This window comes from Nicotiana attenuata, unplaced genomic scaffold (assembly GCF_001879085.1).
Source record: "Nicotiana attenuata strain UT unplaced genomic scaffold, NIATTr2, whole genome shotgun sequence".
Taxonomy (NCBI): domain Eukaryota; kingdom Viridiplantae; phylum Streptophyta; class Magnoliopsida; order Solanales; family Solanaceae; genus Nicotiana; species Nicotiana attenuata.
Genome location: NW_017671714.1, coordinates 137,848 through 209,936, shown reverse-complemented (window position 1 = coordinate 209,936; position 72,089 = coordinate 137,848). Strand labels below are relative to the sequence as shown.

General features: G+C 38.6%; 5 protein-coding genes across 5 annotated transcripts; 1 reads left to right on the top strand and 4 right to left on the bottom strand.

Moving 5' to 3' along the window:
• Positions 1-14,869: 14,869 nt before the first annotated feature.
• On the bottom strand, positions 14,870-16,170 carry LOC109209816 (auxin-induced protein 22D-like). Its single transcript, XM_019373160.1, has 3 exons — positions 15,833-16,170; positions 15,510-15,715; positions 14,870-15,394 (listed from the first exon to the last, which is right to left on the bottom strand). Exons 1-3 carry the CDS (start codon positions 16,033-16,035, stop codon positions 15,222-15,224), a joined length of 582 nt encoding a protein of 193 aa, XP_019228705.1. The 5' UTR covers positions 16,036-16,170; the 3' UTR covers positions 14,870-15,221.
• Positions 16,171-32,879: 16,709 nt separating this feature from the next.
• Positions 32,880-36,213, top strand: LOC109209815 (probable metal-nicotianamine transporter YSL7). Its single transcript, XM_019373159.1, has 3 exons — positions 32,880-33,343; positions 33,840-34,426; positions 34,874-36,213. Exons 1-3 carry the CDS (start codon positions 33,013-33,015, stop codon positions 35,933-35,935), a joined length of 1,980 nt encoding a protein of 659 aa, XP_019228704.1. The 5' UTR covers positions 32,880-33,012; the 3' UTR covers positions 35,936-36,213.
• A 20,785-nt stretch (positions 36,214-56,998) lies between these two features.
• Positions 56,999-57,910, bottom strand: LOC109209820. Its single transcript, XM_019373166.1, has 2 exons — positions 57,380-57,910; positions 56,999-57,304 (listed from the first exon to the last, which is right to left on the bottom strand). The coding sequence occupies exons 1-2, from the start codon at positions 57,908-57,910 to the stop codon at positions 56,999-57,001; spliced, it is 837 nt and encodes a 278-aa protein (XP_019228711.1).
• A 913-nt stretch (positions 57,911-58,823) lies between these two features.
• On the bottom strand, positions 58,824-59,539 carry LOC109209819. Its single transcript, XM_019373163.1, has 2 exons — positions 59,402-59,539; positions 58,824-59,348 (listed from the first exon to the last, which is right to left on the bottom strand). Exons 1-2 carry the CDS (start codon positions 59,537-59,539, stop codon positions 58,824-58,826), a joined length of 663 nt encoding a protein of 220 aa, XP_019228708.1.
• A 171-nt stretch (positions 59,540-59,710) lies between these two features.
• LOC109209818 lies at positions 59,711-60,978 on the bottom strand. The gene is made up of 3 exons (XM_019373162.1): positions 60,553-60,978; positions 60,276-60,489; positions 59,711-60,201 (listed from the first exon to the last, which is right to left on the bottom strand). The coding sequence occupies exons 1-3, from the start codon at positions 60,976-60,978 to the stop codon at positions 59,711-59,713; spliced, it is 1,131 nt and encodes a 376-aa protein (XP_019228707.1).
• Positions 60,979-72,089: the final 11,111 nt, after the last annotated feature.

Genomic DNA, 72,089 nt, shown 5'->3' with positions numbered 1-72,089 from the left:
TGCATTTCTAAATAGGATTTGCAAGTTCTGGGTATTCTCCCTTTGTCAAATATTCCTTGATATTCTGAAACCAAGGTTTTCCGTCTGCTTCTTCCTCAACATGGGCACAGTAAGCCGACTGATCATGGATTTTTACTGGAATGGAATAAATGAAGTTTTTTTCTGGATGTTGTATCATGGATGACAGGGTAGCCAATGCATCGGCGAATTTGTTCTGGATTCTGGGAACATCTCGGAATTCTGTCTTTGTGAACCTCTTTCTCAACTCTTGTATATGATGCAGATACGGGAGTATCTTAGAGTTCTTGGTTGCCCATTCCTCTCGTACCTGATGTATGAGCAAATCCGAATCTCCAATTATTAGCAGCTCCTGAATGTTCATGTAAATGGCCATCTTGAGCCCTAGGATGCAGGCTTCATACTCGGCCATATTGTTGGTGAACGGGAACCTGAGTTTGGCAGACACCGGATAATGCTGACCAGTTTCTGATACTAGGACTGCTCCTATGCCAACTCCTTTGAAATTTGCTGCTCCGTCGAAAAACATTCTCCAGCCATCATAGGATTCTGCAATGTCTTCTCCTATGAATGATACCTCTTCGTCTGGAAAATACGTCTTCAGGGGTTCGTATTCTCCATCCACGGGGTTTTCAGCAAGGTGATCTGCTAGTGCCTGTCCCTTGATTGCTTTTTGAGTCACGTAGACAATGTCAAATTCACTCAACGGGATTTGCCACTTGGCTAGCTTGCCGATGGGCATGGGCTTCTGAAAGATGTACTTTAGAGGATCCATCCTTGATATGAGATATGTAGTATAGGCATAGAAGTAGTGCCTCAACTTCTGGGCCACCCAAGTCAGAGCACCACAGGTGCGCTCTAACAGAGAATACCGGGCCTCGTACGGAGTGAACTTCTTGCTGAGATAGTAAATGGCCTGCTCTTTCCTCCTCGTTTCATCATGCTGCCCTAGGACACAACCGAAGGCACCATCTAATACTGCAATGTAGAGTAGTAAAGGTCTACCTAGCTCGGGCGGGACCAAAACTGGTGGTGTTGACATGTATTCCTTTATTCTGTCGAAAGCTTTTTGGCAGTCATCAGTCCATTTGGTAGCGGCATCCTTCTTTAGCATCTTAAAGATTGGCTCACAGATGATTGTAGACTGTGCTATGAACCGGCTGATGTAGTTGAGTCTCCCCAAGAAACTCATCACGTCCTTCTTATTCTTTGGCGATGGCAATTCTTGAATAGCTTTGACCTTTGATGGATCCAGTTCTATTCCTCGGTGACTTACAATAAACCCAAGTAATTTTCCAGCGGGAACCCCAAATACATACTTTGCGGGATTCAGTTTCAGGTTGTACCTTCGCAATCTATTGAAAAACTTTCTCAAATCTTCCATGTGATCGGTGGCCTTCTTGGACTTGATGATAACGTCATCTACGTACACCTCGATCTCCTTGTGTATCATATCATGAAAAATGGTAGCCATGGCCCTCATGTAGGTGGCCCCTGCGTTCTTTAACCCAAACGGCATCATCTTGTAGCAGTACATTCCCCACGGCGTAATGAAAGCCGTTTTCTTAGCATCTTCTTCATCCATCAAAATCTGGTGGTAACCGGCGAAATAATCCACAAATGATTGCAATTCATGCTTGGCGCAATTGTCAATTAGGATGTGTATGTTTGGTAAAGGGAAGTCATCTTTCGGACTGGCCCGGTTGAGATCCCGGTAGTCGACACAAACTCTGACCTTCCCGTCCTTCTTTGGTACTGGCACAATGTTGGCTAATCATGTCGGGTATTCTACTACCCTGAGAACCTTAGCTTTGACTTGCTTAGTGACTTCTTCCTTGATTTTCAAACTCATATCAGGCTTGAATTTTCTGAGCTTTTGCTTTACCGGCGGACATGTCGGATCGGCTGGCAGTTTGTGAGCCACAATAGATGTACTCAGACCAGTCATGTCATCATATGACCAGGCGAATATGTCTTCATATTCCTTTAGAAGTTCTGTGTATTCCTTCTTTTCTGATGGCGATAAGTGGACGTTGATTCGTGTTTCTTTGACGTTTTCTACATCTCCTAGGTTGACAATCTCAGTCTCGTCCAGGTTGGACTTCGGTCTGTTTTCAAAATTCTCAACTTCTTTAACAATCTCCTCCGGTATGTCATCTTCCTCTGAATCTATATCCGTTTGTTGCGTTGTCTCATTGCATGTCACAGTCATCGGTTCATCAAGATAAGTAATAGTAATGTTGTATAAGTAAAGTAATGAGAGAAAATAATAAGAGTGTTGATTTATAAGGAAAATTGAAATGCTTTGATAAATTCCATAACTGTTTTGAACATTGAAGATCTTATTGCAGAAATTTAAAATGCGAAAGAAAAAACTAGTAAAAATAAAAGATAGTGCATGATGCTTGTTCAGCCTTGCTACCCCGAGGCTCGTCGGGCTCTGGTGGTTGTGATGGTCCAATTGCTGAGGTCTGCCCCTCTGGATCTTGTGAAGTAAGATGATGATGCTAGAATGCACGAACTAACCTTTTGGGGAGGGGAATAAATAATAAAAATAACAAAAACAAAAATAAAACAAAAGGTAATCAAGTCAGTGAGGATTATAAAAAGTATTGCAATATTTAAACACATAGTGCGGGAATATAAAGCGTGTCCTAATTTGGGGAATCTCTTTTGTGCCCGAGGTAGGCCTAGCGACAAATTGATTTGGAGAACTTAAAATGCTAAATGCCTCATCTTATTGATAAAAAATAGGCGAATCCCAAAACGACATTAGATAAGCAAGAAATAAAAGTCACTAATGGCCATTGCCCTTATTAAATTCATAAAGCAAAAAAGGTAAACTCCTATTTGGTCCCAGAAGGACCTTCCCCAGACTCGGCATCCCTGGCTCCGTCGAACAGCTTCCCCAATTCGCGAAGTCCCAACAATAGGTATGCTCTGGCTAGATGTCCACCTTCGGTCCCTTCAGCCTTTTGACAGTCTTCAACCCTTTTGAGATTTTGTCACTACAATGCATATCTTCCCACCAACTCAGCAATCTTGGGTGGATTTTGGTGACCATGCCAAATCTGGGGACTTCGTGCCTCATATTTCTGCAAGGCAAACAAGGTTAGGCCCTTACCCCCACCAGACTCGACTATTTAACATCAACAATTAGCGTGAAGCATTTAGTTCTCCAAATAAATGCACAGAACATGACGACGTCCGTTTTGGGTTTAGGGAAACCCAGTGGACTTTTTGGACAAGGCTATCTTAAAGGATCATTATGTGGACAACATAACTGATCTAGGTTTGACCATGATGCATGCACAATTTGAACAGAGTAAGGTTTCTATAGGATTTTAGACTGGTACCCTTGAGCGGACAACTCAAGGAGGAAAGGCACGGAACCGTCGACTACACCGTTGATCGACTGGTTTTACCGCACATATGCCTTTTCCGGATTTAGGGGGTGATAACATCGGAAGAGCGCAACCACTCATTATAAGTGTTGCTATGGTATTTGTTTGGCACGAGTGGAACATGATGTTGAGCATGATTGTGCAATAATTAAAGACATGTTGTCACGTATTTACACGTTAAGAAAGTAGTAAATACAACAGTTTTCATAATTTAAAGCAGTAGTAAAGGAAAGAAAAAAGGAAAGAAACAAAAGACAAGTCAGTTTTGTAGTTGAAGAGGGAATTAAATGCTTGAAGGAAATAAGCAAGTAATAAAGGAGCATAAATTCACAATAATAGTCTGAAATGGTAAAAGCCTAAATATCCCCAGCAGAGTCGCCATGCTGTCGCGCCCCTTTTTTCTCGCGAAATCGGGTTTATGACATTTGGAGGGACAACTCATTCCTTTTGGGAACTGGGTTTGCAAATGAAGAGTCGCCACCTAATGATTAGGGTGCATTAGGACACCAAAAGAGTTTGATTTGAATAACCAGAGATAGGGTAAGGGCTTGAAATTATTCTAAGGGGAAGGTGTTAGGCACCCCTCAGAATCCACTAGTGTGGTTCCCGGCCAGACAATTATTGTAAATTGAGGTACAATTAGCATATAGGCAGATAAGGCTCAAATAAGAGGGGATTTCAACACATAAAGGTTTGAAAGTATGCAAAGTTTGAAAGGACCATTAGAAAGGCTAATTTTTAAATAAAGAGTTAAAATGCTAAAGAAAAGAAATAAAGAATAAAGGGAGGGGGTCCTATGTTTATTAATAATATGGATCACCCCACACAATGTCCGGTAATCACTCCTCAATGAGGGACTACACGTGATATTATCGCGTGGTCATCATATCCATATCTACCCATCCCACCCCGTTAAGGTATTTAAAGCGCGGATTGTTATCGGTTACTTATTGCATGCTATTACCCGACCCACTCCTATTAGTCCCGGAGGCACTTAGGACTACTAATCCTAAAAAGGGGAGGATATTAGGCTTATCTGGAGTTTCAAAGGTAAAAACTCTAAGGCGACATACAAAAAAACCCATATTGCATATTTTGGGGAAACACATAGAAACAAACAAAGGCTCATATATACCTCCTTAAACAAAGAACGCATATAATTAGCATGACTTGCACGTACTGTTTAGGTCTTATTAAAAATACCAAAGACGAGGGAAGTTAATTGTTGAGGCAGCTTAGTTTATTACATAACTGAGATAAGAAGTCCGAATAAGGCCTGCCTGCTGGTTGTAGCAATTAACAAAGCGGATTTAGTTTTACAATCATTATCCTAAGGCTTGCCTAAGTGTTTGGACGGAATCTTATAGGCATGCTATCTATTGATTTTAGAAGGTGATGAGATAGTACAGCTCAAAATGAATTGCTTAAAATCCTATATGCATACTTGTTAAAATTGCCAAGTGAGGGACATAGATTATCAAAAGAGATGCAGAATGCACAAGAATTAAGAATGGTTACACCTAGATTATCAAAAGAGATGCAGAATGCACAAGAATTAAGAATGGTTACAGGTTCTGCTGGTTATAGCCTCTTTTATTATGGATCTTATATCTAACATTGACAGTGAATGAAAACGAATCAGAATTGTTCAAGGATCCCTATAGGCATGATTTCTATGCATTACTGATTTTTACACGTGGTATCTAATTGCAGAAACCTTGTAGACATGACATCTAAATGCAGAAACTTGTGTTAAACCTTATAGACATGGTATCTAAATGCAGTTTGAATTATGCAGTATTAAAATATTCCTATAGGCATGGCTTCTGGGTGAAGTTTGAATATGCAGAAATTAAAAACACCCTATAGGCATGATCTCTACCCTTGCATGCATAGTTCCCCACCCTTTTCACTAGCCAGCCCCAGATGTTTATTACAACTTATTACAAACCATAATAATAAATTACATCAGAAAAATACAAAGAAAAGTACAATCAGAGGAAACCTCATTCTTGACTTCCTCTCTGAGTTATGAGATAAACCAACTCAAAGTCCATTGATCCAAAGCCTTTCTCCAATTTGAGTGTGTCAGAGCTCCCTAAGAGCCTCAGTGGGACTCCGGACAATGCTCACACCTAAATTGTATCACCAAAATAGGGACAAGTGCAGTGTGGAAGTGCCAGCTCTCAAGTGTCCAAGTTTGGAGGGAGCTCAATGGGTCCCAAGGCAAGGCTCACAAGAGGGGGGGCAGAACTTGAGTCTAAGAGAGAGTGCAAGTGAAGAAACAGAGCTTTAAGAACTAAGGAAGTAAAGAAGAGGGAAAGGGGTGCTGGGAAACAGTTACAAAGTGAAGGATTTCACACAAAGGGGTTCAGGGATTGGGAGCTGCAAAGAGCCTATGCACTTAGGCATTAGTTAATTCTGGGCATGCACAGCAATAAGGAGTGTTGTTATGCTTACAAAATTAACCAGAATACACAACATGTAATGGTAACATAGAGGTTATGATCCCAGGGGAATCAAGTTTGAGTAATAGACAGCAATACTTAATATTGTCATGCCTCAAACAAACCATTAGTATCAAACACATTGGGGTAGGGGTTTAGGATGCATAATAGATTCAGAACAGGCAGAAGGGAATTACAACATGCTTAGAATAAAGTACTGAATCAAACACAAGCAGTAGGCAGACAAGAAAACAAAAGTATTAAGTAAACATATTGTTGTGATGCTGAAACCTTAAACAAGACATACCAGTTCAAAGAAGCAAAAATGCAGTAAAAGCAGGTAGCCGGAATTTGAAGACAGGTCACAGTAAAAGTAGCAAGAGAGAATATTTTTGAGTATGAGTGTGAGTTCAAAAATTAAGAGTGTTCGTGTGTTTGTGTTAATGAAAGAGCAGGGTATTTATAGTTTGAAAACAGGTGGAAAATAAGGCAAAAATCATAGTTCAGCAGTAATTACGGAACTATGTGTCAATTAAAATCAAATCAGTATAAGACTTCCTTTAATTAAGGAGTTACAATTAAACGGTAATGGGCAGAAGGCATTTAAGGAAAGAAATCAAGTAGAACACCATGTATAGAATAGACAATTAGGGGTAAGTGCATAGAGGTTTAATTAAGGGAAGAATCTTTGAAATACTCGGTTAACCAAATAAGGTAAGAAAACAAAGTAAAGTTGCAGAATGTGGAGACAATCGAAAACCAGTACATAGCAAATCAAGGAGTCAAGGATTTTCAAATTTCACTCACTTAAGGAGAGTAACATGGGTTCCCATGAATAAACCAATGTTTAAAGACAAGAAAATGGAAGCTAAAGGGAAGTTTTCAAATCAAATCCAAGAAACAGGGAATCAATAAAAAAGGAAAGAATCAAGTTACACGAGTACAATCAGAATTACACAAGGAGGTGTGAAATCAGTCCAAAATTGAAGGTCATTTTAAGAGGGAAATTTAGCATATAAAAGAGTGCTAAACATTAAGCAGCGAGGCTGAACCTGCCAAAGAGAAACATCATCAATAGCAAGCACAGAGTCAGTAGCTAGTGAACACGGAGTCAGATAAGTCAATATCAGTAACTTAGTAGTAGAGAAAAGAGGAGTATCAAAATAGCATGGCAAAGGGAGTCAAGTGAAAAGACCTTATAGAAAAGTTTAGCAGGAAGTCAAGAATCACATAAAGAAATAAAGATTTCAAAATTCAGTCGAGCATAGATGAAGCAACTCGAATGAGTCTAAAGCAAATTAGGGTTTGAAACCAATAAATTCAGAGCATCTGACGAACAAGTAAATCACTAGTAAGTAATCTCAGAACTACGAAATGAACCCCAATTTAGGGTTTTCACCATCAGTCGAGTATAGAGATGAAAGACAAGTAAATCAGACAGAATACTAACAAAATAAATTTGGAAAATCTCAAAAAGGAACTAAGACCTTTAACATGCACATTCCAGCAGAAGAACAACATAAAGACACACGTTAAAAATCAGAGAAAGCTTCGAAATAACTTAACAAAACCCTAAATCGGAAAAGAGAAAGGTTCTGAAGGTAAAGTTTTGAAAGAGACCTTGAAAAAAACGTTCAGAAGCTTAGAGTAAACACAGATCTAAAACAGATCTAAAAGAATCGGAAGAACCTAAAAGGTTAGGNGTAAGCTGAAGTTTTCGTATTGGATTCAATAGTTTGTTATGACTTTTAACCAAAACTTCAGCTTAAAAAGCAGAAGTCATTTACTTCATGCTTAAGTTTTTTCAAACAAAAATGTACTTAAAATTCATGATAAAAGACACAAACATATTTGTATAACACAAAAAGTGAATTAAAAAAGTAATTAATGTATATTCACAAAATATAAATTATGTTCAACCAATCGTCTAATCAAAAAATTCACACAGAGTCTCTTCAAAATCTCCATAATCATGTCCTTGTTGTTCTTCAGGAGTTTCATAGCTGCTATCTTTTTTCCACTTTCCATGAGCCCAAAGATTGGCAGCCAATTCTCTCCTGAATGTCAATGACTGGCTTTGATCGAAATTGAAGACATCTTCTCTGTTCAACCGCAAATCAATAAACTTAAGAGCAAATATATCACAATCAACACTGCAAAAAACACATGAAAAAGAAATTGAAGAATAGTTAACACACGGGCAAAAAATAATAAACATAAGATGCATGGTAAAACATATGCGAAACATGTACCTGTTAGTTTGTTGCGGGGTGTTCATCCACATAATTTTGAATCTTTCCATAGGACTTTGCCCATAATATTTATTATGTTCCCAATAATTCATACATTTGAGACAGTGTGGGATCAACCGGGCATAAATTTTGACATGTTCAATCGCACGATCATATGTTCCATCGCCCATGGAATCATACACAGATATAATTTTATCTTCAAAGTCCAGAATTCCAAAAAAGTAGTGCGTAGATTTCTGGCCCGTCCTTGGCTTAAGTCGAAATGGAAAGAATACTTTTTTGGCAGATGTCCATGATATCCCACAGGAAAGGTCGAGCCCTTTTACGTAGTTGGCCACCTTTTCATTCGTTGATTCTTCCTCATACCAACTAAAGTCCGTAAGTGGCTGAATAACTGCTTCTTCTTCTAATTCATCTTCAAGCTGTTGTTTGGATATCCTCTTTCTCTTTGATTTGCTCTTTTTTTTATCCTCCATTCTCTTTTGCTTCCTTTTGTTAATTATCTTCATCTTTTCTTCATAAGGATGAATACCATCCAGAATAGTCATATACTGATCGAAAACTAAATCTGTTACTGCACATCTTGCTTTTGGATAACGTGGAAGGTGATAGCAATATTTTTTTCGCAAGTAATATATGCCCACATCAATATGCTGCAAATGAACAACAACAAATGTTAACATGTGAAATTACCAATATGAAGTTTATAAAAAACACATTACACAACTACAAACAGCATGAAAAGAACTTAAGCATATTCAGTTTGAAGTTTTAGCAAATAAGCTAAAAAACTTCAGCAGTTTACTATGAATATAGCTGAAGTTTTCCAAATTACAGTGTAAAAACTTTACTATAAAAAATAAGCTGAACTTTTGGGAAATACAGTTCAAAAAACAAACTTAATAACTTACTTCATCCGAAAGATCAGAGTCAGGATCCATAAGCTCGGTAAAGAATGATTTCGTAATATCAACTCCAGCTAATCTGAATGGATTGGAATCATATTCACTGGCATCCATCTCCAACCACTCTTTAAATCTTTGCATCAATCCACTGTCTTGTTTAACATAATGGAAGGGACACCTTCTTGTATTCTTTACTACTTTCCAATCTTGACCCCTTTGCTTTTTTTATGAACAACATAAGGAGATCTCAACCAAATACTCTCCATACGAATCCTTTTCTCTTTTTTTATCTGGTTTTCCTTTTGCTTGCTCTACCTGCTGTTCCGTCACAACTAACTACTGATGTTCAACAGTAGGGGGAAAAACTACAACCATCGTAGCAGATGCTTGACCAACTCCCTGTTGTTCACAACGTTCTTGTGTCTCTTCACGAACAACAACAGCAGCAGAATTACCTTCTGAATTAGCCCCGTGTGTACTACCAAGTGAAAATGAACATAAATTGAAGTTGGGGATATCACTGGTGTCACACATAGGAGAACTAGAAATCTTCCTTCTCTTAGGTTTTGGAAGAAGTTCCGATGCATCAGATGAGATCTGCAAAAGCAAGGAAAATATAAACATAAATAAAACTGATAGAGAACACACATTAGGCAAAAAACAGCTTGTAATCGAATTGCAGAAAATAACTACCTGGTCTAAGTGTTGCAACACAGATGGTGTTTGCATTCCAACAGATCCTGTATCTTCATGCAACATAAATAAATAAATAATGCTGACTAAATTTTATAAAATAATACCAACACAGTTCACACCTGTCTGTGAGGCAACATGTGTGAATATATGTATTTCTCCTTTTTCATATTGCTCTTTAAGCTCACCAAATTCTTTTGAGCTGCCTCGAGTCTTTCTGAAAAATCATTCAAAAACATAAAAAAAGAAAATAAAGTATGTAAAATTTCAAACTGTAAAAAATATACTTTGATCAAATATAATAAATTCATGATCTATAGAATACCTTGACGTTTGTCTTCCGCTGTGGTTTCCCTAGGCTGCATGCCTTTGTTGATATCAGCATTTCCAGCTTCATTCAATTGTGAACCAACGTCGAGGACCATTGTTGTATTCTCTGAAAGATTTTTCTCAACTCTGCCTTCATTCAATTGAGCATCATAGGAGAGTTTTTGAGTTGTGTCAATTGAAGCACAACTAGTTTCAACTTCCACTGCATATTCATAAAGAGGGGGAATAGATTAACTAGTTCTTCTATAAATAAAACATAGAAAAAATTTATACCTGTACTGAAAATTTCACTACAGGATATTATTAAAAAAATAGTTAAAACTTTAACTCTAAGAAGGCTGAAGTTAGCCAGTCACGAACAAAAACTTAGACAGTTACAAAAAAAACTTCAGCTCTAGAGCTGAAGTTCGACAGTTACAAAAACAAAAACTTCAGCTCTATAGCTGAAGTTCACCAGTTACAAACCAAAACATTCACCAAAAAACATGTTGTAGTTTTTACAAAAAACACAAACGCATGAAACAAAACTTCAGCTCCTATCTAAGGTATCATTGAAATATTATAAACTTCACACTTTGTACCTGTAGTAACAATTTCCTGTGTATCACAACCTAGAATTTCTTTGCAAATAGCTAGTAATCCTCCATACCGATCGTCTTTCCTAATAGTGCATACAGGTTCTTGATCTCCATCACTAAACAAATTTTACAAAGCACAACTCGGTGCGTGTTTTTCAGTGCCAACAACTTGATCATCTGGACCTTTCTCAGTTGTTAACTCTTCATCATTTCCATCTTTACTCTGTCTACAAACACTGGATTGTTCCTCTCCACCTTGCTGTTGAACATGTTCATCTCCTTCAACAGCCGGGTCATTATGTGTAGCATTATCATCTGCGGCTTTACGCAATGCATCATGAGCAGTATGTTCTTCAGTCTCAACAACTTGATTATCTGCACCTTGCTTGCTTCCAATATTCTCAGTTGATAATTGTGCTTCATCATTTCCATCTCTGCTCAATCTATCAGCACTGGAAGGTTCCTCTTCAACTTGTTCTTGAACATGTTGATCGCCTTCAAAAGTCGATGGATGTTCGTTACAGTCGTTCATCCTGTCATATTCTCGATGCTTACTCAAATCAAAATTGCCATCGTCCATTCGATTTGATTTGTTGAAAATAGTAAACAACTGTTTAAACTTCTCATCGAAATATTCCTAGAAAAAAAATTACTAACAATGATTAATCCGAATAACAACACAATTAAAAAGACTTCTCTATAAATTAGCTTACCTTCACTTTTACAAAAACTGCATCCACAATAGCAGTTCGCTCCTCCTTTTTAAACTTATCGAAAACTTCGTTCACGATCGTGCTTCTTTCTTTTTCTGCATGCCTTTGAACCTCAGTCGTTAACCTCTAGAATAGATACACAAAAAAATTCAGATATAGAAGAAAACTTCAGCTCAAAAAACATGTTGTACTTTTACAAAAAACAAACACAAAAAACTTCAGATCAAAACTGACAGAGCATATTGTCTCAAGTAATTCATTGTCATCAAAGTCAGATGTAGAAGAGGTAGAACGACTCTGGGTACGAGATGCTTCGCCAATAAAAGCAGTTCGATTCGGTTCTTTTGATCGATTCCGACTACGTGGTGATTCACCAATGACATGAGTTCGATTCGCTTGTTTTGATCGACTCAGAGTAGGTGGCGATTTACCAATGACAGGAGTTCGATTCGCTTCTTTTGATCGACTCAGAGTATGTGGTGATTGACCAGTTGAAGGAACTGCATTAACTACCTTTGAACGAATCTGGCTGCTTGGTAATTGCCCAATTAAAGGCATTGAATTCAATTCCTCTTCTGTAGGAATTATATCCAATACCCTAAAGTCGCGATATCTCTGTTTAATACAAAAAAGTATATTATGAGGAGAAAAAAACTAATACATCAACATATTAACACAAAGACAAAAAAAGTAACTTACTTCATGTTTACTGAACATATAATAAAGTTCGGAAAATTTAGGCTCTCCCACACATACATAACGTAACATCCTGGGGACCTGAGGCGTATCAAGGTACTCATCCTCTCTTATATACTTCTCCCGAACATCTGGGAAGCGCTCATAGAACCAAGCACATAACGGATATGGAAATCCACCAAGTTTATACTCAGTTGTATGGAATTTGTTCTGCTTGTCCAATGCATGTTTCAGTGAATAAATGAGCTTCTCATAAGCCACATTACCCCAAGGATATTCAGCACAAACCTTATCATCTTTAACAATAGATGCATACTCCTCCGCCACACATAACTCAGTATTTTTCCCAAACAGAATAGACTCTACAACAAGAATTTCCATAAGCTTAACTGCATCATCATCACTCTCGCATACGTGTACATGATTCACAACATTCTTTGGAATTTCACTGTGAGTCATAAAACTTCGAATATCCTTCAAAGTCACACTCTTGGACTTACGAAAATACCGCTTCAGAAGATTGCTCTCTCGATTAATTGGTTTTTCAACATTGTGTGCTGTGATCCGCAAACCACACATAATGTGAAAGTCTTCAAGGGTGAAGGAAACATCATGTCCAAAAATCTTGAAACTAATGGAGTCTCGATCATTCGTGAATATTCGAGAAAGACACAGACAATGAATCAATTTCATGCTACATTGGAAATTCTCCATAGCCATAATGTATCTAAATGTACCATTATTAAGCTTATCCTGTTGTGTAGGAGTCAAGAAAGTTGCAATTAAGTTCTTCAAATCATGGTTCCCCTTCCAGTAACCCTTAGAGTTAAACCAATCTCCAAACTCAAAATATTTTTGTCCTGGTTTTGTAGGTAGAGGAGCAGGGACATAAGGACCTGGGGGTATTACAGGCAGTCTATGTGCTTTAGGGGCTTTGCCTTTTTTAGCTGCATTAGGATCTTTAGGTGCTTTAGGAGCCATCTGTTCAAAAAAATTAAAAGATACAAAAAATAACATCAGGACATTATCAAAAAGATCAGTTAAAACTTCAATACCTAAGAAGGCTGAAGTTCGACAGTTACAAAGACAAAAACTTCAGCTATAGAGCTAAAGTTCGACAGGTATAAAACAAAAACTTCAGCTCTAGAGCTGAAGTTCGACAGGTATAAAACAAAAACTTCAGCTCTAGAGCTGAAGTTCGACAGTTCAAAAAAAAACTTCAGCTCTAGAGATGGACTTCACCAGTAACAAACACAAAAACTTCAGCTCCTAAAGCTGGACTTCACCAGTTACAAACACAAAAACTTCAGCTCCTAAAGCTAAAGTTCGACAGGTATAAAAACAAAAACTTCAGCTCTAGAGCTGAAGTTCGACAGGTATAAAACAAAAACTTCAGCTCTAGAGCTGAAGTTCGACAGTTACAAAAAAAAAAAAAACTTCAGCTCTAGAGACGGACTTCACCAGTAACAAACACAAAAACTTCAGCTCCTAAAGCTGGACTTCACCAGTTACAAACACAAAAACATCAGCTCTTAAAGCTGAAGTTCGACAGGTATAAAACAAAAACTTCACTCTAGAGCTGAAGTTCGACAGTTACAAAAAAAAAACTTCAGTTCTAGAGATGGACTTCACCAGTAACAAACACAAAAACTTCAGCTCCTAAAGCTGGACTTCACCAGTTACAAACACAAAAACTTCAGCTACTAAAGCTGAACTTCACCAGTTACAAGCACAAACATTCAGCAAAAAACATGCTGTAATTTTTACAAAAAACAAAACACAATTCAATCCAAAATAATGCCAAAACATGAAAAAATCTTCAGCTCATATCTAAGATATCATTGAACTATAGTATCATCTGTTTAACTCTCTAAATTTTTAAAAATTTGAACGTCTATAATCACAAAAGAATTTATAGAATTTTCATTAACAACATAAACACTCGTTCAAAAAACCTAAAAACACAATCGTAAAAGTAAAACTAATGCACTTATCAAACTAAACCCTAAGAAAATATTTTATCATAAATACATGACTATCAAAACCAAAATCAGAAATTAAATCGTAAAATAAAACCCAGAAAGTTAATGGAATGTACCTGTGATTAAATCGTAATGTGGGAACAACGACGACTAGCAGTTGAAAAATCAAAAACAACGACGAAAACCGTTTGATTTCTGAGAAGAACTTCAAAAATGCGAATAATGGGAGAGAGAGACACAGAGAAAGTAGAGGACTAGCGAATACTTGGAGAGAAAGTAATCTTTTTAATAAGGAAGGGCAAAATGGTCTTTTCAAATGGCTTTTAACAAAAGAACGGGTACGGATGCAAACAGAAAGACAAAGCGGCTATAGGTTAAAAAGGGGCGCCGGGCGCCCGTGCAATTTTTACCTTATAAACTCCTCGTCTATATATGCTCTACCCTCTAATTATCCGAGTTGAATTGAAAAAGGAGAAATAAGAAACGAATAACTAAATTACCCGGTCCCCTAATACATCAATTTATTCCACTGCGCGAATTTTATCTATCGTCTCAAGGAGGGTCTCTCCGCAACGTTGCGTGCAAAATGATCTTCCTTAATCTGGATCCAAATAATTACGTATTAACTTTGAAATGAGAAATTTGGCCATTCCTATAATTTCTCCTACTCGGAATTGTAGAAGATGGACCATATATAAATAGTTCCTCTTTCTTTTTTTGCTTTGTTTTGGCTGTTATCGCAATACTAACCCATCGAAACGCCCTTTCGGAAAAATTAATGCTCTTAAATCTTTTTCCTGTATTCGAATAATTCGATGTAAAGTAATTAGCAGTCGAATTAACATGTGCTCTTTGCTAAATTTTGTAATCCGGTATATATATACTCCTGTCGTAAATAATACAAAGTAGATTCTTCGAAAAAAGTAAAGGAAAAAAAAAAAAGAACTTTTTGTACAAGCTTAGATCTAGATCTATCCCATGCAACTGTATATGCGTTGCTGGGCTAGCAGTTACAAAACTGAAATCATACAAGATCTTGTCTTTCTCTTGTTCATCCTAGATCTGCTAGCTAGCAAATCTGTATGTAATTCCATGTTAATTTCTTGAAAATCCCAATTATAAAGCTGTTGCTTTATAAGGATATTTCATGAATTAGCTCATGGATCCTTTTCCATTTTAAAATTTAAGGCCTATGTCCACAACCTATAGGCATGCCAAACCTTTAGCTTCAGATCCTTTCATAATTCTAAGCCTTCTGCAAGAGTTAATGAACATATCCCATGGTACATCTCCAACTAGCATCCAATCACCATCTTTGTCTTCATATGTTGGTGCATAATCAGATCCATTGTATCCTTCTCTTTCTGTGTATACTCCTGAAATTTCAAAATTAAACACACACATATTAGATTATATTCTAAGACTAGAAATTAAATAATATCACAATTATATGTCATTCTAGGGTACTTTTTATAAGTTTACTGAACTTACCAATGGTGCACTTGAACATGTTTTGTAAAGCCTTGAGTAGCTCTGGATAACTGTTGTAAACCTTAAGGTCAATTTTCCTTAAGTAAGGTGCTCCATCCATGCTAACTTTTAAGTACATCCCTGAAGAATTATCAGACTCGGATTTCTTGACTTGTAACACATTCTTTCTGTAAGATCTAACTGGTGGCCAGCCAACAACTTGTGCTCTGAATTTATCAAAACAAATTTCTTGTTAAAACCCAATTTATATACTCCTTAAGAATCAAATCAAATCAACCAAGAAGAAAAAAAAAAGAACTTTTAAAATACTCAACACCACTTACTTTGGTGCTGGGGCTGAGTCTTGTTCATTTTCCTTTCCACTAGATGAGTTATCCATCTCTGATGATGTTCTTTTCTTACTATATTTAGCACTAGTAGAAGCAGAAGAAGATTGTTTCTCTGGTTCATCTATTCCAGGCAAACCTAATCTTAGTTCAGTTGCCTCAAGATTGAGATCCCTCTCGTAGGTTGCTGTTCTTTCCATCTCCACACACAAATATAACTAGTAATTTGTCTTCTCCGGCGACGATGAATAATTGCTGACTTCTGGCTGCAGTTATGCTTCGAAGAGTTGTTTTGCAAATTGGCAAGTTGGGAATGATGAATTATGAGGAAGGGGGAGATATAATTTTATAGGATGAGAAAGGCGAGACAATATCTAGGCGAGTTATTCTCCGGGAAATGAGTCTCACACGCTACTTTGTCATACGCGCCTTGTTGTTGCCAACTAAATGGACAGTGTGTTTAATACGCACGTTCACTGCGAGTTTTTGGACAAAGGCTTACGTTTCGTGAAACACAAATTTTCATGCACATCTATTGGTGTCGGTCACATGAGCGGCAATGTTGGGTCGACTGAACTAAGATGAGGGAACATAAGAGGGACACTCCACGCCAGTATTGAAATAAGTGGTCCGGAAATAAACAGAGAGTTATGGTTCAAAACTCGTAAGTTTAAAATTTTGGATAAAACGTTCCTTACATTACTGATTACACCCATTTGATAGCATACGAATACGTAACGTGAAAATAAAGTAGAAATGGCATGGGGTAGCCACTATTTAAGGTGGTATTTATTTTTTATCCAGCAATTCTAATGTTGAGCAAAAATAGTCATTATCCTATTAAAATGAATATGAAAAGATATTTTTACCCTTTCTTCCCTTGTTTTTCTTCCCAAACCCTTGCTTCTCTCTCTGCGTGCCTTCTCCATAATCCAAAATTAATGTTTGTCTTCCTCACCATCGAGTTGTCCAGTTTGTAGAAATTCTCCATTGCCAACTCCTTTGTCCACTCCTTTGGCTGAGGTTGTTCCTTTGGCAAGTCGACCTTCGGGATGGATACACTTGTACTTCATTATTAATGTAAGAGTTTTCAAACATGGTTTATAATATTGTGGACTACTCCATTTATTGCCATAAAGTTGAGATTTTTTTATTTTTTATTCATCAAATTCTTGATGTTTGTTTCATTATCTGCTCGTCCTCTGTAAAGAGGAGCGATGACATAGGATAAGCTTGCTTATGTGTCCAAGGGAGTTATAACCAATTATAATAATCATGGGTTCCAATAACATAACATCATTGCAAAAGGACGGGGAGAAATAGGTTACATGAATTTATTACTTACAAGTAGCGAAACCAGTTTTTTCTTTTTTACCAACTTATAATTGCACGTATTCTTTTTTTTTCTTCTTCAGTTTTACCATATTTTCTGAGGAGCCATTTTTGTGTGTTCACATTTAATTTATTTTGTGTTAAAATAAATTAAAAGTTAAGGACAATAGGTCCTGAACTTAGGCTAAGAAACTCAAAAGTTAAGGACAGGCAGTCCTTAACTTACAGTTACAAGTTCAAAAGTTAAGGACAATAAGTCCTTAACTTTGATTTCCAAGTTCAAAAGTTAAGGACAGACAGCAGTTACAAGTTCAAAACTTAAGGACAATAGGTCCTTAACTTTGATTTCCAAGTTCAAAAGTTAAGGACAGACAGTCCTTAACTTACAGTTACACATTCAAAAGTTAAGGACAAGCGGTCCTTAACTTACAGTTACAAGTTCAAAAGTTAAGGACAGACACTCCTTAACTTACAGTTACACGTTCAAAAGTTAAGGACAAGCAAGTTCAAAAGTTAAGGACAATAGGTCCTTAACTTTGACTTACAAGTTCAAAAGTTAAGGACGCTTGGTCTTGAAGTTTGAGTTCCAAGTTCAAAACTTAAGGACATGTAACCTTGAAGTCCTGAACTTAGAGTTCCAAGTTCAAAAGTTAAGGACATGTAGTCCTGAAGTCCTGAACTTAGAGTTTCAAGTTCAAAAGTTAAGGACATGTAGTCCTGAAGTCCTGAAGTTAAGGACATGAGCAGAAGGGTATTTTTGTCCGAGCAGTTAAAGTTTATTAAACCAGTGGCTAAAGACTAAAGACATTTAAAACGCTGGCTTTAAAATAAAGACATAAGCTGTTAGTGGCTATCTGTGCACATCGCCCGAAAATAAATGAAGGGTATACGTAATGTGACATTGTGCGGGCCTCAGGGCCGGAGCTAGCAGTTATTTTTAGCACTGTATTCATGTTATTAAATATATATCAATTATTAATTTAAAATTCAATAAATTAAATATTAATATACTATAATCTTAAATTTATATACTTCAAATTTTAACTCTGCCTCTAATTGACCGTTAGATGCGGTGTCGGCTCAAGCCTAAAGCAAGTCAAGCACTTGCTTTAGGCCCCCAATACTTTAAGGCCTCAAAATTAGTACTACTATATCAAAAAATAAATTTTGTATAACTAAATTTTTATCATTTGTAGATGTAGTAATTCAGTCATGTATATCTAATAATTAAAACTATTCCAGTTTATTTATTTTTCTTCACATAAATCACATGTTTTTAGGCTTTCGTGTTTTAATTGGGAGGCAGTGAGCCTACAAGTTACCAAAACGTATTTTTTTTCTTTCTTCAATCTTTAGCTAAATCAGTTCTTGTTCTTTATAAAAACAAATTCTCTTTTTTCTCTCCTCATACTAGCTCATCTATCTATTCTGCCAAATAACAAGGGTATTGAATAATTTGAGTAGCATAATCTTTCTTTCTCTTCCTCACGTTTTTCTCAAGCTCTCAGTTTTCGATAAAAATATATAAAAATTTTTATTGAATATCTCCTAGGCCTCTTAATAAGGTTTTGCTTTAGGCCACCGTATTGATTGAGCCGCCTCTGGTTAGATGACGGAGGATAAAGGCGGATCAAAACACCATGGGAGTGGGTTCGGTGATTGTCGGTTGATGGGTTATAGGGCATGGGGGCCATATGGGTTGCAATTATTAATTGGGACCTACCAATTGAAATTGATAAGCATCCTTTTTTCTATTTCCACGTAAATTATAGGTGAATGTCTGAATGTGAACAGAGACGAATAGGTATATGCCGGTAGACATTGACATGTGCATGGTCAGCTCAATAATACTTTACGCCTACGCCTAAACTTTTGCTTAATAAGAAATAGGGGGTCTGCACTTTAAGTATACGTATTAAATTGAATAATTAAGGAAATCAGATTAGTTTAATACTTCTAAAAACAGTAAGAACAAAATGATAAATTAACTCTTAATTAGCAGATTGTTCAGTTTGTTAGATAATGCCACCTTCAGTTCATTCCTTGTTCTATTTAATTCCCTCTAACTCCGCTACAGATAAGAGTCGATTTAGTGGAAATTCCACCAACTTTTTAGTTTTTTTTCTCGCACACAAAAAAGATTTCATCAGAATTACTAGATCAGCATATGCCTAGCTAATCAATAAATCTGACATGAAATAGATTAAAAGAGAAAGGTGTATAGGGTCAAATTTGACCCTCAGTATCTCTACGCCAGTGGGTACGCCCAATGAGTGTATGCCGATCAACGTAGCGGGTACGACTCGGCCGTGAGGACAAAAGCGACATCGTTTAGAACTCAGCGTCTACACTAGGGAGACGTTACCTATCTTTGTAACTTTTTGATTCTTTCTAGGAAGGTCTCCTATTATATAAAGGAGACCTCCACATTGTAAAAGGGGGACCTGATCTAATACAACTCTCTCATTTTTCTGACTCTCTCTCTATATCTCTACTTCTAACGAAAATATCTTATTGGTAAACGTTATCACTTTGCAATATTAGATCTACAACAATATTATCATCTTTGCATCTCTAGGCTTATTATATTTGATTACGATTTACCCCTTTTCTATTTTTGATTGTTTTATCGCTTACAAAGTATATCGTTAACTTTTGAGCCAAACAATTTGNTCTCTGAGTTATGAGATAGACCAACTCAAAGTCCATTGATCCAAAGCCTTTCTCCAATTTGAGTGTGTCAGAGTTCCCTAAGAGCCTCAATGGGACTCCGAGCAGTGCTCACACCCAAATTGTATCACCAAAATAGGGACAAGTGCAGTGTGGAAGTGCCAACCCTCAAGTGTCCAAGTTTAGAGGGAGCTCAATGGGTCCCAAGGCAAGGCTCACAAGAGGGGGGGCAGAACTTAAGTCTAAGAGAGAGTGCAAGTGAAGAAACAGAGCTTTAAGAACTAAGGAAGTAAAGAAGAGGGAAAGAGGTGCTGGGAAACAGTTACAAAGTGAAGGATTTCACACAAAGGGGTTCACGGATTGGGAACTGCAAAGAGCCTATGTACTTAGGCATTAGTTAATTCTGGGCATGCACAGCAATAGGGAATGCTGTTATGCTTACAAAATCAACCATAATACACAACATATAATGGTAACATAGAGGTTATCATCCCAGGGGAATCAAGTTTGAGTCATAGACAGCACTACTTAATACTGTCGCCTCAAACAAGCCATTAGTATCAAACACCTTAGGGTAGGGGTCTAGGATGCATAATAGATTCAGAACAGGCAGAAGGGAATTACAACAGGCTTAGAATAAAGTACTGAATTAAACACAAGCAGTAGGCAGACAAGAAAACAAAAGTATTAAGTAAACATATTGTTGTGATGCTGAAATCTTAATCAAGACATACCAGTTCAAAGAAGCAAAAATGCAGTAAAAGCAGGTAGCCGGACTTTGAAGACAGGCCACAGTACAAGTAGCAAGAGAGAATATTTTGAGTATGAGTGTGAGTTCAGAAACTAAGAGTGTTCGTGTGTGTGTGTTAATGAAAGAGCAGGGTATTTATAGTTTGAAAATAGGTGGAAAATAAGGCAAAAATCATAGTTCGGTAGTAATTATGGAACTATGTGTCAATTAAAATCAAATCAGTATAAGACTTCCTTTAATTAAGGAGTTACAATTAAACGGTAATGGGCAGAAGGCATTTAAGGAAAGAAATCAAGTAGAACACCATGTATAGAATAGACAATTAGGGGTAAGTGCATAGAGGTTTAATTAAGGGAAGAATCTTTGAAATACTCGGTTAACCAAATAAGGTAAGAAAACAAAGTAAAGTTGCAGAATGTGGAGACAATCGAAAACCAGTACATAGCAAATCAAGGAGTCAAGGATTTCAAAATCACTGACTTAAGGAGAGTAACATGGGTTCCCATGAATAAACCAAGTTAAAGACAAGAGAATGGAAGGTCTAAAGGGAAGTTTTCAAATCAATCCAAGAAACAGGGAATCAATAAAACAAGGAAAGAATCAATTACACGAGTGCAATCAGAATTACACAAGGAGGTGTGAAATCAGTCCAAAATTGAAGGTCATTTTAGAGGGAAATTTAGCATATAAAAGAGTGCATAAACATTAAGCATGCGAGGCTGAACTCATGCCAAAGAGAAACATCATGCAATAGCAAGCACAGAGTCAGTAGCTAGTGAACACGGTAGTCAGATAAGTCAATATCAGTAACTTAGTAATAGAGAAAAGGAGGGAGTATCAAATAGCATGCAAAGGGGTCAAGTGAAAAGACCTTATAGAAAAGTTTAGCAGGAAGTCAAAATCACATAAAGAAATAAAAGATTTCAAAATTCAGTCGAGCATAGATGAAGCAACTCGAATAGGTCTAAAGCAAATTAGGGTTTTGAAACCAATCAAATTCAGAGCATGACGAACAAGTAAATCACATAGTAGGTAATCTCAGAACTCGAATGAACCCCAAATTTTAGGGTTTTCACCATCAGTCGAGTATAGAGATGAAAGACAAGTAAATCAGACAGAATACTAACAAAATAAATTTGGAAAATCTCAAAAAGGAACTAAGACCTTTAACATGCACATTCCAGCAGAAGAACAACATAAAGACACACGTTAAAAATCAGAGAAAGCTTCGAAATAACTTAACAAAACCCTAAATCGGAAAAGAGAAAGGGTTCTGAAGGTAAAGTTTTGAAAGAGACCTTGAAAAAAACGTTCAGAAGCTTAGAGTAAACACAGATCTAAAACAGATCTAAAAGAATCGGAAGAACCTAAAAGGTTAGGGTTTCAGAAGAAACCCAGATGGTGAGAAAGGCTTGGAAAAACATCGGTCTAAGCAGGAGAAGTCAAGAATCAGGCTTGAATAGCCATGGCTGGCCGGAGCAAAGTCGGAGATGACCGAAAATAGCCATAGAACTGAAAACGACCAAAGTCTGGGCCAAGCTTCTTCAAGTCTGGCCTTGAAATTATGATAATCGAGCATGTAGGAGTCATAGGAGGTAGATACAGGCCTTCAATGGCTTTAGAAGTCATGGATTTGTGAGATTTTCAGGTGGTAGTTGAGGGCGGCGGCTAGGGTTTGAGAGGGGATTGAGAGAGAATTGAGAGAGAAGGGGGGTCGTCGTGAAGGCGGCTGCAGATGAGAAATGACTAGGGTTTGGGGGTAATTGGGAATTAAAAAAGGAAAGGTTTAATGGTGGCCGTTGATCATTTTGATCAACGGCCTGGATTGAATGGAAATTCGGGTGGGTTGTTTAAAAAGGGTCGTGGGTCGGGTAGGCCTAGGATTTGGGCTGGGTGATTGAGTTTTAAAAATGGGGTTCAAAATCAGGCTCAAATAAGGCTAAAATTGAAATAAACGGGGATAACATTTAAATAGCCATTTTTCCCTTATTTGTTTTACAAAAAATAGTAGAATAATTTCTAAAAATAAATTAAAGGTACTAAAATTATTAATAATATGTAATTATCAAATTAAAAAATACTGGAGTCAATTTTATAATTATAAACACAATTAAACCTTAAAAGAGGCTAATATTGTAATTATATGCAATTTAGCTTTTAAAATAATAAATAAATTTGTAAAAATGTGCTAAAATTATGTTATCTATATTTTAGTATAAATTTGAGAGCCCAATAAATAAATTACCAAAATGATGATTTTGGGAGTAATTATTGGGCTTTTCTGGATAAAATGGGGCAATAAATTGATTTAAAAATCTTTTAAAAATTAAGGAAAAATAATAAAACATTTGGACATACCTATATATGCATACATATGCTATTTTGAAAGTATTTTTCATATTAAAATATATAGGAAAAAATTGGGTATCAACACCAGCCCGGCCTGAGGCTGAGTCACCTGACACGGTTATCATAGGTACGGTTTCAGTTTGCAGTAGGGATGCCTTAGTATTATTTGATCCGGGATCTACTTATTCGTATATATCATCCTATTTTGCTTCATGTTTGGTTATGCCTTGTGATTCTTTGTGTGCTCCCATTTATGTGTCCACGCCTATGGGAGATTTTATTGTTGTAGATCGTGTTTATTGTTTGTGTGTGGTCATTATTGGGGGTCTTGAGACTCGTGTAGATCTCCTACTTCTCGACATGATTGACTTTGATGTCATTTTGGGGATGGATTGGTTGTTACCTTATCACGCTATATTGGATTGTCACGCCAAGACTTTGACCTTAGCTTTGCCAGGGTTGCCTCGATTGAAGTGGAGTAGGACTCCTGGTCATTCTACCAGTACGGTCATTTCTTATATGAAGGCTCGACACATGGTCGAGAAGGGTTGTCTAGCTTATTTGGCTTATGTCCGCGATTCTAGTGAGGAGGTTCCTTCCATGGATTCTGTACCAGTTGTTCGAGAGTTTCCAGAGGTATTTCCTACAGACTTGTCGGGGATGCCACCCGACAGGGATATTGTCTTCTGCATTGATTTGGTTCCGGGCACTCAGCCCATTTCTATTCCGCCGTATGGAGTTGAAAGAGTTGAAGGAGCAGTTGCAAGATTTGCTTGATAATGGCTTTATTAGACCGAGTGTCTCGCCCTTGGGTGTACCGGTGTTGTTTGTGAAGAAGAAGGATGGGTCGATGAGGATGTGCATAGACTATCGGCAGTTGAATAAAGTCACTATCAAGAACAAGTATCCATAGGCGAGGATTGATGACTTATTTGATCAGCTTCAAGGTGCCAAGGTATTTTCAAAGATCGATTTGAGGTCTGGCTACCATCAGTTAAGGATAAGGGCATTCGATATCCCTAAGACAGCTTTTTGGACTCGGTATGGGCATTATGAGTTTCTAGTGATGTTATTTGGACTGACAAATGCCCCAGCAACATTTATGGATTTGATGAACCGGGTGTTCAAGCCCTATTTGGATTCCTTTGTGATTGTTTTATTGATGATATCTTGATCTGCTCCTACAGCCGAGAGGAGCATGAGCAGCATCTTCGGATCGTTCTTCAGACTCTGAGAGATAGCCGGTTATATGCTAAGTTTTCGAATTGTGAGTTTTGGTTGAGTTCAGTTTCTTTCTTGGGTCATGTTGTATCAACAGAAGGTATTCAGGTGGATCTTAAGAAGATTGAGGCCGTTCGAAATTGGCCTAGGCCTACTTCAGCCACAGAGATACGTAGTTTCTTGGGTTTGGCGGGTTATTACCATCGGTTTGTGGAGGGGTTTTCATCTTAGCAGCCTGAATGACCAAGTTGACTCAGAAGGGTTCCCCATTCAGCTGGTCGGACGAGTGTGAGGCGAGCTTTCAGAAGCTTAAGACAGCTTTGACTACAGCGCCGTTGTTAGTATTGCCCACAGGTTCAGGTCCTTATATAGTATGTTGTGACGCATCTCGTGTTGGACTTGCGGTGTTGATGCAGGGTGGCAAGGTTATTGTATATGCTTTGCGGTAGCTAAAGATTCACGAGAAGAATTATCCATTTCATGACATAGAGTTGGCAGCCAATGTTCACGCCTGAAGATTTGGAGGCACTATCTATATGGCGTGTCGTGTGAGGTGTTCACAGATCATAAGCGTTTGCAATATTTGTTCAAAAAAAGAGCTCAATTTGAGGCAGAGGAGGTGGTTGGAGCTATTAAAAGACTATGATATCACCATCTTGTATCATCTCGGGAAGGCCAATGTGGTGGCCGATGCTTTGAGTAGGAAGTCAGCCAGTATGGGCAGCCTTACATATATTCTGGTTGGTGAGAGACCGCTTGCATTAGATGTTCAGGCTTTTCCAATCAGTTCGTGAGGTTGGATGTTTCGGAGCCCAGCTATGTTCTAGCTTGTATAGTCACTCGGTTTTCCTTTTTGAGCGCATCAGGGAGCGGTAGTATGATGACCCTCATTTGCTTGTCCTTAGGGACACAGTGCGGAATGCTGATGCCAAGTAGGTGACGGTTGGAGATGATGGATTTTTTAGGATGCAGGGTCGTGTTTGTGTGCTTAATGTGGATGGGCTTCGTGAGTTGATTCTAGAGGAGGCCCGCAGTTCCTAGTATTCTATTCATCCGGCCGCCGCCAAGATGTATCAGGACTTGCAGCAACATTATTGGTGGAGGAGGATGAAGAAGGATATTGTTGCATATGTAGCTCGGTGTCTGAATTGTCAGCAAGTAAAGTACGAGCATCAGAGACCTGGTTGTTTGCTTTAGAAGATAGAGATCCCTGAGTGGAAGTGGGAGCGTATCACTATGGATTTTGTTGTTGGACTCCCACGGACTCAGAGGAAGTTCGACGCAGTTTGGGTCATTGTGGATAGGCTGACTAAGTTAGCGCATTTCATTCTTGTGGCAGTTCCCTATTCTTCAGAATGGTTGGCAGAGATTTATATCCGTGAGATTGTTCGTCTTCATGGTGTGCCCGTGTCCATCATTTCTGATCGAGGTACGTAGTTTACCTCGCATTTTTGGAGGGATGTGCATCGTGATTTGGGTACGCGAGTCGAGTTGAGCACAGCGTTCATCCTCAGACGGACGGACAGTCCGAGCGACTATTCAGATCATGGAGGATATGCTCCGCGCTTGTGTAATTGACTTTAGAGGTTTTTGTGATCAGTTCTTACCGTTAGCAGAGTTTTCCTACAACAACAGCTATCAGTCGAGCATCCAGATGGCCCCCTATGAAGTATTATATGGTAGATGGTGTCGATCCCCGGTTGGGTGGTTTGAGCCGGGGGAGGAACGGTTATTGGGTACAGATTTAGTACAGGATATCTTGGATAAGGTTAATATCATTCAGGATAGACTTCGTGCAACTCAGCCCAGGCAAAAGAGTTATGTCGACTGTAAGGTTTGTGATGTAGCATTCATGGTCAGAGAGAGAGTGTTGCTTTGGGTGTCGCCCATGAAGGGCGTAATGAGATTTGGGAAGAAGGCCAAGTTAAGCCCTAGGTTCATCGGGCCTTTTGAGATTCTTGATCGAGTGGGAGAAGTGGCCTACAGACTTGCGTTGCCACCAGGCTTATCAGTGGTACATCCAGTGTTTCATGTGTCCATGCTTTGGAAGTATCACGGCGATCCATCCCACGTGTTAGATTTCAGCACTGTCCAGTTGGACAAGGATCTGACCTACGAGGAGGAGCCGGTAGCCATTTTAGATTGGCAAGTTCGTAAGTTGAGGTTGAAGAGTTATCCTTCGGTTGGAGTGCAGTGGAGAGGTCAGCCTATTGAGGCAGCTACCTGGGAGTCCGAGTCTGATATGTGGAGCAAATATCCCCACCTTTTTCCCAGATAAGGTACTTTTCTATGTCCGTTCGAGGACGAACGGTTGTTTTAGAGGTGGAGAATGTGATGACCTAAAAGGCCATCTTGCATTTTAGATCCGGTGTTTCGAGGCCTTCAAAACCTCATTTTATTTCTCATTGATTTACAGTCCGGGCGCGTTTCCGGAAAGCCTTTATGTGGAAATTTGAGAAAATAATGATTTTTGCCTTTAAAAGTTAATTTTAGTTGACTTCGGTCAAAATTTTGAGTTAACCGACCCGGACCCGTATTTTGATGGTCCCGGAGGGTCCATAATAAAATATGGGACCTGGGCGTATGCCCGGAATCGGATTCAGAGGTCCCTAGCCCGAGTAATGAATTTTTGTTAGAAATTGTTAAATTGAAAATCTAAGAATTTAAAGAAATTGATTAATGTTTGATCTCGTTGGTATCGGGCCTGTATTTTGGTTTCGGATCTCGGTACAGGTTTAATATAATATTTAAGTCATGTTTGTGAAATTTGGTGAAAAACGGAGTTGATTTGACGTGATTCGGGCGTGCGGTTGTGAAAATAGGAATTTCAAGTGTTCTTGAGAATTTCATGTGTTTTGGTGTTAAATCCGTAATTTTAGATGTTATTTTGGCGATTTGATCACACGAGCAAGTTCGTATGATGTTCTAAGACTTGTGTGCATGTTTGGTTTGGATCCCCGAGGGCTCGGGTGAGTTTCAGATAAGGCTACGGGGTGTTTTGGAACTTAGGAAATCTGCTGGTATGACTGAACCTATTGCATGCCTCTGATCTCGCAATTGCGAGATCAGGCATCGCAATTGCGAACCCTACAGGTTTCGCATTTGCGAGGCTTTCATCGCGATTGCGATAAGAAGCTGGGCCATGCAGTCTTCCCATTTGCGAAGATTTCTTCGCATTTGCGAAGTAAAACTGGGAAGGGCAGTGATCGCAAATGCGATTATTTTGTCGCATTTGCGGAGGTTCTTGTTCGCAATTGCGAAGGCAGCAGAGTCGTGGAGGACTTCGCATTTGCGAGCTTTGCAATTGTGAAGCTCAGGTCGCAAATGCGACATCTACAGTTGTGTAAAAGGGACTTAGACGGGATTTTTGATTCATTTCCCAAATTTTCAAAACATAAACCTCAAGAGGCGATTTTCCAAAGGCTAGTTCTTCCCCAAATCATAGGTAAAATTATTTTTAACTCTTTTCTTTCAATATTTCACTTCTTATAACAAGATTTCAACCTAGAATCTAGGATTTTCATGGTGGAATTTGGGGTTTTTCGGTAGAAACTAGGGATTTCGAAATTTGGGGATTTAGACCTCAAATTGAGGTCGGATTCCAAAATCAATTGTATATCCGGGCTCGGGGGTGAATGGGTAATTGGGTTTTGGTCCGAATTTCGGGTTTGGACCAAGCGGGCCCGGGTGTTGACTTTTGTTGACTTTTTTTCAAAATTGCCTAAATTGAATTCCTTGCTATCATGGGTAGTTCCTAAGGCTTAAATTGAATTGTTTGGTTGATAATTTGCTAGATTCTATCGGTCCGGAGGCTTGTGTGAAGGGAAAAGCGGTGATTGAGCCTTGATTTTGGCTGGAGGAGCGAGGTAAGTGTTGTGGCTAACCTTAGCGTGAGGAATTAGGTGTTATTTGCTTATTTGTTACGTGTTTGGTTGTCGAGTATGATGTATAGGTAAGGTGACGAGTATCTATACGTTGTTGTCGAGTCATAACATGTGAGTGAGCTTTATTCTTGGAAATGTTATATTTTGATCATATTGTTCATGTGTAGACTAGTTAATCAATGTGTTGAGAAGTTCTTATCATGTTTTATGGAATTTGGTATTAATGGGATTTTTACCCAAAGTTGAGATTGGTATTGTGGAATTAAGTGTTGAAGTAAGACTTATTGTTGTCATTTCTACCTTTCTATTATTGTTGTCTCTTGTTTGGTGAGGTAGAGTGTTAAAGCACGAATGGTGATGCCGTGCACGTTTCTATTATCTATATGGTGAGGAAGAGTGACAAATCACGAAGGGTGATGCCGTGCACATTTTTATTACTTATATGGTGAGCAAGAGTGATAAAGCACGAAGGGTGATGCCGTGCACGTTTTCCATTATTGATTATCTGGCGAGGTTGAGAGTAAAAGCACGAAGGGTGATGCTTTGCATTTTCCAGTTGATATGTTTACTTGTTATCACCGGTTCAAGGTCTACTAGATGTTTTAAATTCCTCTACTACTATGATTCTTTATTTTGATACCCCATAACTTGTTTCCCCTCCCGTTAATATCTGTTTATCTTTTGTTAATTATTATTTCTATTAGCATATTGTATAACTGCACAAGTTTACATATGTGTCTTGTCCTAGCCTTGTCACTACTTCACCGAGGTTAGGCTCGGCACTTACCAGTGCATGGGATCGGATATACTGATATTGCACTCTGCACTTTCTGTGCATATTTCGGTACCGCACCGTGCTGACCCGATTTGAGCTGCTGCCTTCAGTCCAACAGGAGACCCAAGGTAGATCTGCCGGCCTTCGCAGACCCTGGAGTCCCCTTCCAGTTATCCTAGTTTCCTGTTTTCTTTTAATTCGAGAACAACTGTATTTTTCTTTCAGCCAGCATTTGTAGTGACTCTTAGTAGTTCGCGGGTTGTGACACTAGATTTTGGGTAGTCGTGTTGTAGTACTCGGATTGCAAAGCATTATTTTGTCGCATTTGCGGAGGTTCTTGTTCGCAATTGCGAAGGCAGCAGAGTCGTGGAGGACATCGCATTTGCGAGCTTTGCAATTGTGAAGCTCAGGTCGCAAATGCGACATCTACAGTTGTGTAAAAGGGACTTAGACGGGATTTTTGATTCATTTCCCAAATTTTCAAAACATAAACCTCAAGAGGCGATTTTCCAAAGGCTAGTTCTTCCCCAAATCATAGGTAAAATTATTTTTAACTCTTTTCTTTCAATATTTCACTTCTTATAACAAGATTTCAACCTAGAATCTAGGATTTTCATGGTGGAATTTGGGGTTTTTCGGTAGAAACTAGGGATTTCGAAATTTGGGGATTTAGACCTCAAATTGAGGTCGGATTCCAAAATCAATTGTATATCCGGGCTCGGGGGTGAATGGGTAATTGGGTTTTGGTCCGAATTTCGGGTTTGGACCAAGCGGGCCCGGGTGTTGACTTTTGTTGACTTTTTTTCAAAANGTTTTCTATTATCTATATGGTGAGGAGAGTGACAAGTCACGAGGTGATGCCGTGCTACATTTTTTAGTTACTTAGTATGGTGAGCAAGAGTGATAAAGCACGAAGGGTGATGCCGTGCACGTTTTTCCATTATTGATTATCTGGCGAGGTTGAGAGTAAAAGCACGAAGGGTGATGCTTTGCATTTTCCAGTTGATATGTTTACTTGTTATCACCGGTTCAAGGTCTACTAGATGTTTTAAATTCCTCTACTACTATGATTCTTTATTTTGATACCCCATAACTTGTTTCCCCTCCCGTTAATATCTGTTTATCTTTTGTTAATTATTATTTCTATTAGCATATTGTATAACTGCACAAGTTTACATATGTGTCTTGTCCTAGCCTTGTCACTACTTCACCGAGGTTAGGCTCGGCACTTACCAGTGCATGGGATCGGATATACTGATATTGCACTCTGCACTTTCTGTGCATATTTCGGTACCGCACCGTGCTGACCTGATTTGAGCTGCTGCCTTCAGTCCAACAGGAGACCCAAGGTAGATCTGCCGGCGTTCGCAGACCCTGGAGTCCCCTTCCAGTTATCCTAGTTTCCTGTTTTCTTTTAATTCGAGAACAACTGTATTTTTCTTTCAGCCAGCATTTGTAGTGACTCTTAGTAGTTCACGGGTTGTGACACTAGATTTTGGGTAGTCGTGTTGTAGTACTCGGATTGTGATGAAATTCCGCTTTCCTTTAATCTGTTTAGTTTAATTGCTGTTATTTACTAGATTGGATAGTGGTTAGCGTATTGAATCTTTGTCTCTTGGCTTGCCTAGCATTCCGAAAAGTTAGGCGCCATCACGATCCCGACGGTGGGAAATACGGGTCGTGACACTTATTCTCATTTACTGTTGTATTTTCTTTCAAACAGTGATGTATTAGATATTTTAGTTTATCCAATAAAGCTTATAACTCCGTTCCATAGTTCTTGGAAATTTTATGGTGAGGCTTTGCTTTTTAGAAGTTATATGAGTTTATCAGACTGTTTTAAGTATTTTGTTTATTATACCTGTTCAATTGCTATCAAATATTAGGCTTACCTAGTCGTAAATAATATGTGCCATCACGACATCTTAGAGAGAAGAATTGGAATCGTGACAATAATCTAGATATACCAGCTAGAAAAAATTAAACAAATATTGAGACGGCTATTTATGTAAAGATCCCAATTTATATGGCTTAAATCTAATAAATTTTGATGCTATACAACGCCAGGGAGACATAATATTTCTAGCTATATATGTCAGAATTTCAGTATCAAACTAAATTCTTAAGTTGAGGTGTACTTAGGATCATTATAAATCCATCTGCCAATGCGTACTTTTATTACCAATATGGAATATTATACATCTCTCACAATAAATAGAGATACAAACAGTAAATTAGTAATTAGTTGGCATATCGTTGCAACATCATTACTTCATACTCTAAATTTGTAGGTCAAAGTTTACATTCATACCGAATCTGACTCGTTATAGAAAGTATTTTAATTTTAAGAAAAGGCAAGCTAAGCACTTTTAATTTTTCCATCTTTATTTTGTGAAATACAGCTGCTTAATTGCTTTCACATTGAAAAAATGTAATGTTGCTGTTTATAATTGCAGTGACAGTGTAATAATAGTTGTCTTTTGTTTCATACATGGTAATACATTCAACCAAAATCTTAAAGTCCCTCATTAATTTATTTCCCTGTCCTAAATGGAATAGAAATAAATAAGATGCAGAAATTCAATTAGGAAAATAGTTGTGCAAAATATCAGAATGTAATTTCAAAACACTTTCCTAGTTAGGAAGGCTTTGTTTGGTTTTGTATTATTTTTTTAGATTTAATCACTGTCCTAATCATGTTGATTGTGTATGGAAATTTGAACTAAATCTTTTTTGTTAAAAAAAAATCATTTTCCTAATCATAATTTTTTTTTGATTATGGTATTAAAAAGTTGCGGATAATAAACGACAAAATAGTGAAAAAAATAAAATAATAAATGAAAAAAAAAATTACCTTAACAGTATGAATATCAGTTGAATTATTGAATTAATATTTTTGACTAAATTCGTTTATAACTAAATAATCACAAATCACAATGCATGTTATGCTATTGTTTATACAGCTGATAATTAACATTACTTCTTCAATGGAGCTAATTACCTTGAGCAAAACTCTGCAAACAATCAGGCAAACTCGAGAGCCTTGACAAGGTTACACATAGTTATATATAGTGATTTTATACAATTCAAAATATTAATAATATAAAACCAACATTTCCTAACAATTATCCCTAACACTGATCTTTATAAAGTTACACATGTTCTTTTTCCCATTTCTCCTCAAGTTAAGTTACAGCTTGTTTGGATGGTTGCTATCCATTGTATCGTTTTGTATTATTATCTTAAAATAATATTTACTTTGATTGTTTATTTAAAATTGATTGTATCGTATTGTTAAATGCATTGTGGTGGAATCGTTTCCTATTTTCTTTTTCAATTATGTCCTTACTTATTACTTCATAATTCTATTTTCTCATTTTTTTTTAATTTTAACTCCAAATCTCCAACCTATTGATCTACTTTGCCTTCTTCCATTTTTTCTAGAGTCGGTTTGCCCAGTTCTTTTTATCCAAGTTTCCGTTCGATTCTTTGTCTCTTTCCATCGTTTAATATATATATATATATATATATATATATATATTATAGTATATATAGCTATATATATATTTTGTTGCTAATATTAGTTAACCTTTTTTTCAAGTTTTTTCTCTTGTTTCCAAGCTACGTAATTAATGATAAATTAGTAGAAAGATATTTTCTTAAATTATTTTTATGTGTAATTCTTGATAGATTATATTTAAAACAATTGGAGGTATTTTAGTGAACTTATGAGTTATAGTACAGTACGATACAGTGTGTCAAACCAAACAACAAAACTATTATTTAACAACAGCAAGCAAACGATACAATCTATTCAAACGATACGATCCATAAAACGGGTAATAATGATCCAAACATAGTGTCAAGTTTACATAATATTTTGAGCAAACAAAAAAGACTAGTAGAAAGGAGTAAACAAAACCTTAAAACCGTTTTCTAATAATAGTTTAGTTTTGAGTGGGATTAGCTGAATCCTAGGAAGACTTCAAATTCTTCCGTGATTCTCTCTTCCTCTCCTCTCTATACCACTACTTATAAATATAAACAACAGCCCCCCACGTACAAACCCACGACCCTTGATCAGTTTCTCTCTTTGGGATCTTTCATTTCTTCCTTTCAATTCATTTAGAGTATTTGAAAGGAAGAAAAACAGAGTAGTCTCTGTGTGTGTGTGTGTGTGTGAATATACAATAGAATGGTGAAGGCTGCAGATAACGAGCTTCTTTCAACAGAATATGCGTTTAAGGACAAAGAGGTACCGCCATGGAAGAAGCAAATAACGTTGAGGGCAATGGTGACTGGCCTGATTCTGAGCGTCGTGTTCAACTTCATTGTTTGCAAACTGAATCTCACGACGGGTGTCATCCCTTCTCTTAACGTGGCGGCGGGGCTCTTGGGATTCGCCATGATTAGATCGTGGACTGCTGTTATTGAGAAGTTTGGGAAATTGAAGCAGCCTTTTACTAGGCAAGAGAATACCGTCATTCAGACCTGTGTTGTTGCTTCTTCTGGCATTGCTTTTAGCAGTATGTTTAATTTTCTGATCTTTTATTGATTTTTTTGAAGACCCGTATTATATATGCTTCAATCTTGATGAGACATGAATGAGATCTGCATTAAAAGTTAAATAAACATAGCAATAGCATATTCATAATCTAAAGGGAAAAAAATAAACTGTAGAAAATAAGAATTAAGTCTATGATGAGTCACCTTCATATATTCGTGTTTTTTTCTTTCTTTTCTTATAGTAATAGTATATTCCTATTATAATCAGGGAAAAAGGAAGCAAAACTGTAATTAATGAAGCGTCATTTCTAAGTTTATAAAAATTTCAAACATGTAATTCCTCTGTGCATGGAGTTAGAAAACTGTTACCCCTGCAGCTATGCTATGTAACACTGTTCGTCCATCATTTCCAATATTTATTGAAGTCAAATGAACTGTGTTTTGAATCATATGTAGTAGGGAGTATTTGTTTTAAAATATTTTGACAATAGCGTTATATTATTTGGTGAATTTCAGGTGGGACAGCAAGTTATATGTTAGGAATGAGTCCATTAATAGCAGCTCAGGCAGATGCAGGAAATACCCCAAATAATACTAAGAAGCTTGCTATTAGTTGGATGCTTCCCTATCTTCTTGTTGTCAGCTTTGCTGGTCTCTTCTCAATTGTCGCGCTAAGGAAGATGATGATAATGAAGTACAAGTTGACATATCCGAGTGGAACAGCTACCGCGTACCTTATCAACTGTTTCCACACTCCTAAAGGAGCAAAGTTGGCCAAGAAACAAGTTGGTTCCTTGTTTAAATCCTTTAGCTTCAGCTTTATATTTGGGGCTGTTCAGTGGATATTTGCACGTGAAGATGGTTGCGGATTTGGTAGCTTGCCTACATTTGGTTTCCAAGCCTATGCCAAAAAGTTCTATTTTGATTTTTCCTCAACATATGTTGGAGTTGGTATGCTTTGCCCCTACATGGTTAATGTTTCATTGCTAATTGGTGCCATAGTTTCATGGGCTATCATGTGGCCAATGATTGAAGCAAAGAAAGGCGATTGGTACTCTGCTCAGTTAAAGGCAGGAAGTCTTCATGGTATCCAAGGATATCGGGTAAATTTAACATTCATTATATATAGTTTTTCCAATTTTACTATTATGAATTAACTTTCTAGTTATTGGGATTTAGGAATAAGGAATAGTATAAGAAAACTAGCTCTGAAGTATGTCTGTTTATCTAAATCAGAAATTTAAGATGGTATCCTAAGTTGATTAATATAATTCTCACTTCATATATTCTGCTTGGTTATAGCTATGTTTGGCAAGAGGGGTTGCTCTGATGGTAAGCAACCTCCACTTTGAGTTCGAGTCTCTCCAAGAGCAAGGTGGGAAATTCTTGGAGGGAAGGATGCCGAGGGTCTATTTGGAAACAACCTCTCTACCCCAGGGTAGGGGTAAGATCTGGGTTGTTGTTGTTGTTATAGCTATGTCAACTCTTTTGTTCAAATAGTTATTGTTAGTGTTGGTTGTTATTTCAATTCTTACACCTATTCTAAACAGGTATTTATTGCAATTTCCATGATGCTTGGAGATGGTCTATTCCATTTTGCCTACATGTTGGTGGTGACAGTGTTAAGCTTCAGAAATAGGAAATCAGGACAGGAAGATTCATCAGGTGAAGAGTCCTCAGAAGACTATGACAAGAAGAGACAAAACGAGTACTTCTTGAAAGACCAGATCCCCAACTGGGCAGCCATTGGCGGATACGTTGGTATTGCAATTATATCTATCATTGTCGTACCAATTATCTTCCACTCACTGAAATGGTATCACATTCTGGTTGCCTATTTAATTGCTCCGGTTTTGGCCTTTTGCAACTCTTATGGAAGTGGCCTCACTGATTGGTCCCTGGCCTCAAATTACGGAAAAATTGCAATTCTTACATTTAGTTATTGGGTTGGTTTGGAAAATGGTGGAGTGATTGCTGGTCTCGCTTCTTGTGGTTTGATGATGAGTATACTAGATACAGCTGCTGGCTTAATGGGAGATTTTAAGACTGGTTATTTAACTCTTACATCGCCTCGTTCCATGTTCTTTAGCCAAGTTATTGGAACTGCCATGGGTTGTGTGATAACCCCTCTAGTCTTCTGGATTTTCAACAGTGCCTATCGTTTGGGTGATCCGGAAGGTGCTTACCCTGCACCATATGCAGCAATGTATCGTGGAATTGCGCTATTTGGCGTTGAAGGTTTTGGAAGTCTCCCCAAGCATTGCCTCAGGCTCTCTGTTTGGTTCTTTGTGGCTGCTATTTTGATCAACCTACTGACTCAGCTGCTGAAAACATTCGAGACCAAGTATGGAATTTATCGATTCGTTCCGAGTCCAATGTGCATGGCTATACCATTTTACCTTGGAGGGTACTTTGCCATTGACATGTGTGTAGGGTCATTGATCCTATTCATTTGGCAAATGGTGAACAAGCAGCAAGCAAAGGATTTTGGACCTGCATTGGCTTCTGGTCTCATATGTGGTGAGTCCTTGTGGGGAATTCCAGCATCTGTTCTTGCTCTGGCTGGTGTCAAAGCTCCATTTTGCATGAAAGTTCGTCACGGTGGTGCTTGATTATATAATTCCTCCTTCTGTCATTGTACATTTTTAGTCTTTGATTGTTTTCAGCAGTCAAAATTTGGTTATTTTAGTCCCAGCGTAACGAATTTACTCCATTATTTAGTAGCATTAAGACAGGTTGTTTTTCTGTTCTTGTCGTTTTCGACTTTCTAGATATATTTTCTGTGTTTTAAATCTCGTTGGTATGTGATTTTAGTTAGTAATGTCAATTTACTGTGTAGTTCCTAATATATCTTCTTTGATGTAGTAATGAAGATCTTAATCCTGCATTATCTTCCATAATGTTAGATGTTTTTAGCGTTGAAATATGTAAAAAAATTAACGAATTTCTTGTCTTTTAAGGAGCTAGTTCATCGGTACGTGCGATGCACATGTATGTCGAGTCTCAATAAAGAGGCTGCTGGTGAGCGGAATTGATCTCATGTCTCTCATGTGGGAAACCACTCACCTAACCAACTCAGCCAACTCTTGCGGGCTTGTAAAATAATATTAATATTATTAAATCAAAATTTGTACAAATAAATGCATCACAGAATAACGTACAAGGTTCTATGAATGATCAATATGGATCGCATATGTGGACTTGTTTGTCAAGGTCGAGATGATTGAATATCATCTATATATTGACTTATTTTGATTTATGAGGCATAATGAAGCGTATGTCACATAATCCTTCTTTATAGACTGTATGGACGAAAAACTTCATGTCATACATTTGACCTGGTCAACGGAGATAAAGCATTTGAAGGCTGTGACATGTCGATGCTATGACGTATCGACCTAACCCCAAGAGGTCGAGGTCATGTGAAGAAGGCAAAATTATCGTAGAGGTCGAGGTGGCTTAATAAAAAACAAGGATGAGCATCCGTTCTCGGCACGCAGTAACGACTAGTTTAAGGATTTAGATTCCCTAGAGAATATTTTAGCAAATATTTCTTTCTGTTGTACTATCTAGGATTTTTGACCTGTCACCCATGTACTCTTATAAATAGGAAGATATGTAGTTTTAGAAGGAGGATCGAAATTTTTTGTAAAGAACAATATTGACATTCTCTGTGAAGAATCTCTCTTTATTGAATACATACAAAGTTTACTATTATACTCCTTTTCCTCTATCTTTCTCTCCCGATCCAAGAAGAATCAGAATATTCAATTGCTTATCATCATCCATCATTGTCAGAAAGTTCAGTGAAAAATCTCACCCTTGTCGGATGAACTTTGTTCTATTTATTACTTAAATGCTATTTATTGTCATTTATTGCTATCTTTCACGTTCTTAAGCCATTATTGCTCTTTTACTGCTCGAAGACATTCTTATCTAACAACACACGTCTAATACTCTTCATAAAAATACTAGATCTGTTACTTGAATATTAATATTGACTTGGATTAACCCTTTTCTCTATAAATCTAATTGTATAAAAACCTAGATCTAAATTTTGGGTTATACAATTTAGCACCGTCTATGGAAACTTCGTAGTCAAACTATTAGTTTTTATTCAGATCTACAACTTTCGTGACTTGTTAACCTAACAAACTGTGATCTTTTTTCTCTTTGCATACAAGAATTCCATGGAAGGTAACCAAAGAAAGGGAACAAGAGCAATGGACAACATCCCGCTTAACCTTATGATTGCTATCGACGAAGGGTATGAAACTCATGATAAGGAAGTAACTCCCACGGCATCCCCCAGGATAGGGAAGTCGCCGACACCCTTCTGTAGCACAACCAAACCAAACAGGAAAGAGGTTTCCACGTCCGCGGGAGAAGAAGCACCACCCACTCTGAAAAAGCTTCTCGAAGCTTGGCTAACCGACACTTTGGTCAGCATAATGAGCAAGCAGGGCCCATGCACGATTGTGGAAACCCCAAGGATCCATGCGACACAGCGCAGGAATGAACAAGACGACCAACCAAATCCTCTTACTTCAGATAATATCAATATAATTGTTGATAGTGCAGGTGACAGTGTCCTCACCACCGTGCTAAAGAGAATGGAGGAAACGGAAAACGAGAACAAGGCACTCGTGGAACAGATGAAGGAGCACCAGGAACGGGTATACAAGATATCGGGTGCCCCCAAATTGTTACCAAAAAGAGACACCGGCAGGATCGTGGAACAGCCATACAGGGAAGAAGCGACTCCTCATGCTATACTAAAAATTTCAAGATGCCTCTGTACCTCCGAATCTATGACGGAACGACTGATGCCAAGGACTATGTAATCCACTATGTCACCGCCGTGAATGGCAACAACCTCACCAAATAGCAGGTATCCTCCATCTTGTTGAAATTTTTTGGTGAAACCCTCATAGGAGGGGCATTGACATGGTACTCGCAGCTGCCAGCCAATTCCGTAAAAACATTCGAAGAGATGCCGGACAAGTTCATGACGGCGCATGTTGGGGCCAAGAAAGCTGAAACGAGGGTGAATGATATTTTCGCCATAAGATAATTCCAGGGGAAGGACTAAGGGACTTCTTAGCTTGATTCAACAGGGAGAGTATGAACTTGCCAAATATCTCTGAAGGAGTGGTCGTGGCAGCCTTCCAAAACGGGCTAAACATAGAAGTCTCAAAGGTGACCAGAAAGCTGTTGAGCCGTATGATGAAGTACCCCACCGGCTACCTGGGACAAGATCCACAATGCTTATTGTGTCGAGGTCAGAGCAGATGATGAAGACCTCAATGGGCCAACCCGACGACTCGCCTCAGTGCAGTCCGAACACAGGAGGGAACGCAGGGACAATGCAAGGAGAGACCTTCCGGTTTTGCGATCAAGTAGAGATCGGCACCGACCTTATATCATGGCACCCTTCCCCAACTTCCGCCGCGAAGACGGCCCCTCCAAGTCAAGATCGGACATCCTTAGAAACGAATGAGGCATGCCCCCTTACTATCCTCTCATAATTTTTGTGTGTCGCCTGCAGAGGTGGTATACACACTTAAGAAGCTCGGAACTACCAAAGATGAGGTCCGACCCAAGCACCGGGAAGTCTGACTCCTTCTGTGAGTTCCACCAAGCCCGTGGTCGCAAGACGGAAGACTGCCACGTTCTAAGGTTAGAAGTGGCGAACCTGCTGCAACAAGGACACCTCAAAGAGTTACTTAGCGACAAAGGCAGGGACACATTAGCAAGGGGTCGAGAACGCCAAGGCCCACCAAAGTTGCCCTCGCCCGCTAGCACTATCAACATGATTAGCGGTAGTAGCGATGATGCCTCCATCAATGGCATCAAGTTCACCGCCCTCACAAATTTCTTATCTTTTAAGTAACTAGTTCATCGGTATGTGTATTGCACATGTATGTCGATTCATGCAGTAAACTATTGTAGAATAATTATTTTTTTTTGGAAAATTCCCGAAAACCCGCAGCCACTACGTATCCTTCGAGTGCGCACTGGGTAGCCTGCTCACTATTCAATAACTCGCAAACCACAGAGGAGATGTAAACCGTTAGGCACCCGGTGCGACGAGCTCTGACTGAGGAGGCTGCTGGTGAGGAAAATCGATCCCAGGTCTCTCATGTGGGAAACTACTCACCTAACCAACTCAACCAATTGCGGGCTTGTAAAATAATATTTATATTAAAGTAAAATTTTATAAAAATAATTGCATCACAGAATAACGTACAAGGTTCTATGAATGATCAATATAGATCACATATGGTGACTTGTTTATCAAGGTCGAGATGATTGAATATCATCTATGTATTGAGTTATTTTGTAATGAGGTATAATGAAGCGTATGTCGCATACTCCTTTTTTATAGACGATATTACCGGAGTATTTTCCTCAAAGATGGGAAACTTTGCCCCAAACAGATTTAAGACAAAATTTAGGCCAACATTAGGTTATGTTACACAGTCACAAACATACACACATGCTTATTATAAATGGACATGATTCTTTGGCTTATATAAAGGCAATTAATAAAGTACTAATAGAATTAATACAAAAATTGATGCAATGATCTCCCTCGTCTACCAAACTTAAACTGTTTTCATCATCTTACTTCACAAATAATGCGTATGTCTTTCTAAAGTCTAAATTAAATTCATTTCCATCAACTAAGTTGTGCATGCACAGAAATATGCACAACGAAATCGGATCGTAAGCACCTAAACAAAAGAGCAAACATTCTGCATGCATTACTAACACCCAGTAATTGCAGCAAGTCAAAATAAACATTTAAACACCACCGGATGAATCAAAGGAAGAATAAATATTATTATCTGCGTTCGAAAATATATATAAAAGCAGTGTAAACAGAAACGGATATTTTTAAGGAATTTAATCTCGTCACTGATGCTTAAGGTATTTGGTTAATTTCTCCTAAGTAGAACAGAATAAACTATTCTGTAATAACTACGCTCCAAACTACAAAATTTTGACGAACTCAAAGATTGGAGCGATTCACACTTTACACCTATTTGGTTTGAAAACAAATGCAGAGAAGAAGTGAGAGAGTTTCAAAGATATTTCAGTGTACAAAATCTGAGGCAAGTACTCTGTATTTATAGCCTAGGTTGGATGAACAGAAAAGGTGTGAATATTTCGGAACAAGCAGTCATGTGCCTATTTCTGAAAAAAATGAACCTACCAATCTAATCATTTGACCAAAGACGAAGCTCAGATAGCTTCGTCTTGCCTTCTTCTCAAGTCGTTTGGAGCTAGTAGAATTGCTTTTCAATATAAGCACAATAATTTTCTTCTCTTTTTCCAACGAGGGACAAATTTTCTTTGTAAAAAAAATATTTTCATATATTTTCATTTCGCTCCATTTCCTATTCATACCATACATAACAAAAGCCCAACAATAACATTATCATTAGATGAATCAAAGAAAGAATAACAGTCTCGCCTAAACGTAAACAGGAAAATAACAAATAAAAAAAGAGTCGAAGAAGAAACCTACTGTATACACAATGACACATGTAAACTGACTCCTTATAAAGAACGTTATGGCTGCTAGTGTCAGTTTTTCTTTTTTCTTTTTTTAAATAAGTAGAAATTTTAAAAGGATATTTAGGTAATTCAATTATTTGGCTTTGGTTTTGAGTTTTAATTGCAGGTGTATTTATATGTAGTACACGATATTAACCTATTTATTAGATTATACTTGATACACAAAAAAACATGTATATTGTGAAAATATCTGTAAGAAGTTACATGTGCATCTGCAAGTAATTAAGCCATCCATCATTTTCGCTATCTTCACTTCTTTGGCTCTTTTCATTAACTTACTTGGTATTAATGTGATTTCTTTATATTCTGTCTTCATGATATCACGTATGTATTAATTTATTCATGGATTAACCTATATGCAGAATCATATCGCTATGTGTTAATAGCATATACGATCTTTCTAATATACATAATCTATCGGAAGACACGATCTATACTATAGTACTCCCTCCGTTTCAATTTAGATGACACACTTCGCTTATCGAGAGCAAACTATGTGAAGTTTGACTAATATTTTAATTTTTTTTTATCATATTGATATGAGAAAAATTATAAATTATAGTATTTCTCTGTGACGATCCGATTGGTCATTTTGTGTAATTGCATCACGTTTCCCCTTTGATGCTTCACACATGCGTGTTTATGATTTTATGACTTGCGAGGTTGGTTAGTTTCGTTCCGGAAAGCTTTCGGGTTGATTTAGACCCTTTGATTCTTGACTTAGAAATTGAATTAGAAAATATTGACCAAACTATGACTTTTGTGTAAAAAGAACCCGCAATTGTGTTTTGATGGCTCCGATAGCTTTGTATCATGATTTCGGACTTGGTGTATGCCCGGAATGGATTTTGAAAGTCCGTAGGTTGATTTGTGTTGATTTACCAAAATTTGACAATTTAAAGTTGAAAAGTTTGACCGTAGGTTGACTTTTAGCTATCGAGCCCGGAATCTGACTTTGGAACTTGGAATAGGTCCGTCATGGTATTTGGAACTTGTCTGTAAAATTTGGTGTCGTTTGGAGTTGATTTGATAGGATTCAGACGTTTAATTGTAACTTTAGAAATTCTTGAACTTTACTTTGAAATCCATGCATTTTAGAGTTCAGTTTGTAGTTTTAGACGTCACTTTTGTGTTTTGATCACACCAGCAAGTTCGTGGTGATATTTTTAGACTTGTGTGGATATTTGGTTTGGAGCCCTGAGGGCTCAATTGAGTTGCGAACATGTATCGGAATGATTTTGGACTCAAAATGAATTGTTGGTGTGATGGTACTCAGTTATCGCAATTGCAAGCACCAGCCTCGCAATTGCGAAGGTGACAGTAGGGGGCAGTTGTGCAAATGCGACTCTCCCTTCGCATTTGCGAAGGCAGCAAAATTTTGCTTGGTTCGCAATTGCGAATAATTGTTCGAGTTCGCAATTGCGATGTCTTTTCTTGCAATTGTGATGAATACATAAGGTTGTCGGGGTTCGCAAATGCGAGCCCTGGTCTGCAATTGCGAGGGTTCGCCAATGCGAACCCTGTATCCCAAATGCGACATCTGCAACAGGTTAAAGGGTTGGGAGACGGGATTTTTGATCACATTCTCTCATTTTTGAACCCTAGACTCGGTAGGAGGTGATTTGCAGAGGGAATATTCACCTACAAACCTTGAGTAATTGATTCTAATCTATTTCTAATCATATTCCATCAACATTTCTTAGATTTGAACATCAAAATCATGTGAATCAAAGTGATTTAAAATTTGTAAAACTTTGTTAAGTTTTTGAAAAATAAGAAATTGATTTTTGAGAGTGGATTTGGACTCGAATTTTGAAACTAATCACATATATGAACTCGTGGGGTCATGGGTAGTCGGAATCTACCATTGGACCCGAATTTTGACCGGGCGAGCCCCGGTGAGACTTTTGGAAAAAGTGTAAAGGTCTTAGCTTTATCTGTTGCAATTGAATTCCCTAGCATTGTTTGATAATTTTAAGTCGATTTTGGTTTAGATTTGAGCCGTGTGGAGGCAAATTTTAAGGAAAAAGCTATTTCCAAGTGTTGAATTGGCCTTGTTGAGGTAAGTATCTTGCTTAACTTTGTGTGGGGGAACTACCATTAGGATTGGTATTGATTGATTTAGTTGTGCTATGTGAAAACCGTGTACGCAAGGTGACGAGTGGGTACACGGGTTATATGTGATAATTGATCGGTTTAGGCTATTTAGACTCTTTTCATGCTTTAATTGAATAGTAGTATCATGTTCTGAATTCTCTTAGTCAATCTATTCTTACTAGTGTTAGTCTATCCTTACATGCCTTAAATGATTTGAACTGCTGGTGTGCTGGTGCTCAATTATCGCAATTGCGAGCACCAGCCTCGCAATTGTGAAGGTGACAGTAGGGGCGATTGTCGCAAATGCGACTCCCCTTTCATATTTGCGAATGCAGTAGAATTTTGCTTGGTTCGAAATTGTGAATAATTGTTCGCTTTTGCGATGACGGCCAGTTCGCAATTGCGATGCCTTTTCTCACAATTGCTATGATGCATAAGGCTGTCGGGGTTCGCAAATGCGAGCCCTGATCCGCAATTGCGAGGGTTTGCAAATGCGAACCCTGTGTTGCAAATGCGACATCTGCAACTGGTTAAAGGCCTGGGAGACGGGATTTTTAAACACATTCTCTCATTTTTGAACCCTAGACTCGGTAGGAGGTGATTTGGAGAGGGGTTTTTCACCTACAAACCTTGAGTAAGTGATTCTAATCTATTTCTAATCATATTCCATCAACATATCTTAGATTTGAACATCAAAATCATGTGAATCAAAGTGAAAATTTGTGAAACTTTGTTAAGTTTTTGAAAAATAAGAAATTGAGTTTTGAGAGTCGATTTGGACTCGTATTTTGAAAGTAAACATGTATGAACTCGTGGGGTCATGGGTAGTCGGAATCTACCATTGGACCCGAATTTTGACCGGGCGAGGCCCAAGGGGACTTTTGGAAAAAGTGTAAATATCTTAGCTTTATCCGTTGCAATTGAATTTCCTAGCATTATTTGATGATATTAGTGGTTTAGATTTGAGCCGTCTGGAGGCGAATTTTAAGGGAAAAGCTATTTCTGAGTGTTGAATTGGCCTTGCTGAGGTAAGTGTCTTGCCTAACTTTGTGGGGGGGAACTATCCCTTAGGATTGGTATTGATTGATTCAGTTGTGCTATGTGAAAACCGTGTACATAAGGTGACGACTGGGTACACAGGTTGTATGTGGTAATTGTTCAATTTAGGCTATTTAGACTCTTTTCATCCATTAATTGAGTTGTAGTATAATGTTCTAAATTCTCTTAGTCAATCCATTCTTACTAGTGTTAGTCTATCCTTACATGCTTTAAATAATTTTGTTAATACTTGTTCTACATTCTAATTGATAAATTGCTCTCATGCTTAGTTGAACATGTTGCCTCTATTAATGTTACATGTTATCTCTCTCATGTTGCCTCGATGGTGAATCGTATTGTACACGAGGCGGTACCTCGTTGTGATTCTTGCAGTTGTGTTCTTCCTTCTTTTTTTGCCAGTTGTTGTCTGTATATGACCATTTCGGTTTTCTTTAGTTGCTTCTTTATGTTATTCCCATGTTTGATTCCGGTATTAGTTCATGTTGTTAATTGATTCGTATTAGTTATTGTATTTATTTTCCATTATTTATCCTTATAAACTTTTTATTTTGTTTATTAGTATCCTAGTAGGTGCCTTGAAATGGCCTCGTCACTACTCTACCGAGATTAGGCTTGATACTTACTGGGTACCATTATGGTGTACTCATACTACGCTACTGCACAATTTTGTGGAGATCCAGGTACGTCTACCCGTTCGGACGCTAAAGTTGATTTGAGTTGCTGCTTTGGAGACTTCAAGGTATACCTGCTCCATGTTCGCAGGCCTTGGAGTCACCTTCCCTTGTTCTTATTAACTATTGTATTTTCTTTCAGACAGTGATGTACTAGACACTTTAGCTTACTCTGTGGAGCTTATGACTTTGTTTCACCGTTCTTGGGGAGTGTATGGTTGAGATTCTTTTTTTCCGAAAGTTTATATGAGTTTATTAGACTGGCTTTTAGTTTTTTTCTAATTATATCTATTCAGTTTTATCAAATGTTAGGCTTACCTAGCCGTAGAGACTAGGTGCCATCACAATATCTTATGGAGGAAAATTGGGGTCGTGACAGGTTGGTATCAGAGCTCTTGTTCATAGGTGTTACGAGTCATGAGTAGGCTTAGTAGAGTCTTGCGGATCGGTATGGAGACATATGTACTTATCTTTGAGAGGCTACAGAATTGTTAGGAAAACCTCACTTCTTTGATTTCTTATCGTGCAAATTGGTTATCTTCGAAAACTAAATCTTTGACTTTCTATTCTCTCACAGATGGTGAGGACATGCACTACTGGATCCAACGATTAGACACCCACACCCCCTTCTAGAGCCGTGAGAGGTCGAGGCCGGGACAAAGGCCAAGAAGGGGCATGTGGTGCAGCTAGAGCACCTATCCGAGCTGCGATAGAGGAGCCACTAGTAGCTCCAGTTGGGGATAGGAACCCAAGGTGCCTGTTGCCACCCCAGCACTTCAGGAGACCCTCGCACAATTCTTAAGCATGTTCAGTACCTTAGCTCAAGCAGGGTTGATTCCACTTGCACCAGCCACATCTCAGGTTGGGAGGAGCTCAGACTCCCGCGGTCCGTACCCCAAAGCAGCGGTCCCAAAGGTTATACTGGTACAGCCTGTTGCTCTGTTTTAGCCCGTGGTTAGGGCATCAACATTAGAGGAGGATCATCTTAGACTTGAGAGGTTCAAGAAGTAACACCCTCCTACTTTCAGTGGTTTGATTTCAGAGAATGCATATGGTTTTCTTGAGGAGTGCCACCGAATTCTCAGCACCATGGGTATTGTGGGGACGAGTGGGGTTGCTTTTACTACCTTCTAGTTGTACGAAGCGGCATATCAGTGATGGTGAGTGCACGAGGAGGGTAGCCTGGACGATGCAGCTTCACTTACATGGACTCGGTTTTCAGAGTTATTCTTAAGGGAATTTGCTCTTCAGACCCTTCGGATACATGGCACATAGAGTTTGACCAGCTACGCTAGGGTACTATGACAGTGTCAGAGTATGCTATTCGATTTAGTAATTTGTCCAGAAATGTACCTACCTTGATTTCTACAGTTGGAGAATGGGTCTGTCGATTGATCGAGGGGCTCAACTATGGTATTAGATTCAGCATGGCTAGATAGTTAGAGACAGATACTCCATATCAGCAGGTGGTTGATATTGCACGGAGGTTGGAGGGTATACGGGGCCGTGAGAAGGAGGACAAGGAGGCCAAGATGCCTCGGGGTACTGGAGAATTTAGCGGTGGTCATGCTGCAGCTACAACCCGGCATGGTAGAAGCTATGTGAGTCGTCCAATTCATTCAGCACTTCCCGCTTCTAGTGGTGCTCTAGTTGTTCCGAGATCTTAGGTTACACACTTTGCTCAACCACTTTCTAGTGCACCTCTTGTATGGGGTGCCTTCAGCGGTCAGTCCAGCCAACCAGGTACGATCCAGTCCCAGTAGCCACGCCCAACGAGAGTTTGCTTTGAGTGTGGTGATACTTGTCACATGGTTAGAGACTGCCCCAGACTCAGGAGGGGTGCACCTCCCCAGGCTACTCAGGCTCCACAGATTCAGTCAGGTCCGCAGACTTCTCAAGCTATGGTTGTTGCCCCAGTTGCGGCTCCACCCGCACAGCCAGATAGAGGTGGGGTATGGGTGGGTAGAGGTCGCCCTAGAGGGGGAAGCCAGGCCAGATGCTATGCTTTTCTGGGTAGGACGGAGGCAGTTGCTTCAGACTTAGTCGTTACAAGTATGGTTCCGGTTTTCCATAGAGATGCATCAGTCTTATTTGATTCGGGATCCACTTATTCATATGTGTCATCTTACTTTGCTCCATATTTGGATATATCTCATGATTCTTTGAGTTCTCCTATTTATATGTCCATGCCTGTGGGAGATTCTATTATTTTGGACCGTGTGTATGGGTCGTGCTTAGTTGTTATTGGTGGTTATGAGACCAAAGTTGATCTATTGTTGCTTAGTATAGTAGACTTTGATGTTATCTTGGGAATGGATTGGTTGTCAGTCTATCATGCTATTCTGGATTGTTGCGCCAAGACTGTGACGCTGGCTATGCTAGGTTTACCACAGTTAGAGTGGAGAGGTACATTAGATTATGTTCCTAGTAGGATTTTATCATTTCTAAAGGCTCGGCGGATGGTTGAGAAGGGGTGTGATGCTTACCTAGCATTTGTGAGAGATGTCAGTGCTGATACTCCTACCATTGAGTAAATTCCGGTAGTGAGAGACTCTCCAGATATATTTTCGGCGGATCTCCCGAGCATGCCGCACGATAGGGATATCGATTTTGGTATTGACTTGGTGTTGGGCACTCAGCCCATTTCTATTCCACCATATCGTATGGACCTAGCGGAGTTGAAGGAATTAAAGGAGCAGTTGCAAGAGTTGCTCGATAAGGGTTTCATTCGGCCTAGTGTGTCACCTTCGGGTTATCCGGTCTTGTTTGTAAAGAAAAATTATGGTTCTATGCTCATGTGTATTGATTATCGGCAGTTGAACAAGGTTACAGTGAAGAACAAGTATCCATCGCCATGCACTGATGACTTATTTGATCAGCTACTAGGAGTCAGAGTGTTCTCAAAGATTGAATTGTAGTCCAATTATCATCAGCTGAAGATTCGCAATCCGAATATTCCGCAGTCTGCCTTCAGGACTCGGTATGGTCACTACGAGTTCCTTGCGATGTCATTTGGGCTGACCAACGCCACAGTGGCATTTATGCACCTGATGAACAGTGTGTTCCAACCTTATCTTGATTCATTCGTCATTGTGTTTATTGACGACATCTAGGTGTACTCCCGCAATCGGGAAGATCATGAGCAACACTTAAGGATCGTGCTCCAAACCTTGAGAGAGAAGAAGTTGTATGCAAAATTCTCAAAGTGTGAATTCTGGCTTGATTTGGTGGTGTTTTTGGGTCATGTGGTGTCGAGTGAGGGGATCAAGCTATATCCAAAGAAGATTAAAGCAGTGGAGAATTGGCTTAGACCGTCTACAGCTACTGAGATCTGGAGTTTCCTTGGTTTGGCCGGGTATTATCGATAGTTCATAGACGGTTTCTCATCTATTGTTGCACCTATGACCAGATTGACTCAGAAGGGTTCTCCTTTCAGATGATTCGAGGAGTGTGAGGTGAGCTTTCAAAAACTCAAGACTGCTTTGATTACAACCCAGTGTTGGTGTTGCCCACGGGCTCGGGGTATTATACTGTGTATTATGATGCGTCATGTGTTGGCCTTGGTGCGGTGTTGATGCAAGACGGTAGGGTGATTGTCTATGCGTCTCGACAGTTGAAGACCTATGAGAATAATTTTTCGGTCCACGACTTGGAGTTGGCAGCCATTGTTTATGCATTGAAGAATTGGCGGCATTATATGTACGGTGTTCGTTGTGAGGTCTTTACCGACCACCGGAGTCTACAAAATTTGTTCAAACCGAAAGATCTTAACTTGCAGCAATGGAGGTCATATAAGTTTCTTAAGGACACCGATATCACCATTCTATATCGTCCCGGAAAGGCCAATGTGGCGGCTGATGCCTTGAGTCCAAAGACGGAGATTTTGGGTAGTTTAGCATATCTACCGGTAGCGGAGAGGCCATTAGCATTAGATGTTCAGGCCTTAGACAACCAGTTTGTTAGAATAGATGTTTCGGAGCCCAATCGAGTTCTTGCCGGCATGGTTTCTCGGTCTTCTCTATATGATCGTATCAGAGAGCGTCAGTATGATGGCCTCCATTTTCTTGTCCTTAAGGACATGGTTCAGCACGGCGATGCTAAGGAGATTACTATCGGAGATGACAACGTGTTATGGATGCAGGGCCAATTAAGCGTACCCAATATGGATGGTTTGCGTAAGTTGATTCTTTAAGAGGCCCACAATTCGCGGTACTCCATTATTCGGGTGCTGCTATGATGTATCAGGACTTATGGTAGCACTATTGGTGGAGAAGGATGAAGAAAGACATAGTGGAGTATGTAGCTTGGTGCCTAAATTGTCAGCAAGTGAAGTATGAGCTTCATCGGCCGGGTGGTTTGCTTTAACAACTTGAGATTCTTGAGTGGAAATTGGAGCGTGTCACCATGGATTTCGTAGTTGGGCTCCCACGGACTCAAAAGAAATTTGATGTGGTATGGGTGATTATGGACAGGTTGACCAAGTCGGCTCATTTCATTCCGATAGTGACTACCTATTCTTCAGAGCAGCTAGCTCAGGTTTATATCCGCGAGAATGTTTGACTTTATGGTGTACCGGTATCCATCATCTCTGATCGGGGTACATAGTTCACATTGCATTTCTGGAGAGCGATACAGCATGAGCTAGGCACACGAGTTGAGTTGAGTACAACATTTCACCCTCAGACGGACGGACAGTCCAAGCGCACTATTCAGATATTAGAGGATATTCTTCGTGCCTGTGTTATGGATTTCGGGGGTGCTTGGGATCAGTTCTTGTCACTTGTGGAGTTTGCCTACAACAACAGCTACCAATCGAGTATTCAAATGGCTCCTTATGAGGCCCTATATGGGAGACGATGTCGTTCTCTAGTTGGGAGCCGAGAGAGGCTAAGTTATTAGGCATAGATTTGGTCCGAGATGCCTTGGAGAAGGTCAAGATGATCCAGGATTAGCTTTCTACATCCCAATCTAGACAGAAGAGTTATGCGGATCGAAAATCGCGATGTTGCATTCATGGTTGGAGAGCGAGTCTTGCTCTGGATTTCACCCATGAAGGATGTGATGAGGTTCGGGAAGAAGGGTAAGTTGAGCCCTAGGTATATCAGACCTTTGAGATCCTTGAGAGTATTTGTGAGGTGGACTACAAGCTTGCATTGCCACCTAATTTATCTACGGGTCATCAGATGTTCCATGTCTCTATGCTCTAGAAGTATTATGGTGATTCATCTCATGTTCTAGACTTCAACATAGTCCAATTGGATAAGGATTTGACTTATATTGAGGAGCATGTGGCTATCTTGGAAAGACAGGTCCGGAAGTTGATATCAAACAACATTGCTTCAGTAAAGGTTCGATGGAGGGGTCATTCGGTCGAGGAGGAAACCTGGGAGATCGAGCACGACATGCAGAGTCATTACCCTCATATATTCACCACTTCGGGTATGTCCTTATGCATGTTCCATGATGAACGTTTGTCCTAAAAGGGGGAGAATGTGATGACTCAATCAACCGTTTGGTGTAATATCGCCCCGTTTCCCCTTGTGATGCTTCACACATGGGTGTTTATGATTTTATGACTTGCGGGGTTGGTTAGTTTCATTCCGGGAAGCTTTCGGGGTTGATTTGGATCCTTTGATTCTTGACTTAGAAGCTGAATTATAAAATATTGACCACACTTTGACTTTTGTGAAAACGACATCGGAACTATATTTTGATGGCTCCGATATCTTCGTATCGTGATTTTGGACTTGGGCGTATGCCCGAAATTGATTTTGCAAGTACGAAGGTTGATTTGTGTTGATTTGCCAAAATTTGGCAATTTGAAGATGAAAAGTTTGACCGTAGGTTGACTTTTAGCTATCGACCTCGGAATATGATTTTGGAACTTGGAATAGGTCCGCTATGGTATTTGGAATTTGTCTGCAAAATTTGGTGATGTTTGCAGTTGATTTGATAGGATTGGGTCATTTAGTTGTTACTTGTCACGACCCAAACCGAAGGGCCGCGACGGGCACCTGGTGCCTCACCTATCCTTGCGTACCAACTTGCGACTAAGGGACTTTGAACATATAATGTCATACTTTGGCCACGGGCCATATTGAAAGACAATTTGCGAACGCTGACTAAACATCAATAAAAAGCTGGACCGACTAGGCCATCATAACTACTACAGCTAGCAAACCAACAATATACATACAAGTCCTACAAGCCCAACATACTGCACTAACTGACAGGATATGTCTACAAGCCTCTACTGATGGATGTACTGTGATCGGAACTGGACCCTGGCCTACCCATAACATATATATACATATATACATAAAATGAACGTAAAACTCTAGAGCCGGAAACTCCAAAGGACGTGGATCTTACCGATCAAGCTGAACTAGAGAAACACCTACTGAGGAGGTCTACCCGTCTGTCTGTCTAAACCTGCACGCATGAAATGTAGCGGCCCCGGCAAAAGGGACGTCAGTATGAAATAATGTACTGAGTATGTAAGGCAACAAAATAACTGAAAGCTGTAACTGAACTGATAATATAATAACTGAAAGCAACTGGGATTCAAAGATAGTCCGTAGATATGCCTACCTGTTGATACTGACTCCACTCTCTCAATATAGTAACTAAAATAGTTGTCCGACCTTATAAGGCTCGGTATATATATAACTGCTCTGTCGTAGTAAGCTCGCTCATAGGCGCTCGGCCATACTAGGCTCTGTATCTCAGCCAACTGGCTCGCTCATAGGCGCTCGGCCACAGTAGGCTTGGTATATAACTTACCATCTGATCTGAGGTTGCCCAATAGGGGCCTGCCCACCGATTATAGCTCGATGGTGGTGAAAATACTGTAATACTATATATATATATATATATATATATATATATATATATATATATATATATATACCCTATGCTCTCTTGACTGGAAGAAGACAATACTCAATTGAATATAAAGTCTCGATAAGGGAGAATACTGTAACTTATGATACTAGGATAATGTATATAAATTCGGGAGTATGAACTTCTCTTTATGCCTCGTTATCAAACTCATGTAATTATGGGATCATGCCAAATGAAGGAAGGGCTTAGCCTTAACATACCTGAGCCGATTCTCTTGACAATCCTTCTAAGACACGTCAATTGCGACAATCATGTAACGGCGGATCGAAGTAGGGAAAAATCTGTATGATATTCTTGAGAAAGATTGCACCGTACTCCCTTAGAATCGCAAAATCCCGTTGCTATTACGCAGTATAATTTCGTATGAAATTTTTGCATAATATCGTTACTTTGCTTTGGTTCTCAAGAAATTATCAAGCATCACCACCTTTTCAATTAAATGAATCCTACTAATATTCTAGTAGTAGTAGAGAAAAGGAAATAGCTTCACTTTGTCTCCAAAAGTGACAAGATTACGTGGTATTTTTTTATCACACCTGTGTTAAATTTTTAATTAAATGTGTTGTCAAGCCTCCAGCTAGCTAATCATAAGAGAACCCCTTCTTTAGGTGTATCCACGTCCACCTACTAAGTAGTGATTAGTCATTCTAGCTACTTACACATAGATTAATTCCCACATAATTAAGAATTATCTCAAATTAGTTAAAATACTACTCACTTTTAACATACTTTATACGACTTACTATCATGGTCATGTGGTACCTTGTATGGTATTAGTCCATAAATACCGGGTATTATAGTTTAGACCGTATTTTATCCCAAAATGCCAAACTTCGAGGAAACTCATTTTCTTCGATTTGCTTACCCAATCACCTTCACAAATTTACTTATCACTTGTTTGAAATAGCATAATGCTTATAATCTTAAATTAATCCGAATCCCGAACTTACGTCGATTAACTTACGATGAAACTTTAACGTATGAAAATGCGGGATGTAACATCTCATTTCCGAGCTTTCATCAATTTAGATATGGAGTACTTTCACGTATGAAAACATGGAGTTTAACATCATTCCCCCTTTTGGAAAATTCGTCCTCGAATGTTGACTGATGCACTTATTATTTTCATAATTTATGTCTTCCGAATAGTTTAGTACTCTCCTTGCCATCTAGGCAACTGTTCTGTGAATAAATCCAAAGGCCAGGGCATTCCCCCCTTTAGGCCTCTTTCTCACACCATGACTTGTGGTCGAAATCCTTCAAATCTCGTAACTGTTGCTACCTTCTGTCATGCAGCCTATACGACTTTGACCTTGTAAGTGCGCCTATGTGACTCTTCTCTCCTTTTTCCTTCAGCTCTTAGCCAATCTCTAGGCCTCACTTTGTAAACATATGCAGAGCTTGACAGGATGTCCCTCTGGGCATCTATAAGTATACTGAAGTTCTTTGCTCGGTACTTTGTTGAACTTACTAATATTGCTATATCTTGTTTCATAGACCCGGTTATCTATCTGCATGATTTTACTGCATCTAGGTAGGTTATACTATACCATAACTCTTACTTCGATTTATCGTTGCTGAGGTCTGCTACCAAATTCCAGCTTACTCTCGTTGCTTATCCCATATATATAAATCTATGCCCTTTAATACTTCCTCATCACTGTTCATCTTAAGAATTACGACCTAACCTCATCTCATACTTTGTGACTTTTGTACATACATTGTTGATTCACCTCAATATTGATCTGCAATATACCACTCATAACTTGAAACTTCTTACGTAAAACCTTGCCACTAGCGCTTACGTTGCATCGAGGAATATTTGAAGTGATTTTCCTGATCCACTCAGCGGCGATACTATACTTTGATAATCGTATTTTATAGCATCCCAATGTGATTCATTTACGTGGGTATTTTAATCCCGTAAAATTCATGAAATCTCTTCATATCATTACTCAATCAAAGGCCCAAACATCATCCTTTATCTTTCACAATTACACCCTCATTGTACTACCAGGGCAGCATTCCATCTCTTCTAAATGCTACTAGTCTTAGACTCCTTTGAGTTTATTCAGGTTATACTGAGGTTTAGAGAACCCATCAGCTCTGTTGTTTTCATGGGCTTAATTCCGAGAACTTATCCATTTTCATCACCTTTTCACTTACCTTTTCTTATCCTTACTCCTGTCTTCCTAAAGCCTTGTCGCTCTACCATACTTTAGCTTGCGTCCGATTTCCTTATGCTTTTCTGAAACATCAAGCGAGACATTACATCATCTCTGACTCTTCTTTACTCTCTTAACTAGACTTCTCGATAGCTAGAAACCATAGGTTGGAAGATATGCTACTGAAGACACCACTATCATTTATAGATACTATATCACGGCGCTTCTAGCCCTCTATCTGAAGTCTAGACTATTCACAACCTTCTACACTTGAGTATCTCGTACATTCTTTACCTTTACCTTTCTTACCTTTAAATCTTGCATTGTATCTTTTGTTGCTTTCATTACCTCCCTTCCACATTGGTGGAATTCACATCCACAACTTGAAGCTCTACTATAATACTTGCACCTCTGGTGCATACACAATCCGGTGGGAGCTCCATACTGACTTCTTATGAGGCCGGTACTCTTCTAACTGGCTTTAACGTAGAGCCATTATAGAATATGGCTACTGTGTTATCTCTCTTGTACCTATGATATCTAAGAGTAATCCTGCAATGTTCTCAATCACGAGGTCTAAAATTTTCTGGGTCCAATAATCAGATTTTTGATTTACTTTGTTGATGTAACTCTTTAGTTTCCTCCTCCTTCTGATCAGCCTTTATGTAGGCTTAAGCTATCTCTCGATCTACGGCTCATGGTATTAGTTATTACTTTTAGCCTTTCATGGGCGCTATGGAATATCCATGATACAATCTTTTAACAATTCAATCCTTTGCCTATGACCTGGACTCAATTTTTTCTTTTAACTTATACCGGAGTATTCAACGGTTGTATGATTGTCAACATGCATGAATAATACTTCGAACTCTTAAGTGTATTCATGACGTAACTAACTCTGGATCACTGATCAAATAATTCTTTTTGTTCCATCTCAGTGTTCTTTTAACGTAAGCTATTTCTTTTCCCGATCTTTTTTCCCCTTGTTGCGTGCATACTTAGCTTATCTTAGTTACCACGCATGCCGGGATTTTTGTGCAACTCATATGGTCTCGAATATCACTTTTGATTTTACTGCCCGTTCATTAGACACGGTAGGTGCCACTTTCTTATAGAGTGCGTACAATGTTGTTATGAGATTGTTTTCACTTGACCATTTCTCCTTCAAGTTACCATGTTTAGGTTGAAGCTTTCATTCTTATTTCCTCGGCTAGTCTTTCATTGTAGTACTTAGGGAGGACTCTCTGACTCTTGTAAAGCTACGAGATTATTACATCGTATTCCCGATAGAATTTTTGATTTTTGATGTTCGTACTCACCTATAACTATCCTTAGTTACTTACCTCCACACTCATGTGCTCGTACGGTTGTTTCTGAACTGAAGTTTTGACTGTCTTCCCAATGGTATTCTTGCTTATTTCCGTAATACTCATACGGTACCTTTAACTACCCCAACTCCTATCTGAATATTTCTCAAGGATTACAATATCATATTTGCGAGACTGAATTCCGCATGTTGGGGTTCATTATGTTCATCTTGCTTGATTTGTTGATTTATTTGTATCCTCTTGTCTAGCCATAACTAGGCTCTTCCTGAATCAACTACTAACTACTCATTGGCTTATTCTCATATCAATATTCCGCTTAATCTTTCTTGGGTTATTTCCTTTGTCTTAACTTACGTCTCCTACTGTCTCCTTATTTATCAATAATATCTCGGGCAGGAACCCTTACTTCCTCTTCTTGACATCGTGTTTGCATAATGTTCTAGAATCGTAGCATATCTGTAGGCTTTGAATAAGTGAAATCTCATCCCTTTCTCATTTTTATTGCATTCTTCCTTTATCATTCCATAATTAATAGAACCACTTAGTTCCGACTCAATGCCACATCACTCCATATTCCCCCCCTTAGGGGAGTACTAAGATCTAGCGCTACGACGATCTACCTATAGATGTTTTACCTTTTCATCTTTGGCATCTTCTCACATCATCGATGACCCTTACTCGCCTTGCGGTAATCCTTCTGTACCAAGGATAACAAATTTCCGTACTCGCGAGGGTGACACTTAGTGTAACTGGAACATACAGTCCCTTAAGCTTAACTTTTCTCACATTGCTTGCTTTAGGGAAGCGTCCTCTTGAATGACCTTTAAGGGTTATTCTTCAGTTTTCCATTCTATTATCGTCAGAACGCAATCTCTGAAGTTCTCATGATGCCGATCATTATCAAATTACTCAGCCCCTAATTCATGTTTAGTTTACCTTGTCACCAATCTATACTAATTTTTTATTACTTTGGGGTTTAACTTTTCCTTCTGGTAGTCGCGTTGGAGTCACGAACTTATTTCTTGAAATGAAGATACGACTTTATGGCCTATACACTTTTGTTGTCTCCAGACCTGGCACCTCTCATCTTTTCCTTCCTTTAACGATAGACTATGTAATACTGTGATCTTTTTGATCTACCGTTGTCATCCATGTATCATATATTACTCATAATGCTTCATTGACTCTCTTCTTATTTCGGATTACATTTATGTGTATGAGTTTATTGTGAAAACTTCAACAAGACATTCTTTTGCTCTTAGCTCCCCTTGCTCCATCCATTGGCTCTTCGAGTTGCCTAACATTCTCTCTCTACTAGGAACGGGAGCTATACTAAGATAATATTTATCCCTTCCAGGCTTCCAGTGCCTATCTTTGTAGTACTCATATCTATCTGTACTATTTTAGAGTGCACCATCTGGGTGTCTCACAAGGAGATCTATTAGCATATTTGCACTATCCTTCGGAAATGTCGACTAACGCAAATAATCCATTCACCATTTTGGGTTACTCTAACCCCAGCCAGATCCTGATATCATGTCCTTCTCTTATACTCCTTATGTTAACTTCCATAGGACATAAATGAGATGGGTGTAGCCATTTGTACGTACCTCTGTTATTGTTGAAGGTAACTCAAAAGGCTTATATTTTTTTTGGTAATTAACTTTATTCCACGTAAAAATATATACATGTATATCTCTAAGTTTGGACATTCGTCCCCAAACTTAGTAACAACTCTTCTTCAATGCCCACTCTAAGGATAATAGTTGAGCATTTGCATACTATTCCTCAAACCACCTTGCCTATCACCTATACAATGAATGTCTAACTATTTGTTTAGTAATCCCATCACTACTTCTCTTATTCTTCTAAAATATTCTTCTGTTTCTTTCCAGCCATAAGTGGTATACTGCTCCAGTCATGCCTAGTCTATACAATATAGTTTTAGTACCATTGCCTTTCATCTGTTCCGTTGCCCATTTGATCTCCTCATCCCAACTTTTTGGTTCATGATTGATGTTCATCCATTTAAGTATCCTGCTCCACACATTTTCAGAAAAAGAGCAAGTAAAGAAAATATGATTATGACTCTCCATCTCTTTCTCACACAGTGCACATTCTGGATTGACTTGCATTCCCCATTTCCTCAATCTATCCTTTGTATATAAACTCTCCTGTAATGCCAGGTACATTATAAACTTCCACTTTGGACAGCTTTTGTTATTGCACATCAGTCAACTCCAGCTTACCTTCAGGAAGTCCCCTCTTAATTGTTTATACATTCCTCTAATGGAGAATGAATTACTCTGCATTACCATTCCTGTGTCCAACCCTGCTTCATTCAAGTATTTCCCAGCTTGTAATATCTTCCTTATGATCCAAGAAGCTTTCTTTATATCAACTTCCCATGGCTCCCTTCCTTTTAAGTAGTATGCATGTACCCATTTGATCCACAGTTTATCCTTCTTCTTTACCAAGTTCCACAAATGTTTTAGAAGAGCTGCTCTATTCCATGTATTGAGGTCTGTGATATTCAGTCCTCCCTTTGTTTTAGGCTTGCACAGCTTGTTCCATGCAACTAAAGCCTTCCTGCTTGAGCTAGTTTCTCCAGTCCACAAGAATTTCCTGCATATGGCTTCAACCTGTTGGATGATTTTCTTTGGCAAAGGAAAAATCTGAGACCAGAATGACTGTATGGCAATGAGAACACTTTTGATCAGTTGTAACCTTCCTGCATAGCTCAGAAACTTCACTGTCCACTGTCTTATTCTCCCCAGCATTTTATCTAACAGTGGCTGGCATTGGCTTACTAATATCCTTTTAGTACTTAGTGGAACACCTAAGTACCTAAAAAGCAGTTCACCTGTGCTGAACCATGTATCTTGAGTGATTTCTTGTTGTACTGTCCTTGAAACTCCTCCAAAATAGATGTTGCTCTTGTTCTAGTTTGCCACTAAGCCTGAAGCCTTTGAGAAGCTGCTACAACACTCATACAATAGTTGCACAGACACCTTATCTCTTCTTCAGAAAAGAAGCAGATCATCAGCAAAACTGAGTTGGATAAGACTCAATTTTTCACATCTTGGGTGATAGTTGTAGTTAGGTTGTTCCTTTAAGCTCTTCAAACTTCTTGTCAGATAGTCCATTGCCAAGACAAATAGCAGTGGGGACATAGGATCTCCTTGTCTCACTCCTCTTCTTGCATCAAAAGGAGTAGTAGGACTGCCATTAATATTGATAGAATAGGACACTGTTTTGATACATTCCATAATCCATCCAACAAACTTTGCAGGAAAGCATAATCCATCAAGCACCTGCTCCAAAAAAACCCATTCAAGTGAATCATATGCTTTTTGCATGTCTATCTTGATCATGCATCTAGGTGTGATCCCTTTCCTCCCATAAACTTTTATCAGTTCATGACTTAGTAGTATATTATCCATCAGTCCTCTCCCAGGTACAAAAGCTACCTGGCTCTCATCCACCAGTGTGTTCATGACCATCCTTAGTCTCTTTGTCAACATTTTGGATATTATCTTGTACGGGGTAGTGCAGCAGGAAATTGGCCTGTATCTTTTATTGAGGTTGGGTTCTTCACTTTGGGAATAAGTGTAACTGATGTGCAATTTATTGGCTTGAACATTTTCCCAGTGCTAAAGAATTGCAGCACTGCCTTTGTTATCTCCTCCCCATTTATCTTCCATGTTCTCTTAAAAAACAGGCATTAAAACTATCTCCCCCAGGAGCCTTCATATCATCAATACTCTTAAGTGTTTCATATACATCCTCCTTTGTATAAGGAGCTATAAGTTCCAACCGTTGCTGCCTGCTTATCATTGGGCCATTTCTTATCCTCCCAGGATGTATGGCAGGCATACTTCCACATGTAGTACCCAGCAGATTCTTATAGAACTCAACCACTTCAGTTTTAATCTCTTGATAGTCAGTTAAGGTGTTACCCTTGCTATCAATGAGCTTATTGATTTGATTCTGGGCCTTCCTTCCTTTCCTACTTGCAAAGAAATAGGCATTGTTGTTGTCCCCCAGCTGAAGCCATTGTATTCTTGACTTCTGTTTGTAAATTGATTCCTCAATTTTATCCCATTTCTCCAGCTGCTGTATCATTTCTTTCTCCTCTGCAAATAGACTTGAAGGTGTACTATGATCCTTCATTCTTCCTTGTACCTCTAACAACCCTTCTCTGATACTGTTTACTTTCTGCATACATTAATGAACTCTTTGCTATTGAGTTGTTTCAGGCCTGTCTTGACACTCTTCAAATTCTGCCATATATCTTCCATTGTCCCTGCTTTCCTCTTCCAGTTATTTTCCACCAACTGCTCAAAATCTGGATGATCAGCCATACAATTATAGAACTTGAAAGGTCTTCTCTTATTATCACTCTTCATATCTATTTCAATGCCCAGGGGTGAAAGGTCTGAGAAGAGAGGGTTCATGATATATACTTGCCCAGGTAGCATGTTGAGCATCCATTTGTCATTAACCAGTGCTTTATCAATTCTGCTGAATACATGGCTATTGGTCCATGTATATGATCTGCCTACTGTAGGTAATTCATTCTAGCTGTAATCTTCAACTACTTCTCTAAAGTCCTTTGTTTCATTATCCTGCACCTCCCTGCCTTGTATTCTACCATCAGCTCCTAGGATTGAGTTAAAGTCTCCCATTAGTAACCATGGTTCCTTGATTTGCTTTTCTATGGATCTTATTGTGTCCCATAATGCTTTCCTATCATTAATACTATGCAGTCCATATACTGCAGAAAACTGAAACTCAGTTTTGCTAGTACTACTCTTTACAACCCCATGAATCATTTGTACATGACTGCCAGTCATTGTGAACTGCAATCTATTTGAATTCCAAATCACCCATATTCTCCCTTTACATGTGCTTGAAACATTATGGCACCATTTCCATCCAGGTAATGTTTTTGTAATTATCTTCTCAGCCTTTGATTCACTAACTCTATGTTCATAAATTGCTATAATCTCAACTTTATTTATCTTCACAAACTCCTTTAACTCCTTGAGCTTGAACACTTTATTAAACCCTATAACATTCCAAGTTACTAACATTGAGTAACTATGTTGTTTTTATTAACCAACCCTGCCTCCCCTCCTCTACTTGTGCTGCATTCTTCATTCCTTTTCCTAGTATGATCCTGGCTTGTCTCTCTTAAGCTGTTAAATCCATTAACTGTCTGTAATTGTTGTTCAGGTAGCAATGCTTTTTGCCCTTTTGCTGCTGACTTGCTTTTCACTTGTTGCCATTGTTCTTCACTTGCTTCTGTTTTGTCACTTCCTACTTCCTGCTTATTCACTATTGCTTTCCCTTCTTGCTGGTTTAGGTTTTGGCCTCCTGCTCATTTATTAACTGGTTTCCATTCTGTCTTTTGCTTTACTAGTGTTCTTTGCTGCTGTTGCCCATTCCTCATGTCTGGTATCCCTTTGTTCTGCTGCTGCTGCTGAAAATTATGTCCTATTCTCATACATTTTGCACAGTAGCTAGGCTTCCAATCATACCACAGTTCTTGTACCATTATTCTCCCTTTAGGATCTTTCACTTTAACACTTTTTGGGAGCTCTTTAGTGACATCTATCTCCACTAGAATTCTTGCATATGAAATCCTGTCAATGTTTGAAGTGCAAGCATCAGCATATATGGGCTGGCCTAGACCACTCCCAATTTTGCTCAGTGTCTTTGCACTCCAACAGCTCAATGGCAGATTTGGTAGCTTCACCCATATTGGTATATTCTTTAGATCTTCCTCATCAAAATCAAAGTTGGCAGTCCATTGTTTAACTACTATAGGTCTGTTGTTAATCATGTGAGGTCCGGAGTACATCACCAAATTCCTCTCCTCTAAACTTGCAAAGTTTACCATAAAATATCCCTCATTATGATAATAGACTTAGGTTTAACAGAGAAGCTCCCCTGTCTAGTAATGAATCTTTCCATAGCCCCAATTGTTGGTGTTCCCCCAATAACATACATAAAAACTGCATTTTTCCATTTTTCTACTTCACTATCAATGTCCTCCTGGCTCAGTTCAATAATTACTCCCTCCTCAGATATTGTAGGAGGTATATAACTCAGATCCATACCTTTCTTTGCAAATTTGTTCTCCTCAAAGAGCATCGACCAATTTCTTCCTGTTTTTTGTTCTATTTTTTGCTTCATTCCTAGCTGCAATTTCCTTTGAGCTCCGACATTCTGGATTTCTGCTTGTTTGGTGCCTCCTTCTTGTATCTGTACTCCTTCCTGCTGTTTGGCTTGTAGTTCCTCTTGGTTCCTTCCTTTTGAGCTTAGATCCTGTTGAGGATTGACCGGAGTTATCCATTTCACCTCCTGAGCTTTGTTTCCTCCACTTTGACTTGATAGCACTGGCCAGTTAGCTAGATCTGGTGATGCATGCGCTTTTCCTTTGTTGATTGTTGCTTCATCCATCGCTTTCCTTCCTTCAGAAGTGCTATTAGCATGTGTTCCATCCTTGAGCAATGGAACAGTAACATTTCCCTCATTCCCTGTAGCTTGTGGTGTAGCAATTTTCACAGATCCTGAGTTTCGTACTTCCATAGATCCATTTCCGTCATTCTCTTCAAGTTTCAAAGCTTTTGATGGTCGTCCTCGTGCTCTCCCCATGCCGGTGGGTGCACTTTAGCAAGTCACGCTAAAATGCGTCGAGAGAGAAGGAGAGAGAGAAGGTTTTAGGTGCTATTCTATATATATATTCTATAAAAAGAAAAGGCTTATATTCCTCTGCCTAAATTTGTAAATATTGATAATCTTCATTAACTGGGTGCCTCGTACCCTTCTTTATCTTGCTTATTTTACTTGTTGAAACTCGCATCTATCTTCTGAATCTCTCATTGCCTTTCACCATAGGGGTGGATAGATATTCTTGCCTTAAGGCTCCTTATTAAGAGGCTTACATGTCTTAGTACACACATGATCTACTGAAGACCTTACATTTATTCATCATAAACATCATGAAAAATCGAGTTCCTCTAACTCAAATCTTCCATAGCCACATGCAATCTCTTACCAACTATCTTTCTAGATGTAGGTATCGTCGTATTATGAATAAGATAGAGTTTAGGAAATTGAGTTCTTACAACTGAGCTCTACCACACGATCTAGAGTAAGAAGAAAGAGTGATAGTCCTAAATGCCCAGTAGCCTCCTGCTTATAAGTGTGGTGCACATCACACCCATAAACAAGACTCAACTAGACACGGCTTGTGGACTCCCTAGGACAGAACTACTCTGATACCACTTCTATCATGACACAAACCGAAGGGCCGCGACGGGCACCTGGTGCCTCACCTATCCTTACATACCAACTTGCGACTAAGGGACTCTGAACATATAATGTCATACTTTGGCCATGGGCAACGTTGCAAGACAATTTGCGAACGCTGACTAAACATCAATATAAAGCTGGGCCGACAAGGCTGTCATAACTACTACAGCTGGCAAACCAACAAAATATAGATACAAGGCCTACAAGCCCAACATACTGCTCTAACTGGCAGGATATGTCTACAAGCCTCTATCGATGGATGTACTGTGATCGGAACAGGGCCCCGACCTACCCATAACATATATATACCTATGTACATAAAATTTACATAAAACTCTAGACCCGGCAACTTCGAAGGACGTGGAGCTTACCGATCAAGTTGAACTTAGGCAACACCTACTGAGGAGGTCTACTCATCTGTTTGTCTGAACCTGCACGCATGAAATGCAGCGTCCCCGATAAAAGGGACGTTAGTACGAATAATGTACCGAGTATGTAAGTCAATAGAATAATTGAAAGCTGAAACAGAACTGATAATATAATAACTGAAAGCAACTGGGAGTCAAAGATAATCTAAAGATATGCTTACCTACTAATACTGACTCAACTCTCTCAATATAGTTAGTAAAATAGTTGTTCAGCCTTATAATGCTCGTTATATATATAACTGCTCTGTTGTAGTAGGCTCGCTCATAGGCATTCGTCCATACTAGGCTCTGCAACTCGGCCAACTGGGCTCGCTCATAGGCGCTCGGCCATAGTAGGCTCGGTATATAACTTACCAACTGATCAGAGGATGCCCAATAGGGGCCTGCCCACTGATTATAGCTCGATGGTGGTGAAAATACTGTAATACTCAATTGAATATAAAGTCTCCATAAGGGAGAATACTGTAACTTATGAGACTAGGATAATTTATATAAATTCGGGAGTATGAACTTCTCTTTATGCCTCGTTATCAAACTCATGTAATTACGGGATCATGCCAAAATGAAGGAAGGGCTTAGCCTTAACATACCTGAGTCGATTCTCTTGACAATCCCTCTAACAAACGTCAATTGCGATAAATCATGTAACGGCAGATCGAAGTAGGGAAAAAACCGTATGATATTCTTGAGAAAGATTGGACCATACTCCCTTAGAATGAAAAATCTCGTTGCTATTACGCGATATAATTTTGTATGAAATTTTTGCATAGTATCGTTACTTTGCTTTGCTGCTCAAGAAATTGTCAAGCATCATCCCCTTTTCAATTAAATGAATCCTACTAATATTCTAGTAGTAGTAAAGAAAAGGAAATGGCTTCTCTTGCATGATTACGTGGTATTTTTTTATCACACATGTGTTACATTTTTAATCAAATGTGTTGTCAAGCCTCCAGCTAGCTAATCATAAGAGAACCCCTTCTTTAGGTGTATCCACGTCCACCTACTATGTAGTGATTAGTCATTCTAGCTAGTTACACGTAGATTAATGCCCACACAATTAAGAATTATCTCAAATTACTTAAAATACTACTCACTTTAACATACTTTATACACCTTACTATCATGGTCATGTGGTACCTTGTATGGTATTAGTCCATAAATACCGGGTATTATAGCTTAGACCGTATTTATCCCAAAATGCCAAACTTCGATGAAACTCATTTTCTTCGATTTGCTTACCCTCTCACGTTCACGAATTTACTTATCACTTGTTTGATATAGCATAATGCTTATAATCTCAAAATAATCTCAATCTCGAACTTACGTCGATTAACTTACCACGAAACTTTAACGTACGAAAATGCGAGATGTAACATCTCATTTCCGAGCTTTCATAAATTACATATGGCGTACTTTCACGTACGAAAACATGGGGTGTAACAGTAACTTTAGAGACTCTTGAACTTTACTTTGAAATTCATGTGTTTTAGTTGACTTCGTAGTTTTAGATGTTATTTTTGTGTGTTTATTGCACGAGCGAGTTGTGTGATATTTTTAGACTTATGTGGATGTTTGGTTTGGATTCCCGAGGGCTCGGATGAGTTTCGGACATGTAACGGAATGGTTTTGGACTTAAGATGAACTGATGGTGTGTTGGTACTCAGTTATCGCAATTGCGAGCACCAGCCTCGCAATTGCGAAGGTGACAATAGGGGGGCAGTTGTCGCAAATACAACTCCCCCTTCACATTTGCGAAGACAACGGGATTTTTCTTGGTTTGCAATTTGCGATGATGGCTAGTTCGCAAATGCGATGCCTTTTCTCGCAATTGCGATTATGCATAAGGCTGTCCAAGTTCGTAAATGCGAGCCTTGGTCCGCAAATGCGAGGGGTTCACAAATGCGAACCCTGTATCGCAAATGCGACATCTGCAACTGGTTAAAGGGCTGGGAGACGGGATTTTTGAACACATTCTCTCGTATTGAACCCTAGACTCGGTAGGAGGAGATTTGGAGAGGGGATTTTCACATACAAATCTTGGGTAAGTGATTCTAATCTATTTCTAAACATATTCTATCAACATATCTTATAATTTAAAATCAAAATCATGTGAATCAAAGTGAAATTTTGTGAAACTTTGTTAAGATTTTGAAAAATAAGAAATTGAGTTTTGAGAGTCGATTCGGACTCGGATTTTGAAACTAATCACATATATGAACTCGTGGGATCATGGGCAGTCGGAATCTACCATTGGACCAGGGTATTGACTGGGCGGGCCCCGATTTGACTTTTCTTGACTATTGGGAAAAGCATAAAGATCTTAGCTTTATCAATTGCAATTGAATTCCCTAGCATTTTTTGATGATATTGAGTCGATTTTGGTTAGATTTGAGCCGTGTAAAGGCAAATTTTAAGGGAAAAGCTATTTCTGAGTGTTGAATTTGCCTAGTTGAGGTAAGTGTCTTGCCTAACTTTGTATTGGGGAACTATCCCTTAGGATTGGTATTGATTGATTCATTTATGCTATGTGAAAGTCGTGTACGCAAAGTGAGGAGTTGGGTACACGGGTTGTATGTGGTAATTGACCGGTTTAGGCTACTTAGACTATTTCCATGCTTTAATTGAATTGTAGTATCATGTTCTAAATTCTCTTAGTCAATCTATTCTTACTTGTGTTAGTCTAACCTTACATGCCTTAAATGATTTCGTTAATACTTGCTCTACATTCTAATTTATAAATTGCTCCCATGCTTAGTTGTACTTGCTACTTCTATTAATGTTACATGTTATCTCTCTCATTGTTGATTATCATTATTTGGAGTTATTGTTCATGTTATCCCTTCCCTTGTTGATTTCCATTATTTGAAGCCATTGCTATATGTTATCTCTTCCATTGTGAGTTATTCTTATTTAATATCATGGTTATATATTGTCTCTCATTGTCCTTATTGGTGTTGAAGTTGTGAAAGTCGTTATCACGTTGAGGCAAAATTGTTATTGTTGAAACATCTTCCTTGTTTAGCATTTTACGTTCATTGTTGTTGTTGATATTCTTGTACTGGTTGTGGTGGAGCCATGGGCTATTGTTGTGGAAAAATTGATATTGTTGATTGTTGGCAAGTTGTGATATATGAGCACTTGTGGTGTGAGTTGTTATTATAATGTGATATTTATGCGCATGCGGTGGTATGAGGCTTGGGGTTAATGTGCATGCGGTGGTATAAGGGTGGGACTTATGTGCATGTTGCTTGTAGGGAAACTACGTGAAGCCATGCGGCGTCAAAAGGTGGACTAAAGTGCGTGTAGCTATTTCGGGGAAATTGTTTTCAATACCTATTTCAAATGTAAGGCTCTAAGATCGTGATTGAGATTGTGAACTGTGAATACGAAGTGGTACCTCGGTTTTGATTCTTGATATATATATACACGAGGCGGTACCATGGTGGTGAATCTTATTGTACATGAGACGGTACCTCGTTGTGATTCTTGATGTTGTGTTCTTCCTTATTTTTTTGCCATTTGTTGTCTGTATATGACCATTTTGGTTCTCTTTAGTTGCTTCTTTGCGTTATTTTGATGTTTGATTCCGGTATTAGTTCATGCTGTTAATTGTTTCGTATCAGTTATTCGTTCCGTTTTCCATTTATTATCCTTATTACCTTTTCATTATGTTTAATATTATCCTAGTAGGTGTCTTGACCTGGCCTCGCCACTACTCTCCCTAGGTTATGCTTGATACTTACTGGGTACCGCTGTGGTGTACTCATACTACGTTTCTCACAATTTTGTGTTGATCCAGGTACGTCTGCCCGTGCCGGACGCTAGAGTTGATTTGAGTTGCTACTTTGGAGACTTCAAGGTATACCTGCTCCACATTCGCAGGCCTTGGAGTCACCTACCCTTGTTCTTATTTACTATTGTATTTTCTTTTAGACAATGATGTACTAGACACTTTAGCTTACTCTGTAGAGCTTATGACTTTGTTCTACCGTTCTTGGATATTGTATGGTTGAGATTTTGTTTTTCGGAAGTTTAGATGAGTTTATAGAACTGGTTTTTAGTATTTTGCTAATTATATCTATTCAGTTGTTATGAAATGGTAGGCTTACCTAGTCGTAGAGACTAGGTGCCATCACGACATCCTACAGAGGAAAATTGGGGTCGTGAAATTCTCGTATAGTTTTAGAATATCAAAATTTTTATTTTAAAATATTGAGTTGCACTAATCAAATTTAGCTTCAAAGTTTAGTCAAATTGAATCTTGATAAGCGTAATGTATCATCTAATTTGAAACAGAGGGAGTAATAAATTCTCTAAGTAAGAGGTAATATTATAGTGTTTTACCTCAACCTTGTGCACGAAGTGCTCTCCAGTTAGTGCACGAAAGAGGAGCATATATGTATAGACTATACCTCCAAGACAAAATTATACACTATGCTCTGTTCTCCAAGATAAACTCGACAAACAAAAGAATTTACGATTGCTTTTTTTTCCACTCGGAATTCGGTATCCGCATTGGAGCCCGACTATATCCGAATTCGCGTCGCGTAAGGTCCATTTAAAGGGGAAGCGCTCCCTAAAAGGATTTTTCTATACCCAGGGCTGGAACCCGAAACTTCTGATTAAGGGTGAAGGTGTTACACCCTATCTTTTCGTACGTAAAAGTACGTCGTAAGTCAACTGATGTAAGCTCGGAAATGAAATCATCTTTGATAGTATATAAAGTAAGTTGATCATGATACCTTGGATATTACAAATATTTTAAGGTCACGAACAACATGAAAGAAAAATATTTTATTAAATCTCTGAATGTTGTCTACAATTTTCCTCACAATTCCTCACACATAAAATAACCTACCAATACCTTATTTATAATAGTATGAATCCTATTTTACCTAGAAATATGATAGCATATTCCTAAATTAATTCTGACAACAAATCCTATTTAGACATAAACTAAATAAACTAGAAAATATTAAATCCTAAACAATTAAGGTTTTTTACTATAACTTTGAATTAGTTTTCCAATTTTCTCCTGTAATAAAAAGTTGTATCAGTCTGAATTTTTTTATTGTTGTTGTGTTGGAGAATTTCTCTCAAACTTTGACTTTTGTTGAAGCCCTTTTCTCAAATTCTCGTTGATGTACTTTTCACCAACACCCAATTTTGTTGAAGCACCTATATCTAACTCCCATTGATGCACTTTGTCACCAACAATTTTGTTGAAGCACATGTCTTCAACTTCCGTTGATGTACTTTGTCACCAGCACCCAATTTTGTTGAAGCACCTGTACCTAACGCTCGTTGATGCACTTGTCAACAACACTCAATTTTGTTGAAGTACCCATCTTCAACTCCCATTGATGCACTTTGTCACCAACATCCAAATTTATTTATTTATCTTTGTAACAGCATCTCTCCAATTTCTTAGAAGAGTTTCTTTCTTCCTCTTGTGTAGATCTGCTTGTACCTCTTTAAAATTGGAATATTTTTTGCCCCATCCATATCAGCATAATTATTTTTCATTCATATATCATTGGCACGATGTTACCAATATACTCAATGGAAAGACGGGCGGCACACATTGGCTAGCGCCGCCCCGCCGGCAGCAGAAGCTACTTTATTCTCTTCCAAGATCGTAGAAGCTCTGATACCAATATGAAGGAAAAATATTCTATTATAAATCTGTAAAAGATCTCTACAATATATTTCTCCTCCACGCTTCTTCATGCATAAAATAAGCTACCAATACCCTTATTTATAATAGTACAAAGCCTATTTTAACTAGAAAGAGGATAGCCTAATCATATATTAATTCTGACTACAAAATTATATTTAGACATGAATTAAATGAATTAGAAAATATTAAATATTAAACAATTAAGGTTTCCTACTATAACTTTAAATTAGTATTCCAACATAACAAGTATCAAGAGGGTTGGAAGGTTTAGAAGCTAAATGAATCAAAGAAAACAATTTTCGTCGAAAGTCGGCAAGTTGGGAATGTTATAACCCGTACTTTCGAGTAAAACTAGGAGTTCTTAATATTCTAAGGAGGCCGTGTTTAAGATACTTGAGTCATATAATATTCGTATGTTAGGTTTTGAAGTCAAACAAGTTGTAAAACAAAAGCCGGCAAAAGTTGTCAGAAGTTATATTCATAGATTAACTGAAATTTGGGTCTAATGTCACTGAGCATTTTTCCTAATATTCTTGGAGTTACGAGGTGATCAATCCATCAAATTGAATATCTACTACTTTAGTTTTCAACGTATTAAATCGTTTATTGATACGACATAAGAGTAGAGAGATATTCGCATTTTCGCGAGACTGCACAGGCAACCCCTATGGAACCCACTTGGTCGGTAGCCGAACTTCACCTATTTTATCTCATTTTTGGGATGAGCTTTGTTCATTCTTCGACCTCTTTCCATCCTCACACTCTCCAAAACCTCCCAAATATTTCCACAATTAGCCAGTGTTGTGCAAAAACCAACACCACCACGAAGTAGATCTACCTACGACGACCGACCCGTAAAACAATCTCCATCAGAAGACCCTCCATGTGCCCCCACGCGCCACCAAAAGAAACTTTTCCGGTGAAGTTCTGATGTCACGCGCCGGTGCCTGGGCCACTTTCTGGCCATTTTTTGGTGACGACTCTTCACGACATCTTGTTCCTCTTGTAATTTCGAGCCTACCCATCTAATTTAAACCAAATTCCAACCACCTTTATATTTTTCCGACGTGAATAGTGATTTTTCCGGTGTGAACAGGGATTTCTAGAAAATTTCAAATATTTCCGGGGTGAACAATATAATGTCATTTGTATCAAAATCCTCTAACTCACAATCCGTTGGACCCAATACATTGAATCCAATCCAGATGGTCTATTTATCGAAATACATAGAGTGCCTTCACTACAAAGCATCTAAACAGACATCTTCTGAGGTTGCTACTATTGTTCAAATAGGTAATAGCGTGACTTGTGTCTCCCAATCTTTATCCTCCGAGTCTTGGGTCATTGATTCAGGTGCATCTGATCATAATTCTGGTAATAAATCCCTTTTCACTATTATTTCATGTTTTCAATCTCTTCCAATATTCACAATGGCCAACGAATCTCAAACCATGGCAACTGGAATAGGTCAAGCAAGTCCACTTCCTTCCTTACATTTAGATTCGATTCTTTATGTTCCCGAAGTCCTTTTAATCTCATAGCCTTTAGTCGCTTAGCCAAATCACTTAAATGTTTAGTTTTATTTCTTGATGACCTTGTTTTTATATAGGAACACAGTACGAGGCGGATTATTGGTACCGGGCATGAATCAAATGGACTTTATTACCTTATTATTGAAATTCACATAGACTCACATCTAATCTTCCTTTAACAACTCGTCCTATTACTAATTCACCAGATTTATTACATAAACGGTTGGGACATCCTAGTTTGTTAAAACTTCAGAAAATAATACCTGGTTTATCTCACTTATCCACTTTAGAGTGTGAGTCATGTCAGTTCGGTAAGCATACTCGCTCCCATTTCCCTTCGCGTCTTGATAATAGAGAAGAGTCGCCTCTCACTTTAGTCCATTCAGATGTTTGGGGTCCTAATCGGGTTTGTTCTACCTTGGGATTCCGCTAATTTGTCAGTTTCATTGATGATTATTCCAGGTGCACTTGGATATTTTTTATGAAAAATCGATGTGAATTATTTTCTATTTTCAGACCCTCCACGCTGAAATTCAAAACCAATTTGGGGTTTCATTCCGCACATTTCTTAGTGATAATGCCCAAGAGTATTAGTCTTCCCCATTTCAGCAGTTTATGAACTCTCATGGGATTATTCATCAAACATCTTGTCCATACACATCTCAACAAAATGGGGTAGCTGAAAGAAAGAATAGACATCTTATTGAAATTGCTTGTACTCATACAATCGCATGTCCCGTTGCATTTTTGGGGAGATGCAGTTCTTACATCTTGTTATCTTATTAATCGTATGCTATTCTCAGGTATCTAGAATCAAGTTCCATTCTCTGTCTTCTTTCCCCACTTACCTTTGTTTTCCCTCCCACCCGGTGTCTTTGGGAGCACGTGTTTTGTTCATAACCTTACTCCAGGAAAAAGATAAGTTAGCTCCTCATGCTCTTAAGTGCATAATTTAGGTTACTCGAGAACGCAAAATGGATATCGATACTATTCACCTGACCTTCAGCGGAACCTTATGTTTGTTGATACCTTTTTTGAAACCCAATCAAACTTCACAGGTCTAGGTAATCACTTAGATATTTCTAAGGTGTTATCGATTCCATCTTTTGGAGATTCGGTCACTATCTCCCATTCATCTTCCTCTACAGCTCCAGCTCCACCACCTACACCTCCATTTCTAGCTCCACCACCTATATATGCAGATCCATCACCTAGTCCAGTTCAACCTTCTACAACCCCACCACTCCTGACTTATTATCATCGTCCGCGCCCAGCATCAGGCCCGACTGATTCACATCCTGCACCTGACCTTGCTCATATTCCAGACTTGTCTCCTTCTTATCAACCGATTGCACTTTAGAATGGTATACGGTTCATACTTAATCCTAATCCCCGTTATGTTGGTTTAAGTTACCATCGTCTATTAACGCCCCATTATGCATTTGTATCATCCTGTCCTCTATCTCTATCCCTAAGTCTACAGGTGAAGCACTGTCTTATCCAGGATGGCGACAGGCTATGATTAACGAGATGTCTGCTTTACATACGAGTGGTACTTGGGAGCTTGTTCCTCACTCTTCGGGTAAACCTATTGTTAGTTATCGTTGGGTGTATGCAGTCAAAGTTGGTCCAGATGGCTAGGATGATTGCTTAAGGCTCGTTTTTTTTTTTGCCAAAGTGTATACTCAGATATTTGGGCTCGATTATAGTGATACTTTCTCTCTTGTGGCTAAAATAGCATCAGTCCGCATTTTTATATCCATGACTGTTGTTCGCCATTGGCCTCTCTATCAGTTAGACATTAAGAATGCTTTTCTTCACTGTGACCTTGAGTATGAGGTTTACATGGAGCAACCACCTAGTTTTGTTGCTCATAGGGATTCTAGTGTCTTTGTATGTCGGTTGCGTCGGTCTCTCTATGGTCCAAATCATTCTCCTCGAGCCTAGTTTGGTAAGTTCAGTACAGTTATTCAGGACTTTTGCATGACTCGTAGTG

Bases quoted from the DNA above. Each gene is read 5' to 3' on its own strand.
- LOC109209816 (XM_019373160.1), bottom strand. From the start codon at position 16,035: ATGGAAAGAACAGCAACCTACGAGAGGGATCTCAATCTTGAGGCAACT. The intron at 15,716-15,832 runs GTAAGTGGTGTT...TGATAAATTCAG, and splicing joins GACTCAGCCCCAGCACCAAA to AGCACAAGTTGTTGGCTGGC. The intron at 15,395-15,509 runs GTAAGTTCAGTA...TTGAAATTTCAG, and splicing joins CATGTTCAAGTGCACCATTG to GAGTATACACAGAAAGAGAA.
- LOC109209815 (XM_019373159.1), top strand. From the start codon at position 33,013: ATGGTGAAGGCTGCAGATAACGAGCTTCTTTCAACAGAATATGCGTTT. The intron at 33,344-33,839 runs GTATGTTTAATT...GGTGAATTTCAG, and splicing joins TTCTGGCATTGCTTTTAGCA to GTGGGACAGCAAGTTATATG. The intron at 34,427-34,873 runs GTAAATTTAACA...TATTCTAAACAG, and splicing joins ATGGTATCCAAGGATATCGG to GTATTTATTGCAATTTCCAT.
- LOC109209820 (XM_019373166.1), bottom strand. From the start codon at position 57,910: ATGCTGGGGAGAATAAGACAGTGGACAGTGAAGTTTCTGAGCTATGCA. The intron at 57,305-57,379 runs GTAAGCTGGAGT...CTGGCATTACAG, and splicing joins TAAGAGGGGACTTCCTGAAG to GAGAGTTTATATACAAAGGA.
- LOC109209819 (XM_019373163.1), bottom strand. From the start codon at position 59,539: ATGAAGAGTGATAATAAGAGAAGACCTTTCAAGTTCTATAATTGTATG. The intron at 59,349-59,401 runs GTCAAGACAGGC...TAATGTATGCAG, and splicing joins TATGGCAGAATTTGAAGAGT to AAAGTAAACAGTATCAGAGA.
- LOC109209818 (XM_019373162.1), bottom strand. From the start codon at position 60,978: ATGATTAACAACAGACCTATAGTAGTTAAACAATGGACTGCCAACTTT. The intron at 60,490-60,552 runs GTAAAGCAAAAG...AACCTAAACCAG, and splicing joins AACAGCAGCAAAGAACACTA to CAAGAAGGGAAAGCAATAGT. The intron at 60,202-60,275 runs GTAGAGGAGGGG...GGAATGTTATAG, and splicing joins GAATGAAGAATGCAGCACAA to GGTTTAATAAAGTGTTCAAG.